The following is a 68,081-nucleotide window of genomic DNA, read 5'->3' as shown; positions in this document are numbered from 1 at the left end:
AAAAACTAAGTTTGTTGTATCACGCTGTGCGACCACCCCACTGTCGTTCACTATCGTGTCTCCGCTGCACTTTCGGCGCGGCTGGTCATACAACTTATGACAAAAAATTTGGGCGAGCCGATTTAGTTGGACGTACATAATCACCCAGTCCAATTATGTTAACGAGATACAGAAGAATGCTTCCTCATTTCTAATCCGATTTGCCTACATGATTTTCAGATCAGCCAACATTTGATAATTTACCGTCTCTGAAAAAATTAGTGCGTTCAGCATGTTTTCTGAGAAAATAATATAGGTGTATTTAATATTGAAAGGGCGTGGTCTAAAATAGTCGAATTTTCCAAATTTTGACGACGGACTCCTCGAAACCAGTAATAAGAACAGTGAATACAAACAGAATATAATCCTTTGCAAAGCAACAGCTCACAAATACAAAACACAGCGTAGCTGGTTAAGCCTAACGTATGGGTTATTTACATTTGGACTACACCCGGTACTAAATAAAATTATTTCAATGTATTAATATGTTTTTGATTTAGTGTCATTTTCTAATGTAATCAAAAATTAAACATTATTTCATATTTATAAAATGCACTGCACAACAAAGCAATGCAGACATGAAAAGTCAAAAACAATGTATCACGTTTCAACCCCATCGGTCGTTTCACTTTATTGACCTGTACTGAATAACAGGTGGAAGCCGCGCAAAACTTCGTGCGCTCGCGGGTCCAGCATAACGTATGACAACAAAGAACAGACCCGTTCGTTGAGATATATCAAATACGGCTTGGCTTGTCTACTTAAGGTAGTGCCGTAGAGGTGCGAAAATCAGAACCCTGCCCCGTTTTTGGTCAGTTTTTCGCCCGGGGCTCATGTCCTCGCCTCGAGAGGAGCATTAGTGTCTACAGAAAACTGACAAATCCTAGCGAAGTCCAATCCGAACCACCACACATCTTCCATGAGAGGTGTAGCTGGGTCCCGCTGGTTACTGAACGGATTGGCCTGGAGAGTTGGCATAGTCCTGTTACACCTCAAGTAACCATAGAGGGGGACAGGCGCTGTTGCTTCACGTCTGGTTCTTGGAGCCAACACCCTCAGCCCCACAGAAGTGGGAGCACATGTCGGTGGTGGCTCACCCCAAGATAACAGACTAGTAGTGTGTCTCTCCTTTTTTTTTCATCTTGGACTTTACATTGTTGCTGGTGAGTTCAATGCCAGTTAGGTCAATGCCAGCATCTCACATACACATCATCACCTTCTCAGCAGTTCTAGGTATATCCCTTTTCTGTCATGATTACTAGTCATACCTGGTCTTGACCTTGTCGCCCTCAGGACCTACAAAGTGGTGCACTGGACGGTGGCCCGTCCACCCAGGTAATCGGTGTATCTCTCCTCGCTGCCTCCCTTTGGACATGCATTGTTGCTGGTGAGGTCAGCTGGCAAGCAGTGTACCATACTAATGCGTGTTTACTAAATCCCAACTAGCTTCCCCACTCCCCCCACCCAACCCCACCACCCAGGTAAAATAACAATTTTAACTGAACAGAAGCAGGATAGAAGCAAGAAATATCATGTAGCCCGCAACTTAACGAAGTCTGATATCAACCTCTCTGTACAAGCAACTCTGATAAAGTAACGACACTGCAGCTTCTCTGGAATTCGACACCAACAGAAATGGGGACACTCTCTGATAGGATGCTGGAATTCTCGCCGTTTTACTCTACATGCTAAGTTTTCATGGTATAATTTCTATTGCTCTGTTCTTTCATTTGTATTCCTGTCTCTCTCTAATGCATATTGAAGATCGTCAGCATTCATAGAACCAGGTTCTCAGTTACAGTCCTTCTTTTTGTTGACTAGACACCCTTTTTTTTTGCATCATCTTTCGGTTTTTGATTGACGGCGTTTAGAACACATCTTGTTTTTCTTCTCGATCGTACCTGCCCTCCGTATTGGCTCTAAACTAAAATTATAACTAACATTCGTTCCACCCCCATGTTGTGTAGTACTAACACCCCTAGATTCCCCAGGCACAGGCATAAATATCTACGGAAATCAAAGGCCAAACAGACAGACAGCTACTCTCCACAAAGCAGGGCCAGCAGATACTGCTCTGAACCAATTTACATTTTTTCCTAAAAAAAAAAAAAAAAATTTGATTCCTCGTGATGGATACAGCTCATGTCACCCTAAGAGCATTCGCACAGAATACAAGAATGCCAACATCAGAACATTCGACACGTCTCGTATTAAGACACGAAGCTCAACGTCTCTATCCAAGTTCCTGAAATCAGAGTGTCTAACTGATATTTCGCAGTCAGACATGCATTAATAAACCCCCCTCGACCAACCCATCTACTAAACTCGTGTTTCTAACAGATAGCAAATGAATCTATCATAATTGAGATGACTCGACACATTTTTGTAATATAATATGAAATATGTATTATTTTTAAATACCTATTGAAATTCCTCATCCTCCACATCATACAAAAGAGAACGCCCATTGCCATACCCCCATATTCAAAGAGAAAGGCCTCCGGCCAGACATATCAGACCAAACATGATCTATTTTCCTTAAAAGCCCCATTTTTATATAAAGTCTAGCGTGTACAATTGATTCACTTTACTACTTGTTTAAAATTTTACCTCGAATCCTGCTTTCACAGAAGTTAAAATATTACCACAACGAACAGGGCACTGTTTCCAAAACTGGTTCCATACTTCCTCAAGCGTCAGCTCCTACAACTGGTAAATTCCACTCTAATAGCACAAACCTCTCAAACAACTCACTCGAAGTAATCTTCAGCCAATCAAATGCGAAGGAACCTATAGCAGCGTCTGATCAAACCTGATCATGTTACACAGGGCAATGACTTTTCTGCCACTACTTCATCAATATATAGATTAGGATTACTAGTGAGTATGATGATAACGATATGAAGGTGTAGCACACCCTGGTTATCCATGAATGATTGATTCCATCCTGCTCAGCGTTATCTTGAATTCGAATTGAGATTGCTATTTTAAATTTTTCCTATATTTTAACGAAACGCGCGATACGGTGCCATTTGAAGCACAGTATGTGCTTAATGATCCTCGCTGTCAATCCTTTAAGTACTTTTTGCCCGCGCTAGCTCTCTGGTAAGCGCGCAAAATGGCGGGTAATTTTATTATCTATGTTTCAACTTTTTATTCCGTTTTATCATTTCAACGATGTTAATCACTTGAAAACGACTTTACTAGAATTTGTCAACGAAGAAGAACTCTAAATTTGTTACCACAGCACCATTCAATGTTGCCATAGTAACTACACCCACTAACATAGCAACCACACACGGTTACCGTAGCAACTCCAAATTCACTACCTAGCAACTAAACCACTGGCTACCAAAGTAAAACTACATACTGATACTAAGTAGCCGTACTAAACAACTGTTTTACGCATAGCCAACTACACACTGTATAACCATAGCAACTACACACTGTTACCATGGCTACTACACACTGTTACGCATAGCAAATAACCATTAGCAACTACACACAGGTTACCAAAGCACACTACACACTGTACCATAGTAACCAACAACACCGTTAACCGATGAACGAGAGCGAGGGTCGACAAGGGGCTATTGCGATTCAATCTGGCAAGAGTCGCCAGCTGGCTCCCTTAGTTCCAACCTCTCGTACTGCAAACGATACATTTCTAATCCTGATCACCCTATCCAAGTTACAGTCATACAATAAACTTAAATCTCATTGTACTCACTATCTCTTGAGTTAAGCGACAAAGCGTCACTAAGGACCTTCGCGAATGCGACCTAGACTCATAGTCTGGACTGGTACCCACAGACGCTAAACGGGAAACTTACAGAGTATCACTAGATATAACAACTTACCGGAAAAGCCGTAAGGAGTCGATACGGAGCTATTGGGATGCAATCCAGGCACAGTGTCTGGACTGGCTCCTAAAAACTCCAAACGCTCGGGCAGCGGGCATGCAACTTTGATTCTTTACAAATAAAGAAGATTTAAGCAACCTATTTCAGTCTCACCGGGTATAACAGTTACATCAGGACACAGCAACCTAACAAACAAAAGGTCAATGGAGTAGCCCTTTATGTTGACGAAGATTAAATGCTACCGTAATTGAAAAAATATCACAAGTCACAGAAAATCTAGAAATACTTGTCCTTATCATTAAGTAACGAAGATCACCCGTTAAGGTAGGTGTTTTTTGGTATCGTCCACCAAGTGGCTAGTATTTCCCAAGCTCTATTGAAACTTTTCCTAACCTTCTTGATCACATGCCGAAGTTAAGTTATCTAGCTGCGGAGACTTTAATATCGATCTTCATGATAACAGGATAACACAAATGTACAAAAATATGAAGAAATTATTGTTCAGTAAAGGATTTGATCCGTTAATATCTATTGCTACTCACGAAAAACCAGGCTGTAAGCATCTTGCATAGACAACATATAATACCAATCAATATAACATACATGATGCTAAAGGACTCTGGTTATAGCAAGTTCAGAAATATTGATAGCAATGGACCATTTCCGTTACCTATTTATAGTGCTCAGCCAATTGCAACACTTGAACACAATTGCATACACGATCGACGATGTTAGTTTGCGCGGCGCGTCGAAGTCCTCCAATTGATGCGTATAAGGGCTGGAGTACGCTTTTTTAAATAGATTAATGAAATGTTGCATCGTAAATATTTAAAGTTGACGACATACTATGATCTAATAGTAAATTTTACTTGTATCACGTTGTGACCCCCACGGTCGGTTCACTATAGAGTTTCTACGATTCAGGGGAAGCCGCGCACGAGTGCGCGGCGGGTCATACAACGTATGACTTGATTGGCGATGTCAACCCATCGAGATTTGCTTCGCAGAGCATGCAACGATCGACGATGCGAAGCAAGAATGCTAGTTTGCGCGGCGCGTCGAAGTCCTCCAACGTTCACCTAACCATGCGCTTTCGCGCCACTGCAAGCGCAAGGGCTCTGGATAAAGAAACCTCCCACGTATGACAAAATTTTACAAAGCTGGATTTGGACTTAGGTAAAATTATAACTTAATTTTAAAAACCAGTTTTAAATTTTACGTTGTCGTATAACTATAAACAAGTTAATCCTTTTTTTCAAAAATGCGCGGCTTTGGTGGCCAGTTAATATTGACTTATTCATAAAATTGAATTTTAAATAGAAATGTGAATATATATATATTAAAATTTAAAACTTTTAAAATGGAGGCTTATAAATATTATTATGTTGTGCATCATGACTGCACAACAGACGAGGTTAGCAAAATCATATCTGAACTTAAGAACGGTAAAGCAAGTGATATACCTATTCATGTTGTAAAACAGTCCTCAAAAATAGTCACTCCTCTACTTACTGTACTGTACAATGAATGTATGAAAGATGGCATATTCCCAGATGACCTAATCCTTCCAATCCTAAGATTGGAAGGATTAGTCCAATTTACAAGAAAGATAACCAGGAACTACTTGAAAATTATAGACCTGTGTCAACACTTGCAGTATTTGGTAAAATATTTGAAAAAATTATATTCAACAGATTATATAGCTTCTTTCATTCACAGAAAGCCTTGTATGAAAACCAGTACGGATTCCGTAAAAATCATTCGACTAGTTATGCTTTAAATTACTCAGTTAACCACATAGAATCACGTCTCAAGAAAAAACAACACGTACTTGGAATATTTATTGATCTTAGCAAAGCTTTTGATACAATCTCACATGAAAAGTTACTGCATAAGTTAGAAAACTATGGGATCCGTGGAAATGCAAACAACCTTATAGCAAGTTACCTGTCGAATAGATACCAGTATGTCTCAGTATTAGGTGAAGACTCTGAGAAACTGCCCGTTGTCTACGGAGTGCCCCAAGGGTCCTGTTTAGGTCCCTTGCTGTTTATCATCTATATAAATGACATCCGAAACTCATCAATTATAGGAACGTTTATACTATTTGCCGATGACACTAACATATTTATTGAAGAAACATGTGTCAGAAGACTGTACGAAAAGGGAAATGAAGTTTTAGCATCTGTTTATAAGTATATGAAACTAAACTTATTACATATTAACATTAAGAAATGCTGTTTTATCCACTTTAGACCGTCACGTGCCAAAGAGGAAGTAGAAAATGACGAGAACATATTAACTTTGAACAATGTTGTCATTAAAAAAGTCCAAGAAGCTAAATTTCTAGGTGTCATTATCGATGATCAACTTAATTGGAAAACTCACACACGGTCACTTAACTCAAAACTTAAATGTGAAGTAGGTAAGTTATGCTGAATACGACACATTGTCCCTAAACAGTATTATAAGGATTTATATCATACTTTATTCGAATCACATTTGGGATTTGGAATATCTGTATGGGGTGGTATTAGCAACAACCGACTCGAACCTCTCTTTAAAACACAGAAAAAGTGTATAAGAATTCTATTTGGGGATAAAGAAGCTTACTTAGAAAAATTTAGAACTTGTGCCCGGACACGACCATTTGGTGAGCAAATACTAGGTGTGGACTTTTACAAAAAAGAACACTCTAAGCCCTTGTTTAAGAATCAGAAATTTTTAACTGTTCACAACCTGTATAAGTACACTTGTCTCTTAGAACTATTCAAAATTAATAAGTTAGAGGAACCATTATCACTGTACTCATCATTTAACAGGTCACCACGACGAGAGGATTATTTCATCACATCACAACCATCCTCACAATTCATCTACCAATCATCCTACATGTGGAACAGCTGTCGACAAACATCAAGTAAGATAAGTTTTAATACTCCGACAAACGGGTTTAAGAATACATTGAAAATTGCTTTACAAGAATTGCAATTCAAGCAAGATACACTTGATTGGTGTGAGCTTAATTTTGCCACAAATGAGCTCAAGTTTTGATTAATATGAGTTACTAAAATAACCACTTATCTTTCCTCATACATGCAACCACTGCACTCCAACTAAACACATTATTTACCACAGTCCACACACCATACTCCACAGATGATATATATATATATATATATATATATATACACACAAACACACTTGTACCGAACAATTGCACTGTAAAACATGCTCACGATACACTCAAAATTGGAAATATTCAACGGCTCGTATATGAAACTTAGCGACTTACACTCAGTGTACACCCAGTGTTAACCAGTATTACACACTAGTAAATTCTACGTAACGCGCGAAAACAATAATTCTGTAGCGTTTTCATTGTCACATCTCACGTCGACGGGATTAAACGCGCGCGCGCGTAACAACTTATCTTACTGCTAACTCAGCGACTAAACACACAACGACTTTGACAATTGACAGATGATTAAACAATTGTGAGTTATGACGGACTTAACTGTATGGGTCAACTACTGAAACTGTATTGTTTACTATCTTATTCATTATACTGGACATGAGATGACGAAGTATCTTAAGCAGCACTTTATACCCCCACTTAGAACTTGATTAGTCACGAACAATAGAATCATCAAAAACCAATACAATAAAACATCTTGATCAATTAATGCCTAGCAGCACCAGACAGCAGCCGTGTTTGACCATTGTTAATGATCTGGCCCGGCGCGCGCTACATTTCGAGAAGAAAGCGGCGCGCGCTACTTCGAAGAAATTTAGACGAGTAACATCCGTCAACAGCCGTGTACCTTTTTCGACTCCGTGGAGTCCCTGATGGACTTTTGTTTATTTTTGTTAATAATCGGACCAACCTTTCTTTCTCGAAACATTTTTTTTTAAAGAGAGGCTGGGCATAGAAAGCCTTCACCTAACCATGTGCTTTCGCGCCGCTGCGGGCGCGCTTGTTTCACAAGTCAAGAAGGCGGGCGCGCGCTACTGCAAGCGCAAGGGCTCTGGATAGAGCAATAGAAAGCCCACTAGAGGATAGCATTAAGATGCTTTGCCTACCTCTGGGATGAGGGGGGGTTTATTGGAGACAACAGTGTGAATTGTGGAGGACGGTGGTGGTAATGATCTGAATGGGAATACCGCGCTTTGGTACCAGATGAGTTTATAGATCAGTTAGGCAAGGCTGCATTTGTAATGTGTTAATGCGCTAAGTTACGCCAGTCTGATCCAGTTCTTCTGGTACTATTAAGCGTTTGGTGCGGTTTGTGAAGTTGACGATTGTGGTAATGTGTTGTATCACGCGGTGACCCCCACTGCATGCCGCTTCACTTCCCCTGTAGCGTCTTCGACGCTACAGGGGGAGCCGCGCACTTCGTGCGCGGCGGGTCATACAACGTATGACAAGTAATGTGGTGGTTGTCGAATATGTCGTTGACCGAGAGGTAGTAGTCTCGAAACATGTATCCTATTGTATTTCATTATAGTATTAGGATGTGAAGATATACTAAATATTACAACGAAATAGAGGTATACCAAATTGGCCCTTGATATTAACTATAACCGTGTTGATGGTTTTAAATTTTGTATGTTGTAAATATTTTAGTTTGTGAAGCGTTTACTCCTCCCCCTCAGCAAGACAGTTAGATTGTAGATTAATGATAATAATTGTCAAATGACGTTATATATTATATAACAGTTATAAATGTTCACTAGTTGTAGAGCGATTTCAAGAGTAGTGGTCCACAGGGGTCCGAAAAAGCCGTACAGGCACTTGGGTCCTTATCCTTGTCACTAATCTCAATTGGATTCGGTTTACACAACACATGAACATTTAGACGTACACATTGACACGATATTTATTAGAAAGCAAAAAGTATAAAATAATACGTGCGTGCGCGGCTTGAGCCGCGCCGCATAAGAACGGATGCGTGCAGGGGCTGGAGTACGCTTGTATGTAGATTAATAAAATGTTGCATTGTAAATATTTAGAATTGACGATATATTATGATCTAATAGTAAATTTTACAAAGCTGGCTTTGGATTTAGGTAAGATTATAATTTATTTAAAAAAAAACACGGATAGTTTTAAATTTATTTTTATTTGTCGTATAATCATTTGTATCACGCGGTGACCCCCACTGCCGCTTCACTATAGTAGTAGTCTTCACTGTAGTAGTCTTCGACGCTACAGGGGGAGCCGCGCACTTCGTGCGCGGCGGGTCATACAACGTATGACAAATAATCATAAACAATTTAATCCTGTTTTCAAGAATGCGCGGCTTTGGCGGCCAGTTATTGACTTATACATTAAATTGAATTTTAAATAGAAATGTAAATATATTAAAGTTTAAAACTTTCAAAACGGAGGCTTATAAATATTATTATATTATGATTGTAAAATAAAGGATAAAAATTTTAAATTTGTTTCACTAAAATTTGTTTCACTTATGATTGTAAAATAAAGGATAAAATTTTAAATTTGTTTCACTAAAATTTGTTTCACTAATAACATCAAACATACATTGTGCATATTTATTATCCCTAGCCTTCAATGTTTTGATTTTCAACACAGCTAATTATGTTTTGACAGTGTACTTGCTGGTTATATATATATTACGTACCTGGGGACCTCAGGCTATCATGTTAGGCGGAATGACAGGCTGAGCGCGGCCCAGTAAACGTGCTGGATGTCATGCAGTTGCTACCTGTCAAATCATATATTTATGTTTTTACAAGTTAAGTTTAAGATTGATTCATATTATGCTGAAAAAATTTAAATAAAGATTTTAATAAACATTGGCACCGTTGATAAAATAAATAATAAATTATTCACCATTTAATGTTCTTCCTTTAAATTGTTAACGCCCAAAACATTTAGTTATGACTGTTAACTTTGCTTAATAGATGACTAGCTCACATTTACACTTGATCTAGGTAAACTATAGGTAAAAATATAATATTAATCATAAGCTAAAATGTACTAATCTTTGTATTCTAAATGGGGAAAAGAAGAAACATTGTCAGTCAGTCGAGAAAATTGTCAGTCAGGTTATATGGCAGCTTTGAGGTTATATGGCAGCTTTGAGCTATTACTATTCATAAATTTAGCTGTAATTGAAATTTTTTGATGTGGTAAAAAGTAGTGTTCTGTGTTAAGGGAATACTTAAAACTTTGCCGTCATTGTGAAATGAAATTTTTACTTCCTACAGTACGGAGATAGATGATCAAGAATTGTTAATTTCCTCGAATAAATTTTTAACGAGTCGGTTTCCAGTATAGCATATATTAATCAAGTTATAAATATTATTCTAAATTGACGATATGAATGAAACAGGCAATTTCCATGCCATTGGACGAAATTTTACCGGATCTGTTCATAAGTGGACTTCATTTTACAAAGCGCCACTTCCTAGACGAGGTAATATTGCCACTTCATGGTTCAGTTGTGGTATTTTCCCGTTTTTTGAGGGTAAAAAATGCTTGATCCTTTAAGGTAAAGTTTGAGAGGCTACAGAGCAGTGGCGTAACTTTGCCTGTTGGCGCCCCCCCGCTCAGTGACGAAAAGCGCCCCCCTAAAAATTTTTGTGTCCCTAAAAAAAAAAAAAAAAAAAAAAAAAAAAAGTTCGGGTACTTTTTTTCTCGCCCCCTACAGCTTTTTGCTCCCCCTGAAGCAAAAAAGGGTACCCCAAATATTTTTTTCGCGTCGACCGAACGCTAAATTGGACAGGGAAATACACAAACAATGCGTTTTTTCAGTGAAAGGGCCTAAAATTCAGGAAAATTGCGCCCCCCTTATACGGCGCCCCCCCGCACAGCGGGATCTGCGGGGCCCTAAGTTACGCCACTGCTACAGAGCTACAGATAAGATACTTACTTAACTGGAGATTGGGTACATGTGAACTTTCTTTATACCGTAAACTTTGGTTTCCCTTGAGAAGCATGGTATATAATAGAGGTTTAACTGTACTTCTAGTCCTTCTACTCCTCGCCCCAAGTTTTAAGCTTTCAAGAAACTATGTTGATAAATTATTTGATAACTTTTTCAGAAAGGAATTAAAACCGTCCTGACGATTAGAGAGTTTGCACTTCCTTTTGAACCCAACTGTGACATTGTGTGAGTATAAGTCGTTAAACACATTTGGTAGTTAAATTATATTTTATGTTTGCTTCCATGGTAAATTGTGGTTGAAGGTGAATCGAGGCACTGTAAATGGTGAAAATTAAACTCATTAAACATATTTTAATCAATCAATAATTTCTCAATTATTTAATCAAGATCAATAATCTTAATATGTTTGAGAAAAGACAATTTTTGAGAAAAGATGAAAAAGTAATAAATCAACCTTCAGTTATCATCAGGTCAACATAACTGACACAGCTGATCAGGATCTCTTCAAACATTTTGCCAACATTGTCGATATCATATCCAATGGTCTTCAGCGAGGTATAGTACTTTAATCTAAACGATACGTATGAATAATATGATCATTTATTTGCTGCATTCCTCATTGTTTTATGTGAATCAGTCGATAGTTCTTTTACCAATGCTTCTAGAGAAATCAAAGCTAACCCCCATTTGCATTGTGTAATCATCAATGTTCATCATATCCTGCCCTTGAACCTCGTGCCCAGGACAGTTCTCAGACTGAATTATTGTTCATCGTTTTCTTACAAAATACAAACCAATAACTAATACTCCAGGAAAAGTCCTAGTCCATTGTCAAGCGGGAATGTCCAGAAGCGTATCCGGGATCATATCTTATATGATATCTGTTTTCAAATTAGACTATCAAACTGCCCTAAAAGTGGTAAGTGGATCTTTTCAGATTCTACTGACTTCCCTTTCTTTAGGCAGTCAATTATTGAGAACACATTAATTATCCTGATTCATACAATATGTTAATGTGATGCATTGTAATAATATAATCATCACAAATTGTGTCTCTTGATTGAATAGTTTGACTGACATAGTATATCTAAGAGTTTTGGTAACATGTAGAGTGCAGTAAAAATGATGTGATTTCAGATAAGAGAAAATCATCCCATGAGTTTTCCGAATCTAGGATTTGGAAAACAGTTGGGTAGTTGGGAGCAACATACAAAACCATCATGGACAGCCACACCAGCATATATCTATCACAGAGATAAGATTTTGGTAAGCTGACCTTGCTTATTACTATTTAAAGATAATATATTGAAAGTTCAAAGAATCTAAGTGAAATAAGTTCTTTTTGTTGTCCAAAAATAGGAGCAAACTTTCTGTTTGACTGATCCATGTGTAGTGTGTACCACGAAGGATGTTACGGAAACCCCTAATCACTTAGTAACTTAATTCTGCAAAAAGCTCAACTTGTGGTTTGTATCCTGAAAATACTTTTTTGTGGATCACTAAAAATTTAAATTAATTATTTGATAAAAATTTTCAATGGAGGATGATCATTGTAGTCAGTATTGTTAAGTTTAATAAGTAATAGTGTTTTCATCTCAGGACCAGGCAAACACAACCCAATTTTCTACAATAACAAAGATATTGAAGGGCAGAAAATGAATATGGCTGTTGGCCATATCCTAGAAAACTATATGTTTTGGGTTGTGTGAGACACTGATAGAGTATTTGTATAGTATAGTGAATTCAGGCACTGTTTGTTAAATTGTTGTATTTTTGTATTATTGTTGTTCTTGTTTTTGGCGAATTTTGCCATCCATAGATTATGGCTACTTGATATAGGGGGGGGGGGGGGGGGGGGGGGGGGGGGGGGGGGGGGGGGGGGGGGGGGGGGGTTCAAGAGGTCTGCTGTTTAACTCCGTAATTTTCTGACCCAGCAGATGATTGTAAAATTAAATTCGGTCTTTCAAGTCGCAGGTATTGGTATTGCTGTTTGGATATTTTTGTTCATCTAGGACCTTGGTGTTCATCCAGGCATCCATGTTCTGAAGCAGATTTTAGTCATATTATTGATAATTTGAACACTTTATGTAATCATATTATGGTAATATGAGCTCTTGACGTATAATAACGGACGATGGAGATTGGAGAAGGGGCTATAAATTCGGCTGTCGTGATATTTGGATGGCCTAAATGTTTGCATTACTTAAGATTTATTTGATTATTCTCTTATTTTTTAGACCTTGACTTCTGTAGATTAAAATATCCGACGCTAACTGTAAATTGTTTTTGGGTTTTTAATAAACTTTCATTTTGCCTCGAATTTTCAATGATGTACAGTGATTGTAATGAATAGAAACTATTTTAGTTATGGGAATTTGTTTGAAAATCTATTGTTGTCTTTCTAGCTTCAGATGGTACAACATTTAGTAAGAGAAATTATCCTTCATATCGTATCATAAAGACCATAGAGTGTACGAGTAAACATGGCAAGTTAAAAGTTTCACCAGTAAAGTTCTATGAACCGTATCCACCTAGCAGATATAGCAACCATCACCGCCTCCCCTAACGAAGTGACCCCCGCTATCACCCCAATCACCTTCATCCTAAAATCAAACCACTGTCTCAGCACCTGATAACAACCCTGCTTGTGTACTGCCAGGGATAAACCCTCCAGCACTGTTACACTTGCCTTGTTAACCCCACACTCTGGTACAACCACCCTGCAGCAGGAGTCCGGCAGATGAGAGGTGTTCCAGGAGCCCTGAACCAGGGTGTTGTTAGCCCAGTCGAGGGGCGTGGTCACCCCACAGCATTGGTCACGTGACTGGAGAGTGTCCAGGTCCCACTGCACCTGCATGTTGTTAGAGTAGTTTGCCATGTGTTCCTCTAGTTGGGTGGTCACTCCGTGCAGTGTTTTAACTCTGTATATCAGCGTGAAACACACTCCCGCTATCTTGGCTGTTGTCACTAGAGCCAACATGATGTTCATTGCGTAGAGTAGCTTGTAGCTGTGGATTGTTATTATGCAAACAGCAAGGAAACCAGCCAGAGCTCCGAAGCAGGACACGAAGAATAGGAGGTACACCAGGGGGTGTTGGGTGGAGTTAAAATACTGCTCATATTTACCATCCGTGTAGAGGGTTATTGAGGCACCGATAAGGAGACATCCCGCGACCGTCGAGAATATGGAACTTGCTGTGAAGACACGTCGCCAGTACTGCTCGAGCTTTCTTTCTTTTATTTGTGCTCCAGGAATGTGAGGAATGCTGTAACCCATCCTGCTGCTAGTTGGGAGGTTAATCATGTTTTTGGAATATGTATTGAGGTATTAATATAATACTACATGGGTACGACAGACAGACTACCTTTCAAGGAGAGTATGCCGGGAAATTTTTTCTTCTTCAATATAACTTGATATTTAAGGATTTGAGTATTATGAGTTTTGATGATATAAAACTGAATTTGATACAAATTTGTATGTGGAAATAAACTGCTCAGAAGCGAAATCAGAGAGACAAAAAGACGATTTTAATGACGACAACAAACCCCGCAAAACAGAAGGCAACCTACACTAAACACTAAAACTTGCAACTTCCTTGTGAATATTGAGGGGTTCCTACAAATTTATTATATCATAGCTTGTGAACCTGTCTTACAGATCGATTTATTCATAACTAGAAACGCACTGGTTGAAACGCAGATATTTTCTTTTAAGTTTATATCGTAAACGATTTATTGGTGAACTACTAAATATTATAGAAATGTTACATGGTGTGTGATGTCATGTCACGTGGTGTGACCTCATGTCACGTGGTGTGACGTCATTTCGCGTTGCGTGTTTCTAGTTAAAACACGATTTATTGGTGAACTACTAGTACACTAAGTATTATTCATTTAGCAAGGTGTAAATAACGAGATGACTGAGCTGCCAAGTCTACATTCCTGCTTATATGTAAGTTAAATACCTGCTGTAAGTAAAATACCTTGCTGTAAGTAAAATACCTGCTGTATTATAGTAAGTTATATACCTGCTTGTTATTATAATATTATGTAAGTAAAGTACAAAAATACTTATTTTTTTAATTTCAGCTTTTAAGTACACCTACTTATACTAGTACTACCATTACCCTGATTATCTATCAAACATATCTTAGATGCAAGCTGAGAACGAAAGAATAACAGCTAAGTATAAACGACTGAAAGGAAGATATAATGAGCTGTTAGTTCAGACTACAAATAACAAGGACATGTTAGTAGACTGTTCAAATATTTTAGTTAATTGCCAAAAACTTTTATAATTTCAATATTGCCAGTTATTACAGAGACCAGTTGAGTTTTATGTTTCATCCTGGCCATCTGTTGTTTTATCTTTAGTTTCTATTATTTGTTATTGTAGTCTCATTTTTGTTACTCATCCTTCCCAGTCCTTTTCTAGAGTAATGTATTTGATAATATTTAATAAAATAGCATGTGATAAATTAAATCACTTTACTTTACGTCACGTGTTTCAGAGCTGTGAGGATAACTAGTTCCAGTGGAGACCTTGAGGAAAAGTCCACGCAAACAATCTTATCACGTGACCTGCAGGAGAGCACTCAGGAGAAACACTCCACAAAACTACTCCACACTCACTCTCTTCTAGTAAGGTTAGTACTCAGGAGAAACACTCCACAAAACTACTCCACACTCACTCTCTTCTAGTCAGGTTAGTACTCAGGAGAAACACTCCACAAAACTACTCCACACTCACTCTCTTCTAGTCAGGTTAGTACTCAGGAGAAACACTCCACAAAACTACTCCACACTCACTCTCTTCTAGTCAGGTTAGTACTCAGGAGAAACACTCCACAAAACTACTCCACACTCACTCTCTTCTAGTAAGGTTAGTACTCAGGAGAAACACTCCACAAAACTACTCCACACTCACTCTCTTCTAGTCAGGTTAGTACTCAGGAGAAACACTCCACAAAACTACTCCACACTCACTCTCTTCTAGTCAGGTTAGTACTCAGGAGAAACACTCCACAAAACTACTCCACACTCACTCTCTTCTAGTAAGGTTAGTACTCAGGAGAAACACTCCACAAAACTACTCCACACTCACTCTCTTCTAGTCAGGTTAGTACTCAGGAGAAACACTCCACAAAACTACTCCACACTCACTCTCTTCTAGTCAGGTTAGTACTCAGGAGAAACACTCCACAAAACTACTCCACACTCACTCTCTTCTAGTAAGGTTAGTACTCAGGAGAAACACTCCACAAAACTACTCCACACTCACTCTCTTCTAGTCAGGTTAGTACTCAGGAGAAACACTCCACAAAACTACTCCACACTCACTCTCTTCTAGTCAGGTTAGTACTCAGGAGAAACACTCCACAAAACTACTCCACACTCACTCTCTTCTAGTCAGGTTAGTACTCAGGAGAAACACTCCACAAAACTACTCCACACTCACTCTCTTCTAGTCAGGTTAGTACTCAGGAGAAACACTCCACAAAACTACTCCACACTCACTCTCTTCTAGTCAGGTTAGTACTCAGGAGAAACACTCCACAAAACTACTCCACACTCACTCTCTTCTAGTTAGGTTAGTATTCAGGAGAAACACTCCACAAAACTACTCCACACTCACTCTCTTCTAGTTAGGTTAGTACTCAGGAGAAACACTCCACAAAACTACTCCACACTCACTCTCTTCTAGTTAGGTTAGTACTCAGGAGAAACACTCCACAAAACTACTCCACACTCACTCTCTTCTAGTTAGGTAAGTACTCAGGAGAAACACTCCACAAAACTACTCCACACTCACTCTCTTCTAGTCAGGTTAGTACTCAGGAGAAACACTCCACAAAACTACTCCACACTCACTCTCTTCTAGTCAGGTTAGTACTCAGGAGAAACACTCCACAAAACTACTCCACACTCACTCTCTTCTAGTAAGGTTAGTACTCAGGAGAAACACTCCACAAAACTACTCCACACTCACTCTCTTCTAGTCAGGTTAGTACTCAGGAGAAACACTCCACAAAACTACTCCACACTCACTCTCTTCTAGTCAGGTTAGTACTCAGGAGAAACACTCCACAAAACTACTCCACACTCACTCTCTTCTAGTCAGGTTAGTACTCAGGAGAAACACTCCACAAAACTACTCCACACTCACTCTCTTCTAGTCAGGTTAGTATTCAGGAGAAACACTCCACAAAACTACTCCACACTCACTCTCTTCTAGTTAGGTTAGTACTCAGGAGAAACACTCCACAAAACTACTCCACACTCACTCTCTTCTAGTTAGGTAAGTACTCAGGAGAAACACTCCACAAGACTACTCCACACTCACTCTCTTCTAGTCAGGTTAGTACTCAGGAGAAACACTCCACAAAACTACTCCACACTCACTCTCTTCTAGTCAGGTTAGTACTCAGGAGAAACACTCCACAAAACTACTCCACACTCACTCTCTTCTAGTAAGGTTAGTACTCAGGAGAAACACTCCACAAAACTACTCCACACTCACTCTCTTCTAGTCAGGTTAGTACTCAGGAGAAACACTCCACAAAACTACTCCACACTCACTCTCTTCTAGTAAGGTTAGTACTCAGGAGAAACACTCCACAAAACTACTCCACACTCACTCTCTTCTAGTCAGGTTAGTACTCAGGAGAAACACTCCACAAAACTACTCCACACTCACTCTCTTCTAGTTAGGTTAGTACTCAGGAGAAACACTCCACAAAACTACTCCACACTCACTCTCTTCTAGTCAGGTTAGTACTCAGGAGAAACACTCCACAAAACTACTCCACACTCACTCTCTTCTAGTCAGGTTAGTACTCAGGAGAAACACTCCACAAAACTACTCCACACTCACTCTCTTCTAGTCAGGTTAGTACTCAGGAGAAACACTCCACAAAACTACTCCACACTCACTCTCTTCTAGTTAGGTTAGTATTCAGGAGAAACACTCCACAAAACTACTCCACACTCACTCTCTTCTAGTTAGGTAAGTACTCAGGAGAAACACTCCACAAAACTACTCCACACTCACTCTCTTCTAGTCAGGTTAGTACTCAGGAGAAACACTCCACAAAACTACTCCACACTCACTCTCTTCTAGTTAGGTAAGTACTCAGGAGAAACACTCCACAAGACTACTCCACACTCACTCTCTTCTAGTCAGGTTAGTACTCAGGAGAAACACTCCACAAAACTACTCCACACTCACTCTCTTCTAGTCAGGTTAGTACTCAGGAGAAACACTCCACAAAACTACTCCACACTCACTCTCTTCTAGTCAGGTTAGTACTCAGGAGAAACACTCCACAAAACTACTCCACACTAACTCTCTTCTAGTCAGGTTAGTACTCAGGAGAAACACTCCACAAAACTACTCCACACTAACTCTCTTCTAGTCAGGTTAGTACTCAGGAGAAACACTCCACAAAACTACTCCACACTCACTCTCTTCTAGTCAGGTTAGTACTCAGGAGAAACACTCCACAAAACTACTCCACACTCACTCTCTTCTAGTTAGGTAAGTACTCAGGAGAAACACTCCACAAGACTACTCCACACTCACTCTATTCTAGTCAGGTTAGTACTCAGGAGAAACACTCCACAAAACTACTCCACACTCACTCTCTTCTAGTCAGGTTAGTACTCAGGAGAAACACTCCACAAAACTACTCCACACTCACTCTCTTCTAGTCAGGTTAGTACTCAGGAGAAACACTCCACAAAACTACTCTACACTCACTCTCTTCTAGTTAGGTTAGTATTCAGGAGAAACACTCCACAAAACTACTCCACACTCACTCTCTTCTAGTTAGGTTAGTACTCAGGAGAAACACTCCACAAAACTACTCCACACTCACTCTCTTCTAGTTAGGTAAGTACTCAGGAGAAACACTCCACAAAACTAATCCACACTCACTCTCTTCTAGTCAGGTTAGTACTCAGGAGAAACACTCCACAAAACTACTCCACACTCACTTCCTTCTAGTCAGGTTAGTACTCAGGAGAAACACTCCACAAAACTACTCCACACTCACTCTCTTCTAGTAAGGTTAGTACTCAGGAGAAACACTCCACAAAACTACTTCACACTCACTCTCTTCTAGTTAGGTTAGTACTCAGGAGAAACACTCCACAAAACTACTTCACACTCACTCTCTTCTAGTCAGGTTAGTACTCAGGAGAAACACTCCACAAAACTACTTCACACTCACTCTCTTCTAGTCAGGTAAGTAAGGAATCAGGAGGTCCATTTAAAAAAGGTGACGACTTATACAAAAATAAAAAATGTTCACACTGATAACGATTTGAAATTCGGTTGCCTTTCATGACCGCATTATTCCAGCCATTCGTATATGCATGATAATAAGCTGATTTCAGGAAATACGAGAAAGAACTAGCGACCAACACAGAAAACTCCGAGAAGATCTCCAACCTCAAGATTTCAAACTCAAAACTAGAAACTGAGCTCCGTACCGCCCGAGAAAAGCTCCACAAAACTTCCGTTGCCTTAGAAAAATACAAGCAACAAACCGAGAAAAAGCTCCAAAACGACAAAGAAGATATCTTTAAAACAACAGCAGAAAGAGACTCAATCCGTTACGAATACGACAAGCTAAAATCAGAAATGAGAGGGATAGACAAGAATTTTTTTGACGAGATAGAAGATTTAAAGTATGCTCTGCAGGAATCCGCAAAGTTGAACAAAATTTATGAGAAGACGTTACAGAGTGTATGTAAGAAAACAAAGGTTGATTATCAGGAGGCCTTGTTGAATGTGGTCTCGAAATGTAGAACATCTGGTATTGACAAGGGGTCTTGAGTTATGTAGAACATCTGGTATTGACAAGGGGTCTTGAGTTATGTAGAACATCTGGTATTGACAAGGGGTCTTGAGTTATGTAGAACATCTGGTATTGACAAGGGGTCTTGAGTTATGTAGAACATCTGGTATTGACAAGGGGTTTTGAGTTATGTAGAACATCTGGTATTGACAAGGGGTTTTGAGTTATGTAGAACATCTGGTATAGACAAGGGGTCTTGAGTTATGTAGAACATCTGGTATAGACAAGGGGTCTTGAGTTATGTAGAACATCTGGTATTGACAAGGGGTTTTGAGTTATGTAGAACATCTGGTATAGACAAGGGGTCTTGAGTTATGTAGAACATCTGGTATTGACAAGGGGTTTTGAGTTATGTAGAACATCTGGTATAGACAAGGGGTCTTGAGTTATGTAGAACATCTGGTATTGACAAGGGGTCTTGAGTTATGTAGAACATCTGGTATTGACAAGGGGTCTTGAGTTATGTAGAACATCTGGTATTGACAAGGGGTCTTGAGTTATTATTTCTCAGCTTTGTGCTTCACAATTCTTTAAATAAGCCATTTAAAAAATAATACATGTTCTTAATTTAAATATGATTGAACAGTAAAAAACTGTTCGACATTACAATATTATGTGCATTGCAGGGGTTGACACCATTTACTGACGATTTTATTTGAGCAGGATTCTATTATATTATTTGTATAAACTATAAAATTAAAATAATAACCATAAAATCATACTTTATTTAACTTGTAAGTTGAGGTATTTTATTTTTCGTTTGTTGGGTGTACTTTATCTAAATTTCTAAGATTTGTTTCACTGCAAAATGCAAATGCTAGTTTTAATGACACATTTCTTCTTACTACCTTACTCTATTTCATGTACATCGTAATAAAATAATTGTTAGTATAGTATCACTAAACCACGTGATCACTAAACCACGTGATCACTAAACCACGTGATAACTAAACCACGTGATCACTAAATCACGTGACCACTAAATCACGTGACCACTAAATCACGTGATCACTAAATCACGTGACCACTAAACCACGTGATCACTAAATCACGTGACCACTAAATCACGTGACCACTAAACCACGTGATCACTAAACCACGTGATCACTAAATCACGTGACCACTAAACCACGTGACCACTAAACCACGTGACCCCCCTCACCAGGCATGCCAGATGACTTGAAAATATACGCATCATGTGTAGTTGCACCCTGTAGACCTGTACTACTCTTCCTTAAAGAACACTGCATAGACTACTCTTACACTGAAGTTAACGTACTGAAGAACGAACATCTTACCCCGGATTTCCTGGAGAAGAACCCTAAACATACCCTGCCTGTAATACAACATAATGGTGTCTGTATTTCTGAGGGGTGAGAGGAATTATATTATTATATTACATAATTATTATATTATTATATTACATAATTTAGTTGTTTCATTTTAATATTCAGTTTGAATGGTTCATTGTTTTGATAGTGATTTGTTTATAAACAATTGGTTTGTTTAAAATGGTTGTGTTGAGTGTACCTGATACACATTGTGAGTTGTGACAATATCGATATATATCGGTCCAGCAAATTAAACATATTTATAAAATCATGCAACATTCCGGACAAAATTACAGCACTATTAGTATTATTGATCATACATCCGGATCCCGATGGCCCCATCGCGGCATTCTCGTGGCACTATGGCAGCCAGAGTGCCGCCATAGTGCCGCCAGGGTAAATTCCACAATTTAATTTAGCTCACACTTTTTCAGACCAGCGATTATAAACTACCTGCATGACACATACAGAGTTCAGAGACTGTCAAAAGAGATGCAAAGTCAGGTAGATCAGATGGTATCCTGGAGTTGCGAGCAGCTACATTGGTGAGATTCCTGGAATTCCTAACGTTATTTAGGCTCTGCTCTTGAAACTGAGATAATATTCAACATCGTTTTTCAGTGGGGGACTTATATAACTATAACACTGTTATAGACATAATTCCAAAAACACTCGATATTTGGGACATGTAAAGTTTTAAATAATATGTAGCCACTAGTCTTAAAAGTGATTTTTAACCTTTATTTTAATTTATTAATAACTTACTTACTTTGAGTACTTTGAGTAGGTTTGGCTGGGATCGCTTCAGGACAACAGTATCAAGTACGTCCTCCTATCACTCCACAGGGGTCTTTTTGTAAGTACCATTCCAAGAGTGAGTTGTTGTTAGTAGCGGTGTATCCTTTAGTCGGAGGTGTGTCGGGGAATTCTTTAAGGAATTTAGCCAGTGACGATTTTAACAGGTCCAAAGTAGAGATGGAATTAATTTCTTTGGGGAGAAGATTCCACAGCTGTGCCGCTTTCACTCCAAACGAGTTTTCATAGTGAGTTGCCACAGAACGCTGTGATTTGTTGTTCAGTGCTGGTACAGTAGCTTTTATTCCATGTCAGGGGTTGTTTTTGAACAGCATGCCAATATCATTTGGGGCCAGGCCATTGAGAATTTTCCATGTGTGGATCAAGATGTACCTTTCTCGACGTCTCTGCAATGATATGATATCGAGTTTCGTGAGACGTTCCCAGTAGTCTAAACCACTGCATCCGTTAATGCGTCGGGTAAATTGTCGTTGGACGTTTTCTATAGCCTCTATGTCCATGGTCTTGGCTGGATTCCAGACAGGGCAGCAATATTCTAGCTTACTCCGCACCATGGTTTTGAAGAGGGTAAGCATGAGAAATTGTGATCTATCTTTGAAGACGCTAAGAACCCAGGATGACATAGTGCTTGCTGATTGGATCATTTTTTGGATGTGGGGAGTCCAAGAGCAGTCGTTTGATAAAATCACCCCCAAGTCCCTGACAGTTTCTGCTGGCTCAATTATTTGACCTGTTGTAAGAGTGTAACTGAGCAGATCATTTGTAAATGGCAGATTTCGTAGCAGAAGCGAATTATTGAGCGTATAGTTGAGGATCTCAAATTTGGCTTCATTGAGCTGCATATTGTTTCTTCGAGCCCAGGCAATGACATTGAAGAGGTCTTCTTGTAGTGATGCTTTGGTGGCCAAGTCCAATATTTTACCGATGAGTTTGGTGTCATCAGCAAATATCTTTCCAAGAGAGGTAAGCAGTGCGTCCAATTGGTCATCGATGTAGAGAATGAACAGAATCGGTCCCAACACTGTACCTTGTGGCACACCACTTATCACCAGCTGGAAGGATGACTTAGTTCCTTCAACGACCACTGTCTGGAGACGGTTTGTTAGGAATTCACTTAACCACTGGAGCATGTTTCCATGAATTCCGTAACGTTTTGCTTTTGCAAGTAGTATGTTGTGATCTACCTTATCGAACGCTTTGGCGTAATCGAGGTATATGACATCTACTTCTTCGCCACTGTTCAAGCTTTTCAATATGGTATCTACATGGTCTAAGAGTTGAGTTAGGCAGCTCCTCTTTTTGCGAAATCCATGTTGATGCGGTGAAAGACAGTTATTCGCTTCCATATGTTCGACAAGGTTGTTTCGTATCACTCTTTCGAAGATCTTGATGATATGCGATGTTATAGAAACAGGGCGGTAGTTGGCAGCCTCTGTGCGGTCACCCTTCTTGTAGACAGGGGTAATAAACTGCGTTTTCATGCTAGGAGGGATTACTCCAGTTTCAAAAGAATCTTGCCAGAGTAGAAATATGGGCTCGGACAATGTCTCTCTACATTTGGTCAGGATCCTAGCAGGGATATCACCATCAGGGGTTGATGAATACGGGTCCAGTTCCTTGATGGCTTCTGAGATATCGTTAACTGAGAATTGCATTTGATCGAGTTCCTTAACTGGCACAGGGTTCAATCCAGCAAGGCTTTCCTCGATGTGGGCTTCATTTGGGTCACTAAATACTTTTACATATTGGGCCTGGAGGAGCTCGGCCTTTTCCTTGGGGTCCGTGTGCAGTCGACCTTCTCTATCTCTGATGGGGGAGACAGAAGATTTGACTTTCGCAAACTTCTTTGCGTAGCTGTAGAAGTAACGTGGATTTGTCTTTATGGTAGTGACAGCTTTAGCCTCGCGTTCGTTGAGCTCGTTGATGATCAGCTCACTTATTTCAAATGCCAAGAGGTCCACTTCATTTCTAAGCTTTGCAAGGACGGGGGACGTAGGGTTTCTTTGAGTAATGGCATTCATGCGGGCGTTGATCTTCCTCTTTTTCCTTTTAAGCGTATACTTTTTACGACAATGCTGGTTTCTGTGCACTGGGGAAGCACCTGGCTTATTATTGTATGGGGAATTGAGAAGAGTGACCTGGAGCACAGTCAAACGGATGAGTTCCAAGAAATTACTCCCATTCTCATCGTCTTCACAGAGTCTTTTAAGTTCATTCCAATCTATTGTTGCTAGAAGTTCATTCATAGCTTCAAAGTCAGCGTTGTGATAATTTACTGCTCGAAAAGAGTCTTTATCTACAACTTCAGTTGAGGTTTGCTTGGGGCTGAGAGGGTTGTGACCTAGTAAAAGCTCAACAAGTCTATGATCAGACAGCTGGGTCTCACACACGTTCGTCTCGATTACGTCTTGGGGCTTGTTGGTGAGTATCAGGTCAATAATGTTGCTACCTCTAGTAGGTTCATGAATCATTTGACTTAGAAAGTTCATGTTCATGAAGTCGAGTAGGCCTGAGCAGGCTCTTTGATCCGATTGGGTTTGACCAGCGAGGACATTTGAATACTCCCAGTCTATATGTGGGAGATTAAAGTCTCCCATTATGTAGAGGTCCGGTGTTCTGTTATCGGAGGTGAGGGCGTCTAGTTTCTTTTGAACTAGGTCCAGAATTTCTTTGAAAGATTCTGTTGGAGCGTCCGGTGGGCGGTAAATAACTACAGCTAATGTATTCATTGAGTCTATGAAACAGTAAAGCATGCTGCAGTGTTTGTCACTATAACTAAAACAGTCTGAAAATAATAGTGACTCCTCAATGTAGAGCACACATAAACTATTGATAAACTTTTATTCTAATAAAGTTATAAATAATAGCCATGGTTTGAAATTGAAATAAACAATTTCAGGAACATTGGTTTTAGCTATGTGTATCCACAAATATACAGCGAGTTCGCGTTAGAAGACAGTACAAGTAATAACACGCTTATTGAAACTGGCATTAAGAAGGTTAGTTATTTTAGTCTGTCTTCAGTTTTATTATTATTTTAGTGTGACGTCATGACACGTGGTGTGACGTCATGACACGTGGTGTGACGTCATGACACGTGGTGTGACGTCATGACACGTGGTGGTTAGAGGACAGTACAAGTAATAACAAGCTTATTGAAACTGGCATAAAGAAGGTTAGCTATTTTAGACTGTCTTCACTTTTATATTCATATTTATATTTTGTTTTTAATCTTTGTTCAGTTATGACTTTATGATAAACTATTTGGAGGATAATTTTACTAGATAACCTATGGCTTGTAAAGTATTTGTAAAGTATTTGGATCCTATCTAGATATAATATAATATGTACATACTCTGATAATCACGCTACATGCTGAACTATAATAATACAATTTCTTAATGAAGTTTAAATTAATTTTCAGAACAGCTGTGTTGATACTTCTAAATTCAACACTATGTATTATAACATTGGCAGAATACGTTGTTACTTTACAAATCTTATCTCATATTAGTATTTTCAATGCTACATTTCAAACAGCTAAATTTGGGTATTACTGTACATCGTACAAGTTAACTAGTTAGTGAGGTTATACAAAACATAACATTGTATAATGTATACATAATTACTGTTAACAGTACACTATAATATGTATTTAGTATTATGTACACCTTATGTATTGTTTTTGCAATAATTAATTTGTAACCAAAACACGTACTTATCTTACTGAAGTTTTCAATATCACTACTTATTTATTATTAGGACACCTTGATTAGCACAGCCCATAAGTATACATTATATATTGGAACAATACACGTCTTAAGTTCTATCATTATCTACTGTAAAATTTAGCTGCATATACAACAAATAAATACGCAAACTTGAATTCTTTGATAAAACAACTGACATCTCACAAAATATGTTGATTTAGCACTACGAATTTAATATTGGTATTGTTATTCGGTAAATCGTATAATCTCATTTTCAATGTAACATTCAATAAAATATGTTAGTGTCATTCAACACAAATATTCTTATCACAGATAAACTCGGTGTTATCAATCATACCGCATAACTCTGATTGAATCTTCAAATTCAGCCAACATATAATCATTCAATTTTTCAAATCCTGAAAAGATGTGGTTATCATCTGAACTATATAATATAACAACACAATATACCCTTGCTCTTGATATCTGCCGGTAAAGAATAGATAGGTCCACATAATTAGCAACATCGTATAACACAATAACTGCTGGGTACTCAGCTGAATAACAACTTTTAACATTACACCACTCTATTTTATTATTATCAACACTACATCGTTCTTCTATTACCTTTTGAATTATTCTTCTTGTATTATATACTATACCTATTTTAATCACGTCTGTGTTACATAATTTATCTAGCTCTTCATTCAAGATATCAGTAACCACACTAAAATCCTTCTCATTTATTATCTTATAAATAACATGCACTACAATCTGTGGTCCGTGAATAAAGTGTCCTTGTTTTATCATTGGAATAGTATCGTCTCTTTCTTCTTGAAGAACTTGTAGAATTATGTGCTCTCTGATCTTAGATAGAATGTCAGTAATGTCAGAAGTATTTCTTAAGTTCAAAGATAGAGTTACAATTCTTTCAGGGGGCAAGTTTGTTAAGAATGAGTAAAATCGTTTTCTTCGTTTTCTATAAGATGATAATTCTAAGCTGTATGCCTGAGTGAAATCACAAGCGATAACACAGTTAGTGAGTGCCCCGACAGTCAGCAGTAAGTCGCGCTCTGTAAACATCTTTCGTGCTAACGGACCCCTCATACCCTGCCAGTCATCAAAAAATACGTGAATGTTCCTATACATCAGTTTAGTCACACTATTATTATATGTGAAACGTGACAAAGATGAGATCCTAACTATTACCACCCTGCTTTCACTTTCTAATACCACCTGTTCTGTGTACTCTCTACTATATACCATGGACATGTTATTAACTATCACTTCGTTACTGATTTCAGCTTTATCTAAAGCATCTTGATAACGTTTACATGAAATGTTATCATCTGAGAAAATGTACAACACAGCTCTGTTATCCACATTTGATTTGATCACTTTTATGATCTTAGCCAACAAGATGATAGTTTTCCCTGAACCTGCTGGTCCATTAATTACCAGCAGGTTCTGATCTCTGTTGAAAGCATCACGTTGTTCCACAGTCAAGTATTCTATACCGAGCATGTCTTTGAAAATGTTAATGCCATCGTCAATATTTGCAGACTTTATATCAGTTGCTTTCATCACATTAGGATTTGGTAGTCGGTTTTTGCTGAGAAATGTAATATTTCCTTTCTTCAACTCGTCGTCAATGTCCATTATAGCTTTTCCCAAGCTACACTTCAGTTCATCACATCGGTTTTTATCAGTACAGTAGATAGCTACCAATACTTGCTTCATTTCCTGGTGTTTGGCGAGAAAAGCTTCAGTTTGAACAATGCTAGATATCGAACCTAACACGTCATGTTGTTTCCACCAGCTTGAGAAATCTGGAAAATCCTCTTTGCACAATATCTGCTTTTTGGTCTGTTCATCCATGTTCTGAAATTGATCACGACTGGTGTTAGGAAACGCGGACAGGCATATTATTGAGCATTGATGATCTGCTTCCATTCCAGCGAAAACTTGCTCTACAAGACCATTTATCATTGATTTTGTCTTTTCAAGTTGTTCGAGTGAGCCTTTAAGTGCTCCTGTCAATTTCTTTCTCTGCTCCTCTGTTAGTTCACTATCTTCATCAATAGGGACGTTCTTCACTTCAATAATGACAACATAGTTCTTCCCGATAACAACAAAGTCACATTCTGTTTTTTGTGCAGCCATACCTTTACATTGATCACACTTTCTCCTGTCATGACTTTTATCACAAATTCGGTATTGATGATGGGTGTACTCGAAGCTATGAAGAACCACACACCTTTCCTCTGGCAATCTCTCCAAAGCCCGGTATGTCAGCACCTCAGCCTCATAGTTTGCTTGTTTGAATTTCTCATCATCAAATTTACTGCTGGATGCTCCCTCTTCGTCTTTGTAAAAGTCAATGTAGGTCTGTTTGGGGGCAGGCGGTAACATAATCGGATATTGGTCTTTAAACTCGCAAAACTTTTCACATATTTCTCTGCCTTTGTTTCTATACTCTTCCAGCGTATTCATCTCTGTGAAAGTTGAATAAAATCAAACATTGTAAGTTGTAGGACCCTACAATTATGATGGAGAATCTAGCACAGTGGCTACCCGGCCGGAGCTAAATGTATCAATAGTATCAATTCTATAAGAATTGCTAGATTTTATAACATAAATCATAATATACCTAGTTAATGTTTTACTACAAAAAGATAATGTTTACAGATATAAGTATGTACCGACCGCAAGTTGTTTTTTCTCTATCTGTACCCGATTGATCTCCTTTCTGTTTCTTTTTATGCTTTCCTTTCCCCATCTTGATGTTATATCTGTTTGTAACGAGTTTTGATTACTGACTTTTCTGAAAAATGTTTACCAATTTAGCAGAATTTAATGTGATCACAACTTGTACACGGCAACTTTTTACCAGAGATTATATTGATATTTACAGCTATTTGGCTATTATAATAAACCTCTGATGTAAGATATTGAATCCTCTTAAAACTCACACAATCTATTCTTAATCCGTATCGTTCCTACCTGACTTTAAAAAGTGAACAGTTCGTCTCAGCAGATCTAGACAAAGTGAGGAGGAGGAGGAGGGTAAAATCAGGCAATATCACAGAAAATAAGAAATATTATAATGCCTGGCTGTAACAGTTAGGTAAGTAACTAAAATAGGTATCCAGTTCAAACAGAGTCTGCTGAGAAACAAACTGCTGATCAGCACAATAAGAATTACGTAAGAGAGAACGGAGTTTGCGAAGCTAATGTAAGGATGTAGATTGTAGGACCGTAATAACAGAATAGGATAATGTGCGTCATAGTAGTCACGTGCAGGTCACGTGTAGGTCACGTGTAGGTCACGTGCAGGTCACGTGCAGGTCACGTGGGACTGGCTATCTCTCTCTGAGTAGCTGGATAGAGGACACTGTTGAGGTCAGCTGTTATTCCCCTTCTCACATTACTGTAGAAGTGTCCGCTTACTGAATTATCATATTTTATGATTTGTGAATAAATAATGAAGTTTATATAAATACCCCAAATACTAATCTCACTATCATCAGTCATCTCACACTGCTAAACATTAAATATTAAGGGGGGGGGGGGGGGGGGGGGGGGGGGGTGCGCGGGACGGATTGTAACACAACTTATTTTCTCTCCAGTAAGAGCACCTCTCCTTTTTACCGAACCTTTACAGTACAGAACCAACACACAGAATTATTAGACTCTCAGACTGTGGTGTTATCTGACCCCTGGTTTAGCCCCTTCTTCTAACTGAACATTTCCACCCACTTTTTATTTCTTATGTTCTTAAAGTACGTGCTAAGATGCCTAGCATTCTTTGTAAATTATAAGGTATTTACACCATTTAAATGTTCACTGTGCTAGTTGCTAATGAGATATGTTAACAAATGTGGTCTAAGATGCTGACCCAGGGGTGTAGCAAGAGGGGGGGGGGGGGGGCGCCCCTGCCCTGACCCAGGGTGTAGGAAGAGGGGGGGGGGCACCCCTGCCCTGACCCAGGGTGTAGGAAGAGGGGGGGCACCCCTGCTCTAACCCAGGGGTGTAGGAAGAGGGGGGGCGCCCCTGCCCTGACCCAGGGGTGTAGGAAGAAGAGGGGGCTGCCATGACCTGACCCAGGGGTGTAGGAAGAAGAGGGGGCTGCCATGACCTGACCCAGGGGTGTAGGAAGAAGAGGGGGCTGCCATGACCTGACCTAGGGTTGTAGGAAGAGGGGGGGGCTGCCATGACCTGACCCAGGGTGTAGGAAGAGGGGGAGGCGGGGGGGGGGGGGGGGCACCCCTGCCCTGACCCAGGGGTGTAGGAAGAAGAAGGGCTGCTATGACCTGACCCAGTGGTGTAGGAAGAAGAGGGGGCTGCCATGACCTGACCCAGGGGTGTAGGAAGAAGAGGGGGCTGCCATGACCTGACCTAGGGTTGTAGGAAGAGGGGGGGGGGGGCTGCCATGACCTGACCCAGGGGTGTAGGAAGAGGGGGGCGCCCCTGCCCTGACCCAGGGTGTAGGAAGAGGGGGGGCACCCCTGCCCTGACCCAGGGGTGTAGGAAGAAGAGGGGGCTGCCATGACCTGACCCAGGGGTGTAGGAAGAAGAGGGGGCTGCCATGACCTGACCCAGGGGTGTAGGAATAAGAGGAGGCTGCCATTACCTGACCCAGGGGTGTAAAAAGAGGGGGGGCACCCCTGCCCTGACCCAGGGGTGTAGGAAGAAGAGGGGGCTGCCATGACCTGACCTAGGGTTGTGAGAAGAAGAGGGGGCTGCCATGATCTGACCTAGGGTTGTAGGAAGAGGGGGGGGGGCGCCCCTGCCCTGGCCCAGGGTGTAGGAAGAAGAGGGGGCTGCCATGACCTGACCTAGGGTTGTAGGAAGAGGGGGGCTGCCATGACCTGACCCAGGATGTAGGAAGAAGGGGGGGCACCCCTGCCCTGACCCAGGGGTGTAAGAAGAGGGGGGGCACCCCTGCCCTGACCCAGGGGTGTAGGAAGAAGAGGGGGCTGCCATGACCTGACCCAGGGGTGTAGGAAGAAGAGGGGGCTGCCATGACCTGACCCAGGGGTGTAGGAAGAAGAGGGGGCTGCCATGACCTGACCCAGGGGTGTAGGAAGAAGAGGGGGCTGCCATGACCTGACCCAGGGGTGTAGGACGAAGAGGGGGCTGCCATGACCTGACCTAGGGTTGTAGGAAGAGGGGGGCTGCCATGACCTGACCCAGGGGTGTAGGAAGAGGGGGGCGCCCCTGACCTGACCCAGGGGTATAAGCAGAGGGGGGGGGGTACCCTGCCCTGACCCAGGGGTGTAGGAAGAAGAAGGGGCTGCCATGACCTGACCCAGGGGTGTAGGAAGAAGAGGGGGCTGCCATGACCTGACCCAGGGGCGTAGGAAGAAGAGGGGGCTGCCATGACCTGACCTAGGGTTGTAGGAAGAGGGGGGGCTGCCATGACCTGACCCAGGGGTGTAGGAAGAGGGGGGCGGCACCCCTGCCCTGACCCAGGGGTGTAGGAAGAAGAGGGGGCTGCTATGACCTGACTCAGGGGTGTAGGAAATAGAGGGGGCTGCCATGACCTGACCCAGGGGTGTAGGAAGAAGAGGGGGCTGCCATGACCTGACCCAGGGGTGTAGGAAGAAGAGGGGGCTGTCATGACCTGACCTAGGGTTGCAGGAAGAGGGGGGGCTGCCATGACCTGACCTAGGGGTGTAAAAAGAGGGGGGGGGGGGGCTGCCATGACCTGACCCAGGGGTGTAGGAAGAAGAGGGGGCTGCCATGACCTGACCTAGGGTTGTAGGAAGAGGGGGGGCTGCCATGACCTGACCCAGGGGTGTAAGAAGAGGGGGGGCACCCCTGCCCTGACCCAGGGGTGTAGGAAGAAGAGGGGGCTGCCATGACCTGACCCAGGGGTGTAGGAAGAAGAGGGGGCTGCCATGACCTGACCCAGGGGTGTAGGAAGAAGAGGGGGCTGCCATGACCTGACCCAGGGGTGTAGGAAGAGGAGGGGGGCTGCCCTGCCCTGACCTGATACCGTCAAATAGATTAGGATTAAACACCTACGATCGGACAGTCCTTTAAGTAATTCAACAAAGTTACATCACAACATTATTAATAATATACTCAGATTTACCGCGTCCTTTTCTTTCCACAAATAGGACTTTAAAACACATTTTAAAATGTAATCAATCAAACAATTAAATGCAAACCCCGATTTACCACAGCTTTTCCTTTTCTCTCAAGCTCCGCGGTAAATTTGGGTATTATTGTACATTGTACAAGTAAACTAGTTAGTGAGGTTATAAAAAACATAACTTTGTATACATAATTACTGTTAACAGTACACTATTATATGTACACCTTATGTATTGTTTTTGCAGTTATTAATTGAACCTAATTTATTTGTAACCAAAACACGTACCAGTTATCTTACTTAAGTTTTCAATATCACTACTTATTTATTATTAGGACACCTTGATTAGCACAGCCCACAGGTTTACAATATACAATTATATACATTGGAACAAAACACGTTATCATCGGTCATATTATTATCTACTGTAAAATTTAAATATTTTCAAATTGTGTGACAAAACACGTTATAATAAGTCATAATTCATATCATTATCTACTGTAAATTTTAAACAGTTTCAAACTGTGTGATGAAAATTGTATTTGTTGCAGGTATGTGAAGATCTGGACACGATTGAAAAGTCTTATCTACACAGTAATAAGGTAAGTTCTTCTGAAATCTGAAGAGAGTTTAACTTTAATGATAATTTAACTGGAATTTAGTATTGGTGTAGTAAATTTGTTTATTAAGTTGTTGTTGTTTGATTAATGTATTAAAAAAAGCGATTATGAATTTTCAGAGATTGTAATTTCTAATATCTCATTAAAGATGTATAGTCACTTTTTAATGTACAAGTTAGTGATAAATACTAATCTCTGACGATCTATTCCTTGATTTACTAATTAATTACTAATTAATTATTATTTACTAATTAATTACTAATTAATTACTGATTTCCTCAGAGTTGGCTGCTAGGAGTAAGAACAACAGCTGATTTCACAATAGCAAGTATCGTCGTCGTGCTCGAACTGGTCAACTTTGATTTTAAAATGTGGCCCAATGTTATCAGTAAGTTTTAACATTTTTGTGGATGATTTTAAACTGCTGGCTGTCACAATGTTTCTTTCCTTTTTTTCTATTAATTTTTTGGTCGAGAAATAAATTTAAAGTGGAGGAGGGAAACTTTTAAATGGAGTCATATCAAAAAATCTAATTAATTAATTAATTAATTAAATTAATAACCTTCTCTTGTAGGCTGGTTGGAGAGAGTGCGTAGCCTGCCCCACTGGGAGGAAGTTCACAAGTTTCACGACGATGTAGTGAGACAAATCAGAGAACAGAACGGTACTTCTGATTATCTTTAGAGTGAGAACTGAACGGTACTTCTGATTATCTTTAGAGTGAGAACTGAACGGTACTCCTGATTATCTTTAGAGTAAGAACTGAACGGTACTTCTGATTATCTTTAGAGTGAGAACTGAACGGTACTCCTGATTATCTTTAGAGTAAGAACTGAACGGTACTTCTGATTATCTTTAGAGTGAGAACTGAACGGTACTTCTGATTATCTTTAGAGTGAGAACTGAACGGTACTTCTGATTATCTTTAGAGTGGGAACTGAACGATACTTCTGATTATCTTTAAAGTGAGAACTGAAGTGTACTTCTGATTATCTTTAAAGTGAGAACTGAACGGTACTTCTGATTATCCTTAGAGTGAGAACTGAACGGTACTTCTGATTATCTTTAGAGTGAGAACTGAACGGTACTCCTGATTATCTTTAGAGTAAGAACTGAACGGTACTTCTGATTATCTTTAGAGTGAGAACTGAACGGTACTCCTGATTATCTTTAGAGTAAGAACTGAACGGTACTTCTGATTATCTTTAGAGTGAGAACTGAACGGTACTTCTGATTATCTTTAGAGTGAGAACTGAACGGTACTTCTGATTATCTTTAGAGTAAGAACTGAACGGTACTTCTGATTATCTTTAGAGTGAGAACTGAACGGTACTTCTGATTATCTTTAAAGTGAGAACTGAAGTGTACTTCTGATTATCTTTAGAGTAAGAACTGAACGGTACTTCTGATTATCCTTAGAGTGAGAACTGAACGGTACTTCTGATTATCTTTAGAGTGAGAACTGAACGGTACTTCTGATTATCTTTAAAGTGAGAACTGAAGTGTACTTCTGATTATCTTTAAAGTGAGAACTGAACGGTACTTCTGATTATCCTTAGAGTGAGAACTGAACGGTACTTCTGATTATCTTTAGAGTGAGAACTGAACGGTACTTCTGATTATCTTTAGAGTGAGAACTGAACGGTACTTCTGATTATCTTTAAAGTGAGAACTGAACGGTACTTCTGATTATCTTTAAAGTAAGAACTGAACGGTACTTCTGATTATCTTTAAAGTGAGAACTGAACGGTACTTCTGATTATCTTTAAAGTGAGAACTGAACGGTACTTCTGATTATCTTTAGATTGAGAACAGAACGGTACTTCTGATTATCTTTAGAGTGAGAACTGAACGGTACTTCTGATTATCTTTAGAGTGAGAACTGAACGGTACTCCTGATTATCTTTAGAGTAAGAACTGAACGGTACTTCTGATTATCTTTAGAGTGAGAACTGAACGGTACTCCTGATTATCTTTAGAGTAAGAACTGAACGGTACTTCTGATTATCTTTAGAGTGAGAACTGAACGGTACTTCTGATTATGTTTAGAGTGAGAACTGAACGGTACTTCTGATTATCTTTAGAGTGGGAACTGAACGATACTTCTGATTATCTTTAAAGTGAGAACTGAAGTGTACTTCTGATTATCTTTAAAGTGAGAACTGAACGGTACTTCTGATTATCCTTAGAGTGAGAACTGAACGGTACTTCTGATTATCTTTAGAGTGAGAACTGAACGGTACTCCTGATTATCTTTAGAGTAAGAACTGAACGGTACTTCTGATTATCTTTAGAGTGAGAACTGAACGGTACTCCTGATTATCTTTAGAGTAAGAACTGAACGGTACTTCTGATTATCTTTAGAGTGAGAACTGAACGGTACTTCTGATTATCTTTAGAGTGAGAACTGAACGGTACTTCTGATTATCTTTAGAGTGGGAACTGAACGATACTTCTGATTATCTTTAAAGTGAGAACTGAAGTGTACTTCTGATTATCTTTAAAGTGAGAACTGAACGGTACTTCTGATTATCCTTAGAGTGAGAACTGAACGGTACTTCTGATTATCTTTAGAGTGAGAACTGAACGGTACTTCTGATTATCTTTAGAGTGAGAACTGAACGGTACTTCTGGTTATCTTTAGAGTGAGAACTGAACGGTACTTCTGATTATCTTTAAAGTGAGAACTGAACGGTACTTCTGATTATCTTTAAAGTAAGAACTGAACGGTACTTCTGATTATCTTTAAAGTGAGAACTGAACGGTACTTCTGATTATCTTTAAAGTGAGAACTGAACGGTACTTCTGATTATCTTTAGATTGAGAACTGAACGGTACTTCTGATTATCTTTAAAGTGAGAATTGAACGGTACTTCTGATTATCTTTAGAGTGAGAACTGAACGGTACTTCTGATTATCCTTAGAGTGAGAACTGAACGGTACTTCTGATTATCTTTAGAGTGAGAACTGAACGGTACTTCTGATTATCTTTAGAGTGAGAACTGAATGGTACTTCTGATTATCTTTAAAATGAGAACTGAACGGTTCTTTTGATTATCTTTAAAGTTATTTAATATGACTGAAAGAGTAGGATTGGTTTCAAGAAGTAGCGTGTACAGTGTACACTAGGTAGTAACGTAGGTATGGAGTGAATGACGGATGGCCACTTTAATGCTTTTATTTTAGTTCCAATTTGATTAAACGCCTTTTGTTATTAGTTTTTCTGTTTGTCTTGAGGATTTAGATGCAAAGAATTTGGGTTGAGGATAATGTGACGGCATTATTATGCATTTATAATTTTTAATTTAACTAGCGTTAAGTTAAAGGCACATATTAAACCTTTGTTTGATCTCCTATCATCTCGCAAGATTGGCTGAATGAATATCATCTTTAATGAAATTGATTACTAATCTGAAATATTGAATTAGTGGTCCCAATTTAATTGAATCGTGGACAATGTAAATTTTGGAACTATCTGTGTTGATCACAAGGATTGATTCAAGTAATTTGTGTATTATTATCAACAATCTGGCCCAAAGTCTTTAGTGATTTGTAATTGATTTATGTAATAATTGTGTCGAATTATAATTTATTCCGAATTAAAATTAATTTCATGTTCTTGGACGGTGACTTTAAATCAAAATTTCAGAATGATTGACTATCATAATAGTTGTGATATTGATTATATCGGTGTTTGTTTGGAAATATTTTAATATTTTTCCACCTAAATTCCAATTCTTTAATTTGAATTTCGTAATAAATGTTTATTTCTGACTCCAAAAACCAAAGTTATCTAAGTAACGAGGTCTTATTACAGTTTTAGAATCGTATTTATCGTAAATGTATGTGGCTATATCTCTATATATAGATATTTGAGGCTATTGAATGGATGGCGCTCATTCGGTTAGAGGAGCTGTTGATGTATACTTTAGGTCATTTAATTAAGTACGTGCCACTCCGTTTACTTCACATGGCAACTAACCTAGATACTGCCAAATTAGTCCAAACCAGGACAACTTACAGGAACACGCGACACCGATTACTTAAAAAATATATAAAGTACTTTTTCAGCAGTCAGTGTCACCGCGCGCGACCACATTAACATGTGATTCGCGCAATTCGATCGATCACATCACTTTTTATTGCCTCTAGTCTGTGCTCTGCAAGAAACATAATCGAAATTATTTCATGTGATCACACTCCAAAAAGAGGTAATTAAGTCTACTGTTTGTATTTTGGTTACCCTGACGGCTGACTCACCTTAGTTCGCGACTTCAAACGTGTTGATGTCACTACACAGTACCATACTTGAAATTCAGTTGTCAGTTGTTATGGACAGCTGAAAACAAAGGTTTCTAGAATCTAGTCGGCGTATGTCTCTTTTTCTGTGTAAATATTAATACTGAAGTAGTATTGTTACTTGTGGGACGCTACATCTGCTTATTTGATTTGTGCACTGTATATCTCATTTTAAAAATTAGTAATTTTACTACACTTTCTTTTTAATGTTTATGTAGTATATAATGTATATTATATATAATCTACTATCTACTATCCACTATCTACTATATACTATCTACTATCTACAATCTACAATCTACAATCTATAATCTACAATCTATAATCTACAATCTATAATCTACTATCTACAATCTACAATCTAAAATCTACAATATATAATCTACAATCTACAATCTAAAATCTACAATCTATAATCTACAATCTATAATCTACAATATATGATCTATAATCTACAATCTATAATCTACTATCTACTATCTACAATCTATAATCTACAATATATAATCTACAATCTACAATCTACAATATATAATCTACAATCTACAATCTATAATCTATAATCTACAATCTATAATCTACAATCTATAATCTACCACACTCTTTCAATTCACTTTACCTGGCGTCCTGACTTCAAGTTATAACTGTAGTTACAAAGATAAGAGTCATTGAACTTGGATTACACCAGCACCAGGAGTAAATTTCACGAAAAGGAAGTACCTATAAAGTTCGAAAATTGATGTCCACGTCCAAAACAATACAATGATTCACGTTATCATGTGACGCGGTACACTACTATCTACTATCTACTATCTACTATCTACAATCTACAATCTACAATCTACAATCTATAATCTATAATCTACAATCTATAATCTACAATCTATAATCTACAATCTATAATCTACAATATATAATCTACAATCTACAATCTACAATCTACAATATATAATCTACAATCTACAATCTACAATCTAAAATCTACAATCTACAATCTATAATCTACAATCTATAATCTACAATATATGATCTACAATCTATAATCTACAATCTATAATCTACTATCTACTATCTACAATCTATAATCTACAATATATAATCTACAATCTACAATCTATAATCTACAATCTATAATCTACCACACTCTTTCAATTCACTTTACCTGGCGTCCTGACTTCAAGTTATAACTGTAGTTACAAAGATAAGAGTCATTGAACTTGGATTACACCAGCACCAGGAGTAAATTTCACGAAACTTTTTTCTAGGAAAAAAGTCAAGGCCGGGGGGGGGGGGGGGGTCAGGCCATGATTACTGATTACGTAATATTGCTGTCAGGAGGGGGGGGGGGGGGGGGGGTTGGGTCTTGATTACGGTTGATTACGGAAGGGGGGAGGGGGGTAAAAATTGCTAAAATATTGATTACGTAATATGTGAACGACCCCAAAGGAAGTACCTATAAAGTTCGAAAATTGATGTCCACGTCCAAAACAATACAATGATTCACGTTATCATGTGACGCGGTACACTGTACGATGCTCGCTTATAGGGGTGTACAACTCCACAAATATGTACCAATAGGGCCAACTCCACGTTCATTCGTTTCCTGGAGCTCTTCGGCACCCCTTATATCTTTATATGTTATACCCGAAGATTCTACGAAAACGATAGTAGTAGTACGGTATTCACAGCAGGAGACATAATAAACGCGTGCTTGTAAAGTGAGATTGATAGCGGCAGACGGACCATTACCACAGCTGGTATTCGATCATAAAAACATGACGACACCTTTAACCACGTGACCATAACCACGTGACCTGTCTCTGCATGTTTTACAGACCCCCAATATTGCCATGTAACCAGGTTACCAGGTTACCAGGATACCAGGTTACCAGGTAACCAGGTTACCAGGTTACCAGGTTACCAGGTTACCAGGTAACTAGGTTATCACGTGACCTGCATGTTTTACAGACCCCCAATATTGTCATGTAAACTTGTTGATGAGTAGAGGAGGAATACAGAAGCTGTGATCAGGTGATTGTCTTCGTAAACCTGGTCACCCCACACGAGTTTATTATTGTGTTTTTAGCCAATCAGAGCTCGAGAAAACACGTTTCAACCAATGAGTTGTCTAGTTAGAAGGTGGAAACGTTTTCTAGCTGGTGGGAGGTCGTGATCGGGAGCTGTAATTTATTTACAGGATTCACACAGAATGTGTGGAGACTTGTGTGTTTGAACAGGTTAACCCCTGTTTACTTGTACCAGCAGGGACTGTGTGTGTGTGTGTGTTTGAACAGGTTAACCCTTGTTTACTTGTACAAGCAGGGACTGTGTGTGTGTGTTTGAACAGGTTAACCCTTGTTTACTTGTACAAGCAGGGACTGTGTGTGTGTGTTTGAACAGGTTAACCCTTGTTTACTTGTACAAGCAGGGACTGTGTGTGTGTTTGTGTTTGAACAGGTTAACCCTTGTTTACTTGTACAAGCAGGGACTGTGTGTGTGTTTGTACAGGTTAACCCTTGTTTACTTGTACAAGCAGGGACTGTGTGTGTGTTTGTACAGGTTAACCCTTGTTTACTTGTACAAGCAGGGACTGTGTGTGTGTTTGTGTTTGAACAGGTTAACCCTTGTTTACTTGTACCAGCAGGGACTGTGTGTGTGTGTGTGTTTGAACAGGTTAACCCTTGTTTACTTGTACAAGCAGGGACTGTGTGTGTGTGTTTGAACAGGTTAACCCTTGTTTACTTGTACAAGCAGGGACTGTGTGTGTGTTTGTACAGGTTAACCCTTGTTTACTTGTACAAGCAGGGACTGTGTGTGTGTTTGTGTTTGAACAGGTTAACCCTTGTTTACTTGTACAAGCAGGGACTGTGTGTGTGTGTTTGAACAGGTTAACCCTTGTTTACTTGTACAAGCAGGGACTGTGTGTGTGTGTTTGAACAGGTTAACCCTTGTTTACTTGTACAAGCAGGGACTGTGTGTGTGTGTTTGAACAGGTTAACCCTTGTTTACTTGTACAAGCAGGGACTGTGTGTGTGTTTGTGTTTGAACAGGTTAACCCTTGTTTACTTGTACAAGCAGGGACTGTGTGTGTGTGTTTGAACAGGTTAACCCTTGTTTACTTGTACAAGCAGGGACTGTGTGTGTGTGTTTGAACAGGTTAACCCTTGTTTACTTGTACAAGCAGGGACTGTGTGTGTGTTTGTACAGGTTAACCCTTGTTTACTTGTACAAGCAGGGACTGTGTGTGTTTGAACAGGTTAACCCTTGTTTACTTGTACAAGCAGGAACAGAAAGTAGCTGATAAGTGGGGTCTTGGTATGTTGCCAGAGTATTTGTGTTCTGTAAATGGATTTCTAGTGGCTTTTTGATGCTTCATCTGGTTTTCAAGGTTAGTTGTGGAAGTAAAAGTTCTGTTGTCGAATTTATAGACCTCTGTCTACTATTCTATCAGTATTTCATATCTCTTTGACGGAAATTGCTACAATTAGGGGTAAAATTGGGCTACACTTTACAGTGCTAGATATAATTGTCGTTCCTAAGCAACCACCGGTATATATAAGGATAATGCACTAAATGGAAATCTACAGTTCCTGACTGTAGTGTTTATTTTGTTTTATTTTGGATTTCTGAGTTTAAATGTCTTTCTTTGGTCACATATCTGGTAAAATGTAAAACAGGATGCAGACCAGCTGTGTAATTATAGCACGGTTGTTTTAGTTTACTTGCTAGTTTACTGGTACATCTTGTTAATTGAGATCATAAACATCATTTACATGTTTAACAAATCGCCCTGTTTGTATTTAGTATAATATAATGTTGGACAGATATAAAACACTAACTGTATTTTTGTTTAATAAACAAGGCGTAATAAAATATCGTCCCAAATATATAAAATTTGTTAGGTGTGTTTAGGTGATAGCACAGTACGCCAAATTAAATTCAGTTCCTGAAATGCAGACAACGCTTTGAAATGAATTCCGATCAATTCCCCACGTACTGGATCAGTCATCACTAAAGCTCTAAAAGTAAGATTAACATTACGGCACCTCAGGCTCAAGATCACGAGATAAAATTGTTGCATCCTAGAAATTGGCCTAATGAGTTCTCATCATATTTGTGGCTGTGAGCGTGTCGGCTCGTACGGCGGAGTTTGCTTCTGGGTTGTGAGCGTGCGTGTCGGCTCGTACGGCGGAGTTTGCTTGCGGAGGTTGTGATTGAAGTATTTCAAGTATGCTGTGATCTGTACTTTCTCGCTTGAATTAATGTTGTAAGTCAACTCTTGGGACCATACCTTAAAGTAGAGTATATTTTACGGTTTTATTGAATTCGTTATTTGCTTTGTCCTTACTTTATAATATGTAGTGATTAGTATCGCATAATATGTAGTAATTAGTATCGCATAAATATAGAAGCATTATACTAGTACTACCACATGTTATCAAACATGAAAAGTAAACATGTCTACACAATCTACTCTTACTAATTCGCTCGACCAAAAATTATCACGTGACTTTGGTTTTTATGATTTTGCAGCCGAACAAAACAGTTTTAGTTTTACGTAAACCGTAACCACAACCCTAACCCTAACCCTAACCCTAACCCTAACCCTAACCCTAACCCTAACCCTAACCCTAACCCTAACCCTAACCCTAACCCTAACCCGAGCCCTAGCCCTAGCCCTAATCAATTAAATTCTTGTTTTACTAGCTTGTCACGTTACCAAAACGGTTTTTTGCCCGTAACTCTCCAGGGAAGTATTTTACCCTACGTCATGGGGGGTGATTCGGAATCAGCTTCCAAGAATACACCGATTCAGATGAGTTTCATACCCTCAGGGCCTTTTCACAAAAAATGTTCTTAAAATTTGGGCGAGCGATTTAGTGGGAGTTACAGGTTAATATACAAAGATAAATCGTCTAATTAGAGAGATCTTGTCTAACTCTAATTGGGTGTGATCCAATAAAGACTTAACAAAATATATAAATAGCTCAATTCTTATAGCTGAATGCTAATAACTAAATGCATATAGCTGAATGCTAATATAGCTAAACGCCTATAGCTGAATGCTAATAGCTAAATGCCTATTGCTGAATGCTAATAGCTAAATGCCTATAGCTGAATGCTAATATAGCTAAATACCTATAGCTGAATGCTAATAGCTAAAAACGTCAGATATTATATGAAATTGTCGGGTTATATCTCCCACTCAAAGACCGCGTTAACATTATGATGTCATGAGTTTCACAGTACACTTCATACCTGTGTCGTGTTTTCCTCAAAAACTCACGCAAATCTGACACATGTGCCACCGGATACATTTCTGACATTCGCTTTAAGACTGCTTCCAGATGCTCAAAAGGATTTCTGGTAAGCAGAGTTTTTAACAATTTCTTCAATCCCAGTTTAATACTTCACTATAACTTGATTAGTTCATAGCTACCTGTGCAGATGCTGATAGCGTTTGAGTTAAAAACTGCGTCATATTTCAAAACAATATATTTATTTTTTTGCGCCATTACGAGCATTCTGACATAAATCGGTTAGAAGTGATAAACAATTACAACTTGCTTCCCAGTTCCCAGCTGTCACGTGTCACGTGTCACGTGTCACTCTTACTCTTACCTCGGATCTGCAAATTCTTTGACAGTAAAAAGCCACCGTATTCTCCATTCAAAAAGTGCTGGAGCTTATTTAATGTTCCTGCTTACTAACATTTGTTGTTGTTATCGGAGTAAACAAAGGGCACGATTTCTTTTTAAGAAGCGGAGCATGGGAACTTGTACTTGTAAGTTTAGTTCTATTGTTTTTCTTCGTGATATTGAAAATTTGTCGATTTATTGTTTTTGTACTTTTTTATCGCTTATTTTTGATATCATAACCGAGCCGATTGGGATCATTTTCGTTAAAATTGGCTTGAATATCGGTACTAACCATTAATATTAATATAACTAAACTAAAAGTAAAACCTGAAACTGTCGCCTACAATTTCAGGGTAATATTTTATACAGCTGAATCATAGAACACAACTCTTGATCTAGAAGTCTGTAGTTTGACGTATAAAACTATATTTCTCTCTCTACCCACCGTACTTAAAGTGAGTTAGCTGAACATGCTCCACAGCAGTACTTTGGGAATTATGAGTATTGTTTTACAGTAAGTGCGTCATCGTGCAGCTCTGTTCACTCTAGTTTGGTATATTTGATATTTAGCTTCCTTATAGTTACGGTTTGTTATGTTTCACGGATTTCAGAATGTCCCTGTTTTCACGCTAGTTTGGTATATTTAGCCTCCTTATAGTTACGGTTTGTTATGTTTCACGGATTTCAGAATGTCCCTGTTTTCACGCTAGTTTGGTATATTTAGCCTCCTTATAGTTACGGTTTGTTATGTTTCACGGATTTCAGAATGTCCCTGTTTTCACGCTAGTTTGGTATATTTAGCCTCCTTATAGTTACGGTTTGTTATGTTTCACGGATTTCAGAATGTCCCTGTTTTCACGCTAGTTTGGTATATTTAGCCTCCTTATAGTTACGGTTTGTTATGTTTCACGGATTTCAGAATGTCCCTGTTTTCACGCTAGTTTGGTATATTTAGCTTCCTTATAGTTACGGTTTGTTATGTTTCACGGACTACAGAATGTCCCTGTTTTCACTCTAGTTTGGTATATTTAGCCTCCTTATAGTTACGGTTTGTTATGTTTGTTATGTTTCACGGACTACAGAATGTCCCTGTTTTCGTTTGGTTGAGCCCTTTCAGACGGGGGATGATGGGGTGAAGAGGTGATTATAATGATTGAGGATGGAGTGAAGAAAGTGAAAAAGATTTGTAATGTTTACAGTACTATATAATTATTGAAACTAAAAAACTATGCTTCTGATGAGAAGGAAATACCTCTCAGACATCAGAGGGCTGGCTGTTGGTTTACTCATGATAGACGAGATAGACAATTATCGTTTTAAACCTTCAAAAGGACGTGTCCTAAGTGTTAAAGATTCTACAAGTTCGCTTTGTTGTTATTCCTCGTGGGCCACTAAATATACATGATCCTTTAATAGAACCTAACTATTTAGTGGGTCCCAGAAGAGACAGCCAAATAACAAAGGATTTACCAGACATCTGCTGTAATTTCTGACTGATCGTTTTGTAGAATGACAGCTGGTGGCTGGCAAGCGCCCAACTGAACAGTACGTGTTGAACATGACCCCCCAGAACGGATCACTGTTTTTGTTAATTTGACACGGTAATTCTTGTAATTGAGTTTATCGGGGCCACACCATTATCGTCATCAGGCGATCAGATCCGATAACGCTCAGTATTCAGTAAACAATATTCACTTTCAATTTGGATTCCAATTTTTGAATTATTTATATTTCTCAGAGAATTTTTTGTTCTGAAGAAAAGCTATCAGGATATCACACCATATTTCAACCACAAGAAGGGCTATATGAGAACGTGCTTTTAATTTATCTGCCACCCCACCCCCACCATCTGGCAGCTATTTTATGTCATGCACCTGCTATCCTGTTGCCATGGTGACTAAGTTGTTTTGATTCCCGCTACTATTATGTAAGTTGCTATGTTATTTCAGATAAGTGGCCTCTAGCTCGAGAAGACATGTTTTAGTTTATTCTATTTATTTACCACGGACCGTTTGTTTGAAGTACTAATCGTACCCAAGACCTCCAACTTCAAGCAAGGTTGCCCGTTAACATTCCCATTTCCAGTCTTTGTTTCGCAGTTTAACTAAAACTGATAACCTGGTGACTGGTGACTAATTGACGATTAGTCTCAATTAGTAATTGTGTTGTGGTGGGAGCTTTAAGTGGAGAACGTTTATAATTTATGCTTCCTTTACATATTGATATATATAAAGATATAGACGCGTTACTTAACTTCCCGTGGTCTGACTTCTTTATGCTATTATAAATATAATACTCATAGTATTTAAAAATAGTTTAATATTTGTTCAGTTTACTAACATGGCAGCTGTGAAGAGTCCGATGGTGGATCAAGATGGAACTTTTGGTCGGTTGCACAGAGGTATGTTTATAGTTTTAGAAATAACCTGGTGTATTTGATCTAAATCAGTATAACTATAATTGCATGGTAATTTAATGAAGCAATGGATGTACAGTTTTATTTTCAATGAACAGAAATATCTTTTGATACTAGGTCTAAGATCGTTCATTTTAGTATAAGCTGATTTCCAATCTTTAAGTTCACTGTTCATTCTCAAAATAAATCCATATACATCATATTATCATCCAAGCTTTACCAAAATCATGAAATGAGAATCCAAAACTTACAACTTAACAATCTTGTCCAGTGGGTAAACTAGAGTTTCATAAAAAAATTAAATAAATAAATAAAATCCAAACATTATCATTCCGTTAAGAAGAAGTATCCGTCGTCCACATCTCTAACCCTCCATAAAGATATCCTCATGTCTTCACGCCGTACAGGACTGAAGTCAAACGAAGAGGTTGACTGGAAAGAGAGGGATCCCAAACCTATACCTGTCACAGTGCGACGACAGAGCTCGACTTTCAAGCGGTTCGCACTTGCCAACGTGAGAATAATATAATTCATATTTATAATAGTAACTAGTTATGTGAGATTATAATTCATATTAGTATTGTTGTAGAACTAGATAGCATGGTATGCCCCCCCCCCCCCCCCAAATAAAACTCTAACTATTTACCGGTTGTAAACGTAACAATAGTAATTTAATTAAATTAATTAACACACTTACAGCAGTTGCAAGAAAGCGATGTAAAGACATCTGTCTCCCTGGCGCCCAGCAAGGTACTGGACACAGACACGGGTCTGCAGCTCTCCATGAAGGCTAACAGTATACTGGGGGGCAGCACCTGGACTCAGAACCTAGAGAAGGAGTTCGTGAAACTGGACGCAAAATCATCAAACGGTTGGTACCAGCCTTATTGATCAATTTCAGGACTTAACTTAGATTGTGCTATGTACGAATTGATACGTTGTTAGGATATCGTTTTAAATGTTAGGCAGGGAATACGCTCACTATGATCTCAGATCTATTATATCTTTAACCCATTTACCCAATCCCTGCTTTCCCAATCTCGGTTCATTAAAGACTAAGATCTTTATAACTCCAGTGCAGTGTTCATGTAGTGTAGTTAGTAGTTTCATCACATTATATGTACCTCTCTATGTCGCGTTGACTTGACACGTGGTACCCCTACTTAACACGTGGTACCCCTACTTAACACGTGGTACCCCAACTTGACACGTGGTACCCCTACTTAACACGTGGTACCCCTACTTAACACGTGGTACCCCTACTTAACACGTGGTACCCCTACTTAACACGTGGTAACCCTACTTAACACGTGGTACCCCTACTTAACACGTGGTACCCCTACTTAACACGTGGTACCCCTACTTAACACGTGGTACCCCTACTTAACACGTGGTACCCCAACTTGACACGTGATACCCCTACTTAACACGTGGTACCCCTACTTAACACGTGGTAACCCTACTTAACACGTGGTACCCCTACTTAACACGTGGTTACCCTACTTAACACGTGGTACCCCTACTTAACACGTGGTACCCCAACTTGACACGTGGTACCCCTACTTAACACGTGGTACCCCTACTTAACACGTGGTACCCCTACTTAACACGTGGTACCCCTACTTAACACGTGGTACCCCTACTTAACACGTGGTACCCCTACTTAACACGTGGTAACCCTACTTAACACGTGGTACCCCTACTTAACACGTGGTACCCCTACTTAACACGTGGTACCCCTACTTGACACGTGGTACCCTTACTTGACACTTGGTACCCCTACTTGACACGTGGTACCCCGACTTGACACGTGGTACCCCTACTTGACACGTGGTACTCCTACTTGACACGTGGTACCCCTACTTGACACGTGGTACTCCTATTTAACACGTGGTACCCCTACTTGACACGTGGTACCCCTACTTAACACGTGGTACCCCTACTTTACACGTGGTACCCCTACTTCTAGGGAAACAACGGACAACCAAACACCACATATCAGATAACCACATACAGCCACTTTACTAAATACATTTGTAGCTATAAAGTGGATTAGTATAATTACCACAGGCTAGCTGATTCAGAGCAGTGACCTTCTCCTCCTGAATTTGACCTCCCTCTACTGCTCTGTCATGCCTTGAAACTCGAGTAACTACAATACCATGCCAAAATTTGATCTCATAATGGTTAACGTCGTTACCATGGACCGATTTTTCGCTGTAATCGTATTTTTGTCCTGAGGTTGTTGCAGCGGCGAGGGCTAAGTTTCAAAAGATTTATTACAATTGTATCCTTTGTTCATAAGTTGTACTTCCAGTTTACTGTTGTTGGGTTTTGATCCCGCTGAGAATTTTCATGGCAAGTGTAATGCTGGGAATGAATGGTGAGACCTATTTTTAGTATTATCAGATCAGTCCAAGTTACTGGATTTAGTAAATGTAGGATTAAATTTCAACTGCCCGATAAAAATGTTAGAGTTGGCCGGAATTTTCAGTGAATGATAATTGTGAAGGTGGCAGGCTGGCATTGCAAGTGTGACTAATCTTCACGTGCTCACGTGTATCCATCGCTCAATTAAAACGAGATATTTCCATGTCCTTGAATTATCTGAAACGAATCTTCGCATTTACATACCCTCCTGTAGGTCCCTAATTTTTGGGGAAGTAATAGAGTTTCTGTTGGATAAAACAGCCATGGAAACCATATTTAATGGAATTGACTCACACAGAAGGCATCAATTCCCGTGATGCCCTCATGAGTTATAAGATTCCGCTGACAGTTTAACTATCACTGCGGTCATTTTGAGAGATATGAATAAATTTAACATAATCTCGATAGAGCAGATAGTATTAGTGCTCGGAGTCAATCTATAAATATACACTGTATTATATAATAACGCACTGTATATACATACATTATATACACTGTATTATATAATAACGCACTGTATATACATACATTATATACACTGTATTATATAATTACGCACTGTATATACATTATATACACTGTATTATATAATAACGCACTGTATATACAATATACATACATTATATACACTGTATTATATAATTACGCACTGTATATACATTATATACACTGTATTATATAATAACGCACTGTATATACATTATACATTATATACACTGTATTATATAATAACGCACTGTACAGGGTGAGTTGAAAATAGTGTGTAGAATGTAAAAATCGATAATTTTTTTTATGAAGGAGCAAATTTTGAAAGGTGAATTGCTATCAGTTCATAAACGTTACAAATTTCATTCTTGCCTCTCATTTGATTCTAACTCATAATTTGGTTGATTTTTGGCAGTTTTCCAAATATTCGTAAATTCGTCCTAATGGGGTTCTCATAGACCATGCTGTAGCTTAGGTTCCCTATACATTGAACCCTATTCCTTTAAAACTCTATGAAAGAAAAAGCATTAATTAACACTTCCCAAGGAATGATAATGTCATAGAATCTATATTTCTTACATAAATATGGACGTTTTTGCTGTTCAGTCATTTCCCCGCCTAACTGTTACCCAGAATGGAGACCAAAGTTTAGAATTTAACCCCAGGAAACCAGGTACTACCAAAAAAAACCATAAAAAAACGAGGTCCAAGATTTTAAAAATCGAATAAAAATTTTTTAAAGCCCTATCTCAAAAAAAGACCCCCCCTGCCCCCTTAATACAGTCAAGTCGGCTATAAACAATTGTCTTACACGTTATCAACATGTCCTAGCTAATAAAGGACGATGGGTTGAGCAAATTATTAATTATTAAGTATTTTTATTGTATTATTATAATATTTATATATTTTCATGGCCTAAATATGCAAAAATTAAGTGGAAGTTTCATTTGTCAAAAAAATTAGAGCCATTTACATTCTACACACTATTTTCAACTCACCCTGTATATACATACATTATATACACTGTATTATATAATTACGCACTGTATATACATTATATACACTGTATTATATAATAACACACTGTATATACATTATATACAGTGTATTATATAATAACGCACTTTGATATCCTTGATTCGGGTGGAAGGTAGAATTGTACGGCATTATCACGGAGTACTAAACATTTCCTTGTGTTTTAGAATTTACACATCTCAAAGTCATTACACAAACTTATAACCATATTCTCAGTTACAGCAGGAGAAGAGGAAGGAGCCCCAACAGTTTTGAGCGGGTCTGAAGAACCAAGAGAACAATCGGTGTTCCACCTGACTGAAACGGAGAAATACATCCTGAAACAAATCATGAACATGACCCATGATAGGGCGGGTCTTCAGGTGTGACATCATCTTAATTTAGTCATTGAGGATTACCTAATTATCTCTGATGGTAGACTTATTTTTTAAAACTGGTTTCTTTAAAACTGGTTTCTTTAGACTTAATTATAAGTTACAAATCTTCCCCGGTTCTGAATATGTCACGTGACCACCCTCCCTCACTCCAGGCCCACCGAAAGCTGGCAGAAACCCACTGTAACACTGTAACACTGTAACACTGTAACACTGTAACACTGTAACACTGTAACACTGTAACACTGTAACACTGTAACACTGTAACACTGTAACACTGTAACACTGTAACACTGTAACACTGTAACACTGTAACACTGTAACACTGTAACACTGTAACACTGTAACACTGTAACACTGTAACACTGTAACACTGTAACACTGTAACACTGTAACACTGTAACACTGTAACACTGTAACACTGTAACACTGTAACACTGTAACACTGTAACACTGTAACACTGTATCACTGTAACACTGTAACACTGTAACACTGTAACACTGTAACACTGTAACACTGTAACACTGTAACACTGTAACACTGTAACACTGTAACACTGTAACACTGTAACACTGTAACACTGTAACACTGTAACACTGTAACACTGTAACACTGTAACACTGTAACACTGTAACACTGTAACTCCAGGCCCACCGAAAGCTGGCAGAAACCCATTTAGTCAGAGTGCAGACCCACATGGAAGAGGCGCAGCCGAGTGAGATTGCGCAGGGAGGCTACATACATCTTCCTGATAGAACTAAGATGAAGAGACATTACATGAAGAAACTTGGTTTGTGTACAACTTCCTCCTGTTTTATTCAGTCTGGAAAAATAAATATGATTTTTTAATCGGTCTGGAAAACTCATTATGATTGAAAACTATTGACAACAGACTACTTATGGGGGTATGACATCACTCCCGAGTTCAGCCAGTCAGGTCATGTTCATTGTCAAGCAGCTGTTTTGTGTATAATTGATGATGTTATCAGGGAGGAAAGCTACAAAGACGGAAGTGCAGGTCCCTAAAGAATGCTGTACCATGTTGGGAAACGTTGCGAAGTACGATCCAGCTCGTCGGAGACACGATTTAAAGTTAGTACACTTGTGACGATTCATGACGTCACTGTTGTTGTGATGACGTCACTTTTGTTGTGATGACGTCACTTTTGTTGTGATGACGTCACTGTTGTTGTGATGAAGTCACTGTTTTTGTGATGACGTCGCGTCATGCTGGGTTATTTTATGACATCATTCATTTAATTTAGAATGCATATCATTTACTATTCACAAGCAATGTAATATAGTTGCTTCAATGTATTAAGTATTCATTGATTTTGAGGTATTGAATATAACATGACAAAGTTGTCAATTATTAAAGTTTACCTCTAAAATTAAATATTAGGCGGCGTTTCTGAATAATAATTTATCAATTCTATTTTTATTTATTTATTCTGTTTTTGTTGCTTAATTAAAGTAACACCCTCATTCCTCAGGAATACGATAATTCCCCTGATCCCTGGCTCACTTCCTGACCCAGAGTTCAGATTTCGCCACGTGTTTGTGGTCGACATGGCCTATATGGAGAAAAACAAGGTCAGCTGATTGATAGCTTTACTTTTACTTTCTAACCTGATCAGTATGAAATGGTCAGCACGCTGTTGTGATGACGTCACTGTTGTTGTGATGACGTCACTGTTGTTGTGATGACGTCACTGTTGTTGTGATGACGTCACTGTTGTTGTGATGACGTCACACAGGGTTACATTCCACAGAATCTGATGTAAATATTTACACACCAGGTAGACCTGACAAACGACAGAGTGCCAGTGTTCTCCGCAGCTCATCCTGGTGACAAATACCTTTTCTCTAAAGAGGTACCATTTTCACTTTTGTTATTCCATCTTCTTTCAAGGTTTCCTTTACTTTATGTTGTTGTCTATACTTAATGTTGCTGTTTATACTTAATGTTGTTTCCTTTACTTACTATTGTTTCCTTTACTTAATGTTGTTCTTCCTTCTTCATACAAGGATAAAGGTTTACTTTGTCACCGCGATTAAGATGGATTTTGTTTTCAGATTTCAGAAGAAATCAAGGCTAGGAGTAAAAGATTAGTTGCTGCTATCAGGATTGCGTTCAATAATAGATTGTACTGGAAAGATGTATTAAAGGTAAGGATTTTATTTTTGTCTTTTAAGACCTTTAAGTGTTTACTTCACAGAAACATTATCCAAAAAAATGCTCACAATTTGAGGATAACTCAACTTAGAAACCTAGTCAAGGAGGACATAACAATAGAGTTCAGTCCTGAGCCTTGGTTTGTTATGTAATCTATATATAGTATATGGGCAATTCCACGGTAAGGTTCCACTTGGTGAAAATGAAAAATGTTAAGATAGGCTCCTAATTTTGGTTAAAATATGTTCATTAGACTCTTAACCTTACAGGTCAACAAAAGTTTTTTGTTTCATATTGCGTTAACTTTTGATTTTTCTCATTCAAAGGAACACTACTCGGAAATGAAAAAAATCATTCAAATTTTCAAAGGGCCATAGTTTGGGTATGCAGCAATATTTCTCTATGAAATTTCATACACTTAGGCATAGGCATAAGAATGAGAGCTATGCAAAGTTTCACAACCGTTACTCAAATAATTTTTCTAAAAAATTTCCACAAAGATGGTGTCGCGTCCGTCACAAAATTAAGCAAAAAAGTTTTTTCAGAGCCACATAGTGCTATTTATATTCAAAAAACCACTGTAACATATCTCTTCTGAAGGTAAGGGAGTACCGTAGAAATTATCAGGCTTGTACCTTTTAAGAAAAAATTTTTGGAAGGGGGGTCCCAACTTGTCGCGTCTGTCACATTTTTTTGAAAATGCTCCAAAAAATCTTTAAACAGACTTTAAATGCATTTTGCTTAAAGCTGAGACCGTCCTCAACAAAACTATGTCGTCAAATCGAAAATTGGACAGAAAATGGCCGAGTTATGTATAATTCTGTATATGCCCATATATGGGCGTACGGCTCACTTTTAGCCATTTTTATCCATATTTCCATTATTTTGACTAAAACCAAGACAAATAGAAGTCAAATAAGGTTGGATTGTGTTGACTATGTTGACTAGACTATCAAATAACATCATATGCAATTCAATAATTAAATTTACTGAGTTTTTGCCATTTTTTTTTGCTTACAACTTTTTCAGAGGTAAAAGGCACAAAAAATGGACTTTACCCTATTTTCGCATATTTTTGAAGTAAAAATTCAATATCTTCCACATTTTAAACACTAAATTAATGAAACTTTTAGGAGATGGTCTCAACAGTATGATGCATTGAACAGTGATGAATGTTTTACCAGAGTTATAAATTTGTTCAAGTAGAGAAATAATTGATGCCCCTAGACTGATACCCTAGCGTATGCCCAAAATGGACAATTTTGGCGATTGCAGACCTCTTGGGGGTATTTGAGGCCTAAAAATTGGCATGAATACAGAGTAGATGTCACTGAACAAGATAAAAGTGTCAAGTGGAAGATTTGGAAAAATTGAAAAAAAACGTGTGTCCGTCACAGTCGCGTCTGTCACAATTTGAAAATGGCGCCATCCAAACAAAAATTGAGCAATCTCCAAGAAAATGGCATCTTAGAAATCCCTAAACCTTCTTCTATCATTGTAATTCCAAATTAGAGACAATAGATAACTTTTTGAGATAAATTTGGGTACCATCTGAGTAGACACCCAAAAAAAGTGTCATATTTAAGTCGCGTCCGTCACAGGGGTGCTATCTCAGAAAGTAATAATGGTAGGGGTCTGAAATTTTCACACAACCTGTAGAAAGGTTAAATGTGGACTAATAAACAGTTGGAACTGATAAATAAACAACATCTCGAGTACAACATTCGTTTGAAGTTTAAAAAACAGCAAAATCGTGGTGTCCGTCACGGTGGAATTGCCCATATACTCTATACTCTATGCTATATAGCATTACGTATCAATTTAAAATTCCATCGAGAAAAAAGCATTGGTTATCTCTCCTTCATATCAGTCAACCGCATTTTAAAAGTTTAAAGGACAAAGACAGGGGTGTATTACCAGATGGAGCTTCAATTAAAATGCTCAAGAGCGATTGACACGTGCTTCTCATTAACACGTGCTTCTCATACCTATAATTGTACAGGAACACAAGTCTTCAGTCTAGAGTATACTGGTGGGGCATGTTCTAAGATGAACAATAGAAATGCTCCTCCCGACTCTGGTCAGCTCCGCTCTATTGTTTAATTCTAAAACTGAAGACACGTTCGAAATTTTATATGTGCATTACTGATATCATGTGCTCCACTGGAAATTTACTTTTTCATTATAGTTAACATTTGTACTTCTGCTAACCATCATAACTTATTTTGACCCTGACAGTTTACAGACGACCCCAATGAAATTATTACAATTCTTCTTACTATTGGCGGGCTTTCTGCCCATTGCCCGTACCTTTGGACGAAGAAACAAAGAAACACTGGATGAAGCACGAGGTTATAAAGAGTGTGAAGAATTCAGGAACACCAAGAACATCAATCTAAAGTCTCTGGACTCAATCTGTGATAACAGTGCTAAATGCGCACACATGGAGACTATAGAGGAGGAATCGTGTGGGTTCGGAGTGAGAAGGTACGCTGCTGGTAAGTGGATCCGGACAAAGGTACGCCGCAGTGATGGACCTAATAAGATGTACGAAGCTGCCTTTTGGCGTCTTTACAAGTACATTGGAGGTTCTAACAGCGGGCAAACTAAAATCCCCATGACGGTTCCTGTGATCACTAACACTTATCTGAGTGAAAATTTCACTGAGGAGGGAGCAACAATGCTATTGCGCCTACCAGCTGCTTTCCAGGAGGAGCCTCCAGAACCAAAGGATAAGCTAGTTTTCATCCAGGACTGCCCTGATGATAAGATCCTTTACTTCAGAGTCCTGGGAAAAGAAGCAAAAAACACGGATCTCTGGAAAGTAGAATTTGAAAAGCTTGCCACAGCTTTGGACAACGCTGGCAAGAAGTTCTGGCCCTATTTAGCAGTGGCAGGAGGCTACACTCTCCCTGGAATCGGGGCCCAACGATCTGAAGTGATGTTTGGAGCGATTGAGCACGAGGAAGGATCTGCAGATGGGACTGTTTTCTTGGAAAAACGAGGCTGGTAAACGTATACCAGTTCCAGATGGAAATGAATTATCTTTATTGCATTGAGATATATTATTTACACTTGATTTAAAATGTTGTGAAACCTGTTTTAATTGTCATTCGTTGTGTTGAGATGTTGAAAGTCTACTGCTACCTGTCATCTACTCGGCATTAAGTTAATTCCGTGTCGCAAAACGTCAAAATGAGCAATCGGTTAAACCTGAGAAATTAAGTAAATCTAAATCTGTTGACGAATTCGAGTTTTATTTATTCGATTTTAGATACACTTTTTTGTTATGTAGTGCTGATTGGCTTCATACTGGCCACATCACAATTTAAATTTAAGGGCATGCCAAAAAATTCAGCGATATCACAATTTAACTTTACGGGCAAGCCAAAAAAGTCAGCAACATCACAATTTCACTTAATATATTTAAGGGCAAGCCAAAAAAGTCAGCGACATCACAATTTAATTTTCAGGGAAAATCAAAAAGGTCAGCGACATCACAATTTAACTTTCAGGGCAAGCCAAAAAAGACAGCGACATCACAATTTAACTTCAAGGGCAAGCCAAAAAAGTCAGCGACATCACAATATAACTTTCAGGGAAAATCAAAACCTACAGCAGTGTTAGAGGACACAGAAAACGAAGAAGTATACAAAAGAGAATGTGAACAGTTCATCTCCAACCCCCTTTCTTGCAGGTGATAATTTACAATTCACTCCCAATCTTAACATTAAGTTGGGACCTAGAAATTTTACTGTATCTCATTTAAAAAGTCCGGCCCAGAAACAATATCTTATCATCTCTTTAAGATATAACCGCGTAGTTATAGTTACCAGGGTGACTTATCTAGAACAATTCAACAAGTAGATAATCTGATCTTTTACAACAACAAGTGTATGATCCTCTCTTTTACGACAGGTCTATGATGTATTATGTGGACGTGTACGACCCTACCCAAGAGTACGATTGTCCTTCTCAGGGTTATGTCGGTGTCCTGGAAACCTCTCCCAGATTACTAGCTGTTCAAGAGGGTATAATACTTCTTTTAATAATTTCAACAATACTATATAACAAATAATTTGAGTCTGAAGATGGCGTTGACGCCGAAAAATTGCCTACATTGCTAACTTCCTGTTTCATTTGTCCTTGCCTCTTTCAACCGGATATTATCCAACTATCAGTATTTCAATCATGAGATTTATAAACAGCGAACTACTCCATCATTTGATATTCAAGAGGGTACCTGAGTTGATAAGATTTGATTGGAAATTAAGTTGACGTGCACATTTTATCTCCGTGTTACACCTCAATTTTGGAGTAATTTAAAATTATTGTGTATTTTGAACTGATTTGCATCTCAGGAGAAAAGTTCAAAGAGCGGCTGATGTCGCACATCTGCAACGACGGAACCCTCTTTGAGACCTGCCTCTCTCTCCCCCGGCTCTGGAGACACAACTTCTACAACAGTACAGCTGGTTCCGACGGTGTACTGGACAGGGCTCCCTCAGTGATCGTGCTGCCGCTTGATTTCGGGCTGGCGGGGGGTGTGGTGAAGTCCAAGCAGACTGATCGGTTACGCTACCTGGAGGGACGGTACATGAAGTACTTTGGGGGAGTCAGTCCTGTAACGTTGAACATGAAGAATCCTGTTTACAGTACTTGAGCGCCGCTTGTTTTGTATAAAGTTAGATAGTTTTTGAAATATTTGTATGTTGAAAAGTTCACAAAGAATTATGTGGATGTATTGTGTTTTTCCGGACGGGTGTGATATATTTGGTATGAGAGGGTCGATATATTTGTGTGACTGATGGGACAGTCACGTGATGGTATTTCTTATCTTTTAGTTATAATATCATTTGAAAACTCGGTCATGAGATTTCTACGTTGATAAACATATCAAAGAAAATATACATATTATATGATTTGTTGCTATTTGAGTAGGTGTAATGTGTATACCAGTGGTCGACCGGGATCGAAATTTAGTCCCGGCCGGGACCGGGACCGGGACCGGGATCGAAATGAAAACCCGGCCGGGACCGGGATTATCCTCATCCCGGCCGGGACCGGGACTGGGACCGGGATTTTTCCAATATTTCTCAATCTCAGTTAAAATGAAACAGTGTTATATGTTAAATAAAATCTTCCAGAACAAACTGAGGTATGTCAAGTTAAAATTGACAGTAATAGTAGTAGCTACTCTATCTCTCTCTAATCTCTATCTCTCTCTATCTTTCTCTATCTCTCTCTCTCTATCTCTCTCTATCTCTCTCTATCTCTCTCTCTCTCTCTCTTTATCTCTGAGATAGAGAGCGCGATCGTGATCATGTAACATAAACATTTCACATAAGACTTGAAAGTTGAATTTTCAATAAACTTTTGGCGACGAGAAAGTGAAATGATCTAACTATTAAGAAGCACTGTAGAGTACTGTTGTAGTAAAACTTTTCGGAAAATGTTCACAGGTTCGTGAAATTTGGGCTCAAATATACGCTCAAAAACCGACTTTATTTTGGAAAAATCCCGGCTAAAATCCCGGCTAAAAACAAAATCCCGGCCGGGACCGGGACCGGGACAAAATCGCCAAATCCCGGCCGGTATCCCGGCTGCGCCGGGATCCCGGTCGAGCTCTGGTGTATACTGTATGAAATGTAACAGTGTTTATAATTGTTACACAGAACATAAGGCTATATTTATAATTGAATTTGATTTGTTCATTTTCAAAATATGACCATAATATTTGATCAAAAAGCTTTATAAATTACAATCCGATCATGTTCACTAATACTCTAATATAAGTTAATTTATAAGCAATGGGGTCCCGAAAAAGCATAGATGCGGAGTTCGTTGATTTTTGGCGTAGAGTTCGTGGAGTTCGTTCAAAATTTGGAGTTCGTTAGAGTTCGTTGGAGTTCGTTAGTCAATTTTTCAAAAAAAAACATGGAAAATGTTATACAGATAACTATAAACTGTACATTATTATATCAACTTTACTGTAGTACTGTACACTGTCTACTTTACTGCTGAAAGTTGTACCTACAATGACATTTGAATCATCAACTATACCTATAAGTCTATACACAGTGCACTTCAATTTCAAATAGTTCAGTCTGCTGTACATGGCAAAATAAAATGTATACATCATACATGAACACTGAATGTACAATGTACATTCGGTGTGATCACAGCTGTTTACAGCAGAAGAAAACGAAACGCAACGCCAGAAGTACAAGTTGAAGTTTTCTGCAACGTGTCCAGGGAACGTGCGCGCGCAAACTATTAGCGCCAGAATGTTCCAGTCGATCGACCAGTCCTTGTACTGTGAAATGTACAGTGTACACGCGACGCGTGGTAGAAGTTTCGAGTACCAATATATTTAGTTGTTTTACAATCGTATGTTATGTGTTGAATTGGCTGAATTGTAAATACAATTTCTGTTTAATTTCATTTTACGTAAGTTGTACAAAACGAACTCCTCAAGAGTTCGTAATTTTGGGTTGATGAGTTCGTAGAGTTCGTTGTCACTGAGGAGTTCGTAGAGTTCGTACGTATCATCTATGCGAAAAAGTGGAAACATTTTCTTTTTAAGCGAACATTATATTTATAGTGATGAAACCGAATAATGACATAATTTGCAGGCATTGTCAGAACTTAGTAAGTGTAAAAGTAGTATAAAAGTAGATGTAGCCAAATTTGTATTTGAATTGTAATTGTGTAATAACGTTTCTTAATATAATTTGATTTACACATGAAAGTTTCCCCTAAGAATTCTATCATTAACAATTTAATTCGGATAATTCATTATCATTACATAAATTAAATGGCGTAGGAAATTTACCAGACGGAAATGTTAATTAGCAAATGATATGCAACAACTTACCTAACAAATTAAAATCAAAACGAAAATTGAATTAATTTCCTCACGTACACATTCAGGAGAGTAAATTTAAATTGCTCCATTATAATGCGTAACTATAGTTACGCACTGAAATGACACCCAATGACAGAATAGTAGATGTGTCACGTGCTAGCTGCCAGTACAACTGTGTGTGCCGCTATTGTTGAACAATTCGCTTTTCCGTCAGAGTTGAAGGGTGCTGCATTCGGAGGAAAATCAAGGGATAGACTTAGAGGCGGGCACGGTCTTTCTTTTCGTTTTTAATTAATGGAATTACTACATTTTAAAGTAACACAAGTAACACATTTTGATTTGCAAAGTTGCTGTTTTGTGCATTTAAAAAATATATGGTCCGCGATCAGCTGACCGCAGTTGCAGAACTCCGCAATTCAGAACTTGAGAATGGGTATTGAAGTCGAATTAATTGGAACTTATAAGCCATGTTTAAAAATATATCAATCATTTAGTGAAACAGTTTAATGCTGAAGTTGAACTTAACAATTTTAAGTTTCAAAAAGATAAGTTGACAGGAAAGCATGAAGCTATAAAATAGTTATAAAAATAATCGTAGTTTGTTCTTCAGCATCTTTTGAGGACATCAGAGTGGAAGGACTTGAGATTTTTTTGGCAATCTTTCTCATTTTCTTGGGGATAAGCGCATCTTTAGGGAACCTAATCTCGTTATACATATTTGGGAGTATGGGTAACCGCCGCAATGGCGGTTACATTACTAGGTTTGTTTAATCCTTTGTTTATAATAATTCTAACTTTTCAACTTTTCATATTTTTAACTTCGGACGGCCCTAATTCAAACAATTTGCTATTAGGGCTATTTCCTACAGTTTGAAATAGGGCCGATAAAATAGTTACATTTTATTTCAGGTTGGTGTTTCTGAATCTAGCCGTGACAGATCTTATCAACGGATTTGTTTGCATTCCTTTCACCATCTATCTCATCTCAAGGGTAATACCAGTATCATACTTTCATCAATAATTATAAATACCTTTAACGTTTCATTACGAATCTAATGTATTTATTATAAGAGATCTTGTAGTACTATTCTGTCTTGATGATGCGAGTCTTTAAATTAATAAAAACTAGCGAGTCCGTTGAAGTTTACTTAACTCATTTATCATAACATCCGCAGGGCCGTCAGTTTCCGATGGAAAAAGAGGAAACCACCTTAAACGAAATCTGTTGCACAGTGGTCGGAATTCTTTTCAACGTAGTCTCCAGAACGTCTATACTCCTTGTAACGGCGATGAGTCTGGACAGATTTGTGGGGTTGTTTTACCCAGCATTCTACAAGAGGAACTTAAAGCGGGCTGTTGTTCTGGTACGGGATAATGATTTTTTATAGGGAATTGTAATGAATGCACATTGTGAGCGTTGAAGCTTGAGACGAGGATATATAATTTTCAATTTTACTCTTTCGATGAATTTTTAGAGTTCACGTTTGGGCCTGCTTTTAATGTAAAGTGCCACAAATTCTAAAATTATTCGATCCCTTAACTTCATTGCCATATTAACATGTATTACACAAATACGTAAAACATCTGAAACCAGATGGTGCTTCTGGAGTTACGACGACTTCCCCCGGACCCCCGGCCCCCCCCCCCCCCCCCACTAAATTCGTCACAGTTTTCTTGTCAGATACGAGTATACGTAGTGACGAGCTGGATTACAAGTGTTTTGCTATCTGTCCTTCCTTTGCTCTACGGTCAAATGTACATCTACATAAAGGTAGGGAACGTTCGTTTCGTTGAATAGCACACATTAAGAAAAGTACACAATAGTAAAGTATGGAATTGGAATTTGGCCTGCACTTTATTGAATATTATAGCTTTTCAACATGAGAGTTGAGAATTGAGATGCCCCATCAGGGGATCTAAAAGTAAATAAAAGTCTGTTTTGGCGTATATATTAAATAATGTAGAGTTTTAAAATTTAAAATGCATATTCTAGATTGTTATTAAAATAGAATTACTCACAACATGGTGCATTAATTATTATATTAACATAGTTAATATTTTAAGATTAAGATAATTTTACTTTTCAGAGGCAACTGAGATGTTCCTACGCTATCAACAGACTCCATCACACAATGACAGAAAAGTTGTCCGTGTTTATTACCGTGCAGATGCTTCCAACCTACATTCCTTTTGTTGTCATGGTTACGACTAGTCTAGCGGTGTATGTTCAGATCAGACGCAGTATTGACGTGTAAGTAGCAGTATTGACGTGTAAGTAGCAGTCAAGTTATGATATACATGTATAGTAGCAAGAGGTGGTAGATAAGATCGCAGTCATGTAGAATGTAGAATGTAGATTGTAGATTATAGAGTACAGTTTAGGGGGTAGTGTAATTCACTAGTGTACGGAGGGTGCTGGCATGTTTTCATGCAAATTAGTAACAATTATAATTATTTTTAACGGTTTACATACTGTTTATAATACTGACCAAATTTACAAATTTACAAAAAACTTAAGTATTAAAAGATCTTCGTTAAAATCGACCTTCTCCGTTTTAATGTTGAATGGTCATACCCGAGAATGACAGATAGTCTGTGAGAAATCCAGCAATGAAAGGTCCACCGAAATAGAAAGCACAATAACCCATCAGCCAGATACTAGTTACTTTTGTCACTACCTCTGTGTTAGCGACGGGGCGGCTGACGGACAACTAGGAACCTGTCAATTTTACCTAGTTAACTAATTAACTGCAAGCTTGGGAAATCCAATCAGCTCCGACAACTAGGAACCAATCATCACATATCCCCGACAACTATGAACCTCTGGAGATAATTTAAAAATTCAGGTGTCCACTAATTTCACAGCTGTGCTGTATATATTTCTGCACTAATTAAGACAAAGATCCGAGTATTTGGAACAGATATGGAACAACTGGTCATCGGAAGTTTTCCTTCTAACCCTTTCCTTATTCTTAGAAGGCGTTTTTCCAACACCCACTGAACACCCAGTCGATCGATAATCGATATGGTAATCAGTGATTACCTGCTGCTCCCGAAAAGCACAGAAGTACTCTTGCACGGTCGGCTTGGGTCGATTCTGGGTCACCGACAAGGGCTGTTCAGCAGCTTTCCGCTTCAGTGAGGAGAGGACTTAACACTTCTGTGTAGCAGCATTGTCAGCAGGGTGGTTGTGGAGTTGGGAGCCAAGGGATAAAGAGTTATCTGACAGGTTGAGGTAGGCATGATTGGGACACTTGGTAGGAGGGATGCGCTTCCAGCATCGCCAAGCAGAGTAGATGGCTGTATCTTTAGCCTTCTTTCTGGAGTAGATGTACCCGTCCGTGTCCACCAGCTGTTGAGATCCTCTCTGTCCTTCGATGAATTTGGAGAAAGCAGGCATGTTGAATTGAAACCGATACTCTTCATGTTCACGTTTCAGTATATATACCACTAGAGCAGTCTTTTCATTTGCATCATATTTCACAGAACATGTCGGGTTATCGTAGATTTCATTGACTGAAGTTTCTGTTCCGGCATCGCAATCACGTGAATTGCCTTTGTCCACTCTCTCCTTAGAATTGGCAATTTCTTTGTCGATGTCAACCGTCCAAATCTTTACCGAAGCCGTCACGATCACGATAAGGTCCACTAGGATGGCCCCCAAGAAAATACCAGAAACCATTAAGTCTGTTAGAAATATGGTTATGAGCATTATTGGTAGTCCGATCAAATAACATGCTATACTCATAGACCATGCTGTGTACTCCTGGGTACCAAAAGCTACGAGGATCCCTTGGTTGAGAGAAACTTGCATGTTATTTACAGGGATTCCTAAGTAAGGTACCCAAATCGATGCCAAGAATAAATCCGTAACGTCACCATCGGAGGAAAACATCAGAACTGCTTCAGTTCTAAAGGAATAGCAAATGATAGCAAGCGTTGTGGATACTAAAATTGAGTTCAGAAGAGATAGTTTCATAACGTATCGTGTTTTATTTACGTCTCCCTCTCCCAAAGCCATCCCAATGAGAGTAGCAGATGCTCGGGCAGTACCATACGCTACGGCCCACCAAATGTCTGTTAGCTGATACATTATGATTACCACAGATAAAGCATCCGCCCCGTCGAACTGACTCAAGAAAACTGCTATCTCATAAATGAAAGATTCTGCAAAACAATCGATAGCTCCAGCCAGGCCCAATTTAACCATTGGTCCCCAGCCTAACAGGGCACGAGTAGAAAACCAGTTCCAAGAAAATGTCCCTCTCCTCACCATGATGAAACAAACTGTCAACGACACTAAAAGCGGAAACAGTCGTCCTAAGATAGCAGCCAAGCTTAACCCGTAAACACCAAGCTGAAATACCGTCACTAGAATGTAGTTAAAGAGGATATGACATCCAACCATCACAACAGTGACTAAATACACGAACTTGTCGTACCCCTGGATAGCAAAGTACTTAGAAATCATGACCAGGGTGTAATCTAGATTCTTCACCACCAATGTTATCCTCAGATAAGCCACTGCTATATCTCTATAATCCTCTCCTGGATCACTCAGATCAGGTGTGTCCGAATACAACCCTGAGTCAGGTAACAGGTCTATGATGAACACCAAGTTCAGATATGGACCCGTGATAATTAAGTTGACCAGGATGCCCTGAAGTAGGCATTTGAAGAGAACAGTCCCTAACTCAGATTTCTTCTCCGAGCCATGAACCTGGGGCCCGTATGTGTCAAATATAGAGGAGTATCCGGAGGAAACTGAAGTTACAGCAACATTGAAGAGCGTGTCAGCTAGTCCAACCCCTGCCAAGTGAGCCTGGTTCATCTGACCAGCAAAGACCAGGGTTATAAAGGCCATCAGGCTATACACACCCGTTATGAAGATAAAGGACAATGAAAGGCGGAGAAATTCACATTCTTTGGTGAGAAACGAACGAAGGTTAAACTTAAACATTGCAACATTGACACTTTACAGACAGTGCGTTCGACAACTTATACAATACAGGCTAAGCATAAGGGGGATCAGTCTCCGATCCCACGGTCTCTCAGTGTGAAAATGAGCTAGATACAGGGTAGAGTTCACATGTGCATCATAGCTCAAGCTGTGCATTAAGAAGTAAACAAGGAATACAAGGAATACAAGGAATACAAATTTCAAATCTTAAGGGGGGGGGGGACAATGGATATTTTTTTGTGAAAGTTGATTTCGAGATAGCAGTTGACCAACAAACTAGGACCAGTGACCGAACTTTTGAGGGGTCCCGGACCCCAACCGCCAAAAGGTGCCCGCGGGGCAGCCACGCCCATATTTGGTCCAAATTAGGCCCAATTTAGCCAAATACCCTGAACATGCCCAAAACCCAGATTTTAGGTGCTCTACTTGTAGCTAGTGGTCTCCTGAACTCGTTTATGAAATTTCATCAAGATTGGAGAAAAAATGACTGAGTTATGGGCCAAAAACCATATGCCCATATTTGGGCATACGCACCAAATTTGGTAGATTTCGTCCCATAAATTGGGCAAATATCAATATTTTTGAATGAAACTTACTTTATAAGAAAGGTAAGCCTAAACTACATATTCTCTGTAAGTTATAGCTTTGTATTTGTTTAAATGTGGATACTAAGGCGAAAAAACCACAAAAATGAACTAAATTGCCTGTATCTTGGTTCGCGATATTCGCGGAATTGATCTCATTAAAATTGTAACAACTCAATCAGTTTTCAAAATTTTTGCATGAAATTTTCGGAATCGACTCAAAATCGCATTTCCACCTTATTTTGAGAACAGATTTTTGATTTAGGCCTCCAAAAAAATTTGGCGGCCAAATTCCAAAATTTTCCCGGAAAAATTCAGAATATCGCGAACCAAGATACGGGCAATTTAGTTCATTTTTTGTGGTTTTTTCGCCTTAGTATCCACATTTAAACAAATATAAAGCTATAACTTACAGAGAATATGTAGTTTAGGCTTACCTTTCTTATAAAGTAAGTTTCATTCAAAAATATTGATATTTGCTCAATTTATGGGACGAAATCTACCAAATTTGGTGCGTATGCCCAAATATGGGCATATGGTTTTTGGCCCATAACTCAGTCATTTTTTCTCCAATCTTGATGAAATTTCATATACGAGTTCAGGAGACCACTAGCTACAAGTAGAGCACCTAAAATCTGGGTTTTGGGCATGTTCAGGGTATTTGGCTAAATTGGGCCTAATTTGGACCAAATATGGGTGTGGCTGCCCCGCGGGCACCGTTTGGCGGTTGGGGTCCGGGACCCCCTCAAAAATTTCGTCACTGGTCCTAGTTTGTTGGTCAACTACTATCTCGAAATCAAGTTTCACAAAAAAATATCCATTGTCCCCCCCCCCTTAAGTTAAAACAGCAACTGTCAAGATAATAAATATAATAGTATTATAACTCGCTCTTCTCCATACGGTTCGACAACTTATACAATACAGGCTAAGCATAAGGGGGGACCAGTCTCCGTTCCCACGGTCTCTCAGTGTAGAAATGGGCTAGGTACATCATAGCTGTGCATTAAAGAGATCATGAAGTGTAAATTTGCGAATTCTTCAAAAATACTCGAAACTTGGGTAGTGAGCTAGGCTTGGTAATTCTGCCACAATCCCAAAATAGCTCCGTCATAATTGCTTCACAAGCTGAGATAATATGGGGTATATCAATTACATTTTTCCAAGTTGTGGCTAGGTGACGGGATAGCATATACGACATGTGTAAAAACACCTGATTTTAATTGTCCATAACAAGTTTTCTGTTGGTTTTTTTGTTGAACCGACAAGATTACCATCAGGTATAAACCATTATATTCCACATATCTTCCTAAATTTGGTGTACAGCGATTAATCTAGTTCCTACAAGCAATTAAAGACAGCTCACTTCATGAAATTTGAATGTAGCACGATCAGTGTTCAATTTGTTTACTTTCGTTTTGTACGGTCTTTGTATTTTAAAGCTTGCGAATGTGTGCTTTCTTGAATAACGTGTAATGTGTAGACACGAACCTAACATATGTATCCGTAGTCTGTACCCCGTAGATAAAAGTCTTATCTTCCAATTAAAGAATTAATAACTAAGTCAGAGCTGTTACAAATTTTCGCGTTTGTCGACTGCGGCACGTGTTTTCAGAGTATAGTAGGTCAAGCTTTGCAATTATGACATTACTAAATATATTAGTTTAGCTTCATTCCATTATCACTGCAACAACTCTTTACTAGTTAAAATTTATCAAAAGACGGTTGATGGTAAGACATTGTGCAGTCGGAGGTTGTAACAACCGTGAGGGAAGAGACACCAGTAGTAGGAGAAGCTTTCATTCCGTCCCAAGCGATGCAAAACGTCGAACAGCATGGGATAAAAGAGTGAACAGGGCCGACCATGAACAAGGCCTTAGATATTCAAGATACCTGTTTAGTTTCACCATCAATGATGCTGTAAAACGGGGAGACTATCTAAAAGCACATTTGACACAAAAAAAGTGGAGATATTTAGCCTACAAATCATTTGTGAATTTGATAAGCTCCCAAGATTTGGATAAAAAGGTTCGATACGTACTTCCATCATGTGTTGTGTCGGCGATCCGAGAAAAGTTTCCAAACACAGATGGATCAAGATATACGGGTTTTATCAGTATCGGAACTGATGATGGACATATTTTGCCATGAAGTTAACAAGTAAATGTTTGTATCCAGAAAAAACTATTTACAATTTAAGGTTAGTTTAAGTAATAGGTTCTTACAAACGTGTATTGTTATTTAGCGTTTGGTAATTGAATGTTTTTCTTCCTACAACATAACACAGCAGTACGTAAACTTATAAGACAATTATTTGATGCTTGTGTATATTATGCACATTATTCAACCACAATTTTCGAAAGATAAAAGTCAAATCTATCAAGTGTCGTTAATTTGAAGATTTTATCAATTAAATTGGCGCCACAGCACATGAATAAAAATGTGCGTTTTAACACTGTTTCTATTGCGGTGTCTGACAGTTAGCCACAATCCAACAAATTCGGGCGATCTTCCTGTATCGATTTCACGCGACATAATTAAGTTACGAATCTGGGAATTCCGAGCCCTATTGTTATATTAGTGTTTCTATGTGATAGTATATGTGAAATGTTTTGACGATTAAGTCGGGGACACTTCATGATCCCTTTAAGAAGTAAACATGATCTTTAAGATTTGACGGGAGCTCTTGCTAAAGGGGGTTCTCGTATTTAGGGATGTGAGACGTACGTGCCAGTCGGGACTGTGCCAGGACCATAAGTTAGACCAAGGGGTGGATCAGGAGCAATCGGGACTGTACCCTGGCTGGCCAGCATGGCCGCCAGGGCGATTGTTGATAATATAATTGTGGCTGATGTGGCTTTTTCGAACCAACGCGCATCAAAATCAAAACCAAATCAACGTGTGTATAAAAAGACATGATCTTAAAGATTTGACCGCTGGACTCGTATATCACATAAGGGACGGGTCGTCGGGTCCCAGTTTCCGGTCCCAGTTTTTCTTGGTCAGTTTCCGGTCCCAAAGTCTCCCAGTGTAGAAATGGGCTAGATACAGGGTAGAGTTCACATGTACATCATAACTGTGCATTGAGAAGTAAACAGAATCTTTAAGATTTAACCGCTCGACTTGTATATCAAATAACTTATAAGGGACGTGAGCTCTTGTTAAAGAGGGGTTCTCGTATCTTTCTCGTATCTAGGGAGACGTACGTGCCAAAGGCAAGTAACGGGAGTGAGCCGATCAAGTGTTCTTAGGTATACATACTGGAAGATGATAGCATTCTATCAACATAAAACATGCCTACCTTCTCAAAATTCATCTGTGGTCGGACAGGATGTCAACAGCTACTCAACTCTGATGGATACATCTACTCCCGGAAGAAGGACAAGGATTTAGCCCTCAAGTCTGCCTGGCGGTGCTGCAAGCACACTCCTCCTACGAAGTGTCCCTGTCGGTGTTATCTCACCCTCTCAGACAATACTCTTACATTGAGTCAGAAAACTCACAGCCACGAAGCAGACCTTATGATTCTGGAACCATTTCGCCAGAATCATTCGGGATCCGGAGTTCCCTCGAACCTCGAACATGGTTGAGGGCTTTCACAGAGGATTTAAATCCCGAGTGCATCGCCCAAAGCCCTCTGTTCAAGAGTATGTGCGAGCTATTAAAGAGCAATAAGTCATTACTGAATTTCATATCGACAGGTTGAGTGTTGGTAAGACACCCGCTAAGAGGCGAAGGACTTGCCATACCCAACTCCACGATATCTGTTCTTTCTACTCAACATACTCTAGCAAGATCGAGTATTTGTTTACTGTAGCCTCAATGTAGCCTCAAATAGACGACTTCAAGTCTCCGTCGTACTCCGTTTTATCAATTCGCATTAGGCTATCCATTATCGGTTTGAACTCTTTTATATAGATAAACAGATAATGATTTAGGTTTTATCTAGATAAAACCGATAATTTTTCTGCTGAAGTTAAAAGACGAAATTCTCTATAGATCTGATTGGCGACTTAATTAGGGTACTTTATTAATATTATCTATTATATTTTAATAGGCGGCGAAAGCAGCTATCACAATTTGTCATAAGACCGAAACTAAATGGTACCACTAGCTGTTCTACTCAAGCCAAACAATCAAGTTCACTCCCTACAGGTTAGTAATAGTAAACAGATAGATATTACATAACATCACTATCAGGAGAAATTCAGATAAGGTAATTTCTGTAATCTTTCAGTAATATTGTTTGTTTGTGGTATTGGTATTGGTATTGGATCCATTCTAAAATCACGGTAATTGTTAAGGGGCATCCTGTCTGGATTTCTGCATGTTCTGTCAAATTAAGATGGGATGTTGGGGATGTTTAGTTGGGGACTGGGCCCTTGATGTGGTATAAAATTCCAATGCTAATCAAAGTGTGTTTCAGTGAGAGCAGGCCGTATAAATATAGTTTTTAGCGAGAAGGATCAAACAAACAGTTCCGCAAATGATGAAAAGGACGATCAGATTTTTCTGAAACCAGCAAATATGGTTATATCTCCTTTCAATTTTGAGGGTAGGTG

The 68,081-nt window shown here is 38.9% G+C and overlaps 6 protein-coding genes and 1 long non-coding RNA gene across 8 annotated transcripts; 5 read left to right on the top strand and 2 right to left on the bottom strand.

Annotated features, from left to right (window-relative positions):
- The first annotated feature begins 10,199 nt into the window (after positions 1-10,199).
- Positions 10,200-13,198, top strand: LOC134825540 (uncharacterized). The gene is made up of 6 exons (XM_063837772.1): positions 10,200-10,345; positions 10,974-11,041; positions 11,277-11,371; positions 11,629-11,735; positions 11,954-12,082; positions 12,416-13,198. The coding sequence occupies exons 1-6, from the start codon at positions 10,253-10,255 to the stop codon at positions 12,473-12,475; spliced, it is 552 nt and encodes a 183-aa protein (XP_063693842.1). The 5' UTR covers positions 10,200-10,252; the 3' UTR covers positions 12,476-13,198.
- Positions 13,199-13,316: 118 nt separating this feature from the next.
- Positions 13,317-14,120, bottom strand: LOC134824813 (CD63 antigen-like). Its single transcript, XM_063836788.1, has one exon. The coding sequence runs from the start codon at positions 14,118-14,120 to the stop codon at positions 13,317-13,319; it is 804 nt and encodes a 267-aa protein (XP_063692858.1).
- A 584-nt stretch (positions 14,121-14,704) lies between these two features.
- On the top strand, positions 14,705-15,457 carry LOC134825555 (uncharacterized). Its single transcript, XR_010161566.1, has 3 exons — positions 14,705-14,768; positions 14,971-15,065; positions 15,328-15,457. It is a non-coding gene; the product is annotated as an uncharacterized LOC134825555 (long non-coding RNA).
- A 3,494-nt stretch (positions 15,458-18,951) lies between these two features.
- LOC134824812 (centrosomal protein of 290 kDa-like) lies at positions 18,952-19,655 on the top strand (the record flags this gene model as incomplete). The annotated part of the gene is made up of 2 exons (XM_063836787.1): positions 18,952-19,061; positions 19,214-19,655. Coding segments are annotated over 2 exons (552 nt in total), but the record flags the coding sequence as incomplete, so codon positions are not given.
- A 1,189-nt stretch (positions 19,656-20,844) lies between these two features.
- On the top strand, positions 20,845-36,009 carry LOC134825112 (inactive glutathione S-transferase D3-like). The gene is made up of 6 exons (XM_063837251.1): positions 20,845-21,050; positions 21,443-21,553; positions 24,724-24,823; positions 32,186-32,236; positions 32,537-32,642; positions 32,829-36,009. Exons 1-6 carry the CDS (start codon positions 20,845-20,847, stop codon positions 32,936-32,938), a joined length of 684 nt encoding a protein of 227 aa, XP_063693321.1. The 3' UTR covers positions 32,939-36,009.
- Positions 25,706-28,966, bottom strand: LOC134824910 (uncharacterized). 2 transcript variants are annotated; one of them, XM_063836917.1, is made up of 3 exons: positions 28,538-28,966; positions 28,241-28,358; positions 25,706-28,029 (listed from the first exon to the last, which is right to left on the bottom strand). In XM_063836917.1, the coding sequence occupies exons 2-3, from the start codon at positions 28,311-28,313 to the stop codon at positions 25,883-25,885; spliced, it is 2,220 nt and encodes a 739-aa protein (XP_063692987.1). In that variant the 5' UTR covers positions 28,314-28,358; positions 28,538-28,966; the 3' UTR covers positions 25,706-25,882. The 2 variants fall into 2 exon arrangements, with proteins under 2 accessions (XP_063692987.1, XP_063692988.1); XM_063836918.1 differs by having other exon boundaries at positions 28,241-28,326; positions 28,538-28,751.
- Positions 36,010-44,527: 8,518 nt separating the features above from the next.
- Positions 44,528-55,910, top strand: LOC134825249 (uncharacterized). Its single transcript, XM_063837399.1, has 12 exons — positions 44,528-44,593; positions 45,016-45,122; positions 45,308-45,479; positions 48,776-48,921; positions 49,583-49,724; positions 49,924-50,026; positions 50,428-50,527; positions 50,734-50,808; positions 51,011-51,103; positions 54,710-54,807; positions 55,029-55,141; positions 55,472-55,910. The coding sequence occupies exons 1-12, from the start codon at positions 44,533-44,535 to the stop codon at positions 55,771-55,773; spliced, it is 1,512 nt and encodes a 503-aa protein (XP_063693469.1). The 5' UTR covers positions 44,528-44,532; the 3' UTR covers positions 55,774-55,910.
- Positions 55,911-68,081: the final 12,171 nt, after the last annotated feature.

This window comes from Bolinopsis microptera, chromosome 13, assembly GCF_026151205.1.
Source record: "Bolinopsis microptera isolate Bmic1 chromosome 13, MBARI_Bmic_1.0, whole genome shotgun sequence".
In the NCBI taxonomy this organism is placed as follows: Eukaryota; Metazoa; Ctenophora; class Tentaculata; order Lobata; family Bolinopsidae; genus Bolinopsis; species Bolinopsis microptera.
Note: the sequence above shows the minus strand (reverse complement) of the source record. Positions and strands in the feature narration are given on the sequence as shown.

Coding starts and splice junctions, on each gene's coding strand:
- LOC134825112 (XM_063837251.1), top strand. CDS start 20,845: ATGCCAGATGACTTGAAAATATACGCATCATGTGTAGTTGCACCCTGT. Junction 21,554..24,723: donor AGTTGCGAGCAGCTACATTG/GTGAGATTCCTG, acceptor AAACAATTTCAG/GAACATTGGTTTTAGCTATG. Junction 24,824..32,185: donor TTGAAACTGGCATTAAGAAG/GTTAGTTATTTT, acceptor TATTTGTTGCAG/GTATGTGAAGATCTGGACAC.
- LOC134824813 (XM_063836788.1), bottom strand. CDS start 14,120: ATGATTAACCTCCCAACTAGCAGCAGGATGGGTTACAGCATTCCTCAC.
- LOC134825249 (XM_063837399.1), top strand. CDS start 44,533: ATGGCAGCTGTGAAGAGTCCGATGGTGGATCAAGATGGAACTTTTGGT. Junction 44,594..45,015: donor TTTTGGTCGGTTGCACAGAG/GTATGTTTATAG, acceptor CACGCCGTACAG/GACTGAAGTCAAACGAAGAG. Junction 45,123..45,307: donor AGCGGTTCGCACTTGCCAAC/GTGAGAATAATA, acceptor ACACACTTACAG/CAGTTGCAAGAAAGCGATGT.
- LOC134824910 (XM_063836917.1), bottom strand. CDS start 28,313: ATGGGGAAAGGAAAGCATAAAAAGAAACAGAAAGGAGATCAATCGGGT. Junction 28,030..28,240: donor TAGAGAAAAAACAACTTGCG/GTCGGTACATAC, acceptor CAACTTTCACAG/AGATGAATACGCTGGAAGAG.
- LOC134825540 (XM_063837772.1), top strand. CDS start 10,253: ATGAAACAGGCAATTTCCATGCCATTGGACGAAATTTTACCGGATCTG. Junction 11,372..11,628: donor ATCCAATGGTCTTCAGCGAG/GTATAGTACTTT, acceptor CTAATACTCCAG/GAAAAGTCCTAGTCCATTGT. Junction 11,736..11,953: donor ATCAAACTGCCCTAAAAGTG/GTAAGTGGATCT, acceptor ATGTGATTTCAG/ATAAGAGAAAATCATCCCAT.